Source organism: Pteropus medius, unplaced genomic scaffold (genome assembly GCF_902729225.1).
Source record: "Pteropus medius unplaced genomic scaffold, Ma_sr-lr_union100, whole genome shotgun sequence".
Classification (NCBI taxonomy): domain Eukaryota; kingdom Metazoa; phylum Chordata; class Mammalia; order Chiroptera; family Pteropodidae; genus Pteropus; species Pteropus medius.
In genome coordinates, this window is record NW_024346065.1 from 4301580 (window position 1) to 4367931 (window position 66352).

Here is a 66352-nt window from a genome sequence, read left to right on the forward strand (position 1 = left end):
ATTACACTTGTGAAATTCATCTGTTATTACATACAGCTGTAGTTTGTTGATTTTCATTGTTATAGAGTATTCCATTATACAATTTTTTTTTTTATTCTGCTGATAATGGATATTTGGCTGATTTTAGTTTTTCACTGCTATGAACTATGTCATTATGCAGCGAAGAACAATCATGTATGTATCTTGATGCATAGGCACACATTTGTTTCCAAATTAACTGTACTAATTTAAACTCCACCAGGAGAGTGTGAGATTTTGAGCAGTTCCACATCCTTGCCAATTCCTGCTATTCTTCCCCTTCTTCTTTACACATTTTAGCCATTCTGTCAGATGTGTACTGGTATCTAATTGTTATATTTATTAGCATTTCCTTCTTTGATAAATGAGGCTGAGCCCTTTTCACATTTGTATTGGCCACGTGGATAGCCTGCTTTCCTTTGTGAAGACTTTTTCCTTTTACTGATTTGTAAGAAGTTCATTTTATATTCTGGACACAAACCATTTATTGATTGTATGTGTGGCAAATACCTTTTCCTAGTTCAAAGCTTGTCTTTTCTCTTTTTTAATGTTACTTTTTGATGAACACAGTTAATTTTCATAGTATCCAATTTTTCAATTTTCCTTTATAATGATTTTTATACCCCATCTAAGAACTATATTCTGCTCTGAAAAGATGACCTAATGTTATCTAAAATTTTAAATATCTTTTACATGTGATGTATAGCTAATGGAATATTGATTTTATGTGGTGTGGGATAGGAGTTAAAATTCAAATTTTTACCATGTGAATATTTGTCTCAGCACTATATATTTAAAAGAAGTTACTTTAGTAGTACTTTATAATGTCTTAATTTTTTTTAATAAATCAGATATTGATATACATGGGTCTTTTTTTCCTGGACTCTCTATTATTTTTAATCTTGGCTATTTGTCTATCCTTGTTCATATACTTTAATTACTGTCTTGGGCAAATCTCGGCTCTTTGAATTTCCAACTGAAAAATACAGATTAATGGACAGACCAAAGAAAACCATGAAGGAAAATGAAGAAGAGCTGCAAGCTAGCAAAAAAATGGAAGTGGAATGGGTTTATGTAAGACAACATGGTTTTCTAAAGGCAGAAAGTCAGCATTGCTAGCACCTACTATAAAACTGTCAGAGTGAATAAAGATGAGAAAGCATTGGATTTAGAAAGTCGTGGGTCACTGATGATATCAGCCAAGGAAATTAAATGAATGGGTAAGGAAGAAGCTAAAGCAGCAAAATCTTTATTTTGAAGGAAAGGAAAAAATTATTAGTGTCTACTCGGTATTTTAAAACCTTCCTCTCTATGTTCTTTCACAAAGATTACCAATATTTATCATAGGAAATAATCCACCTTGAAGATGTCATAGTAATTATGGGATATATACAATAATATTTTCTTTACATAACATTCCCACATGGGAAAGAGGATATATTGTTTGAGTTCATTCCAGTAGTTTTTGTTGGAGATTTAAGGGCCTTGAATCCAATATTTTCTGTCTGTCCGACTCCAACTGTGTCCATAAGCCAATAAATATATCCGACTGGCCATCAAAGATAAGGATTACAACCCCTCCCCAAAATAGACTATTTTATGTTTAAAATGAAGTGGCTTTATCCTTGGCCTCACCAGTATAACTGGACATAACTCAGACTGTAAGGCCTACACCATGTTCCAAAACTGTATCCAAATTATGCTGTTCATGGATAAGGGTGAGAACTGCAAAATCAAACAACCTGCCCAAAGTCACAGAACATAGGGAGCTGTCCAGATTCCAACTCCGGTCTGACTTAGAAGCCTCATCCTCCCATAGTCGATCTCTTCTCTTGAGCAATGGGCACGCCGCTCCCCATCTCAGGGCACTCAGTGTAGAATGAAACACAAACACATAACGAACACCATCGAATATCATGGAAGCAGTAATATAACGAGGGTACGTACAAAGAGCTATAGAAACACAAAGGAGAACACGGCTACCACTTTGGGAGTCCCTAAAAAACTGACAGACATTGTGCTAAACCCTGTATATTTCCTTACAAGTATGTCACATATGTATTAAGCCCATTTCACAAACTAGTTAACTGATGCATTGAAATGCCCCAAACTGTACAATTATTAAGTAACTGCGTTTGGTCCCAGTGATCTTGAGAAGCTGAATACTATATTAAGTAGAAGAATGCAGACTTTGTAATCACCAGACTTGGGTTAAAATCTAACTCTGATGTATGTTTATTGTTAGCTCCTGCAAGTGTCTCACCATGAAGATGGCTGTCTAGAAACTCCCAATCCATCCACTGGCTGGCTGGTGCCAGGATCCCAGACTTCTGCCTTCCGTATTACAGGTACCACGTAACCTCAGCCCGCCCAGCAGAGAGCCCCGCCCCTTCCGGAATCCTGCCTGAACACGACCTTCTCAGGCCTCCTGGCGCTCACCTCTCCACCTCCGTCACCAAAATAGGGACACTGTAGCGAAGGGTCTTCTTTTTCTTGTGCAAGGCGCGCGTCACCTTATATAGAACTGTCCCACTCGCTTCCACGACCCGCCAAACGAGCCCAGCGCGGCCTTCCGAATATCAGCGGCTCAAGCTACCCGAGACCACGACGTACTTTCCGCATCCCCAGTGTTCGCGGTCCTCTCCTGAGAGGCCTCCGCCAGGCAAAAGCAATAGATCTATCGTAACATACTTAGGCATCCGCCCGGAAATTGCAGCACCGATGGTTTGGTTCCGGCACGCCGGCGTGCAATTGGGATATTTGAGATTTCAATTAGGTTCACCATCCAACTTGTAGAGAAACCTATACCTCCCGTTCTAGTTCTTCACTAAGGTCTTCTTAGAACACTCCCTGTCATATAGCCACTCGATAAAATCAGCCAAAGAAAAAAGTTATTTTGAAGCTAATACTAGAGCCTCTATGGCTATTTGTAGGGCGGGGAATTTACCTGCTTAATTGGAAAAAAAAAAGTTTTTAATTGCTACAAAAGGTTAGATTGAATGGTAGTATACAGAGTACTGCCTTGCTATCATTGAACCTTTACTGCTAGAACAATTGCCGCCAGTTAGCCTTTGATCATCAGGCATTTATGAAGGCCTATTTTCCATTCATTCAACGACCAGCCAGCACACCTTTTTGCGGGCCATCAGAAGGCTCGAGGAACACAAAGATGAAAAGGTATTATTCCTGCTGTAAAGAAGATGGCAAGCTAATGGCCATACAAAGGAATGTGTGCCTAAAGTACATGGCTAGCTTTGGAAAAAGACCCCACATGAGCCATTTGCCAGGGCGAGTGAGAGAAAGCCTCACCCGTCAAGTACTATTTGAGATGACATAATAGTATAGATGCAGGCGACACAGAGTAACATGCCCCCCTGGTATCCCTGAAAACTTTCCATCTCTCCTTGCCTCTCTGTTGCCACTGAAACATTTCTGATTTAATCTCTTATTATCTTTCCAACTATTAAAGTAACCCCTAAGTGGTCTCCATAGGAGAAACTCCTAATTTCCAATAATGCCCGTGTCTACAGGACTAAGGGTCAAATATGGAAAGGAAAATAAAAAAGGAAAGGAAAGAAATTTTGTTGTAAATTTTAAGTCTATCTTTGACACTGCAAAAAGATACCTAAAAGATATAAATGATGATAGGATTGTCCTGCTTTTGTTTACAGTCTTCATTCTGATTTTCTTAGCAAGGAAATTCAGGTCTTTTGTAATATAACTTTAATTAGATTCCTATAACTATCCTTTATTTACTCCATACTCCTTCCTGGAGGAGACACCATTCCCTGAATTTCCACAACTTCGAAATGCAGCTCCAGGGAAACCAGGTTCATGAAGCCTCCCCGACTCTGCAGGCAATGTAAGTCAATCCCTCCTCAGAACCTTTAACTCATATATACGTATATATCTATACTTATGATAAGTCTATTATTCTTAATACATCAAGTCAGTGCCTTTGATTATATGTAGGAATATAAGCAACGTGATAAAAGGAGAGAGTTTAGATCCACCGCATCTAGAAAAGTCCCCAGTAGCAGGTGCTTAATGTTCATTGAATGAATGATGATGTACATATAAACATTTTCCATGCCATTGCCTTGATCAAACTGGTGCTGAGAAATCAAAGGTGATTTCTTCCCTGTTTTAGAAGGAGAGCAGCTGGAGTGAACCAAAGAAGATGAGCCAAAGTTTTAAGGCTTCTGGCTCTGATTGTCCACTAGAGGAGATAGAACTATACCAAGTGGGACCTGTTTAACATCCTTGGACTTGCACATTTAAAGTAAACACACTCTCTAGGGCACAAAAATGGGCAGTCACTGCAAAAGGTTTAATAAGTGTTGGGAAATGTTTCTGGAATTTCAGCACAGGATTCAAAACTATCCTCTTCATAGCTGACTCCATAGCTGCCTTTAACTTCTTTTGCTGCCTGTGCCACATCTCCACATTTCACCTGCTTGTCTCTTTATCTAGATGTGAAACGTAAGAACAACTGAAGGAGGCCTTTGGCTTAAGTCAGATGCATGCCTCAACTCAGCAGCCAGAGAGATACTTGTATGTAAGTCAGATCATGTCATTCTTCTGCTCACAACCCTCCAATAGCTTACTATTCCCTGCAGAGAAAATTCAAAGGCCTTAAAATGTCCAGCAAAGCCTCTGATAAGCACCTCCCCGCCCCTCTTCACCTCTCATTCATCTCTCCTGTTATTCTCTCTCTGGGTCCCTTGGCTTCAGTCCTATTTGCCTCCTATACCCCTCCAGTCACACTCCCACCTGAGGACCTCTGCACTGGCTGTTTCCTCTGCCTGGAGCTCACTTCCCCCAGATAGGCACATGGCTAGCTACCTTATTTCCTTCAGATGTTTTCTTGAATATCATCTCAGTGAGGCCTATCCTGAGCACTCTATTTAAAATTGTAATCTTCTACAGACTCCCAAATTCTGTCATCTTTCTTTACTTTTATCCTAGTAACATTTGTCAATTTCTAACATACCATAGAATTTACTTATTTACATGTTTCTTAGGTAATATCTGTAGCTGGCTGCTAGAATATAAGGTCTATGGGGGCAGGGATCTTTTTCTGTTAACATTGCTGTGTTCCAAATGGCAGACTGGTGCCGGGCTCACAGTAGTCACTCAATAAATAGTTATCACATTAAGTAATCCTTGCCATCTCTTTTCTAGTAGAATTTGTCCACAGTGGAAACCCCCTGATCTAGCTAACTGGTGACTTCCTAACATTTTATTCAGTCCACGATCTGTAATGCTTTTGGAACCAATAAAGCAATTTGTGCCTTTTCTTAGGGTTATAGGTGATATAAACAAACAAACAAAGAAAAACAAAAGATCAGTAGTTGCTTTTCAAAATTCCCATGGTAGGGGACCACATTGAAGTCATCCTCATTCTGACAAGCCTCAGACTATAAATATTTCCATTCCCAGTATTTTTTCATCATACAACTTATTTTCCCACTGTAACCCTTGTACCTATCAGGAACCTAATTCCTAGTTTGGGAACTTCAATCGTCATTTTTACATTCCAAGCAAGTAGTGAAGAAAAGTCAAAGACCAGCCTTCATGGAGATCTCTTGGAAGTTTTATACACTTCTTTCTACCTCATTAGCCAGAAACCTGGTCTTATGGTTATATTTAACTATCAGGAAGGCCTAAATATGTCATATTTTAATGGGATGAAAATGAGCCAATTAGAAAAAATCTAGGTTAAAATTCTAAGTTGAATGGTGAAACTGGACCATTAGGAGCTTCTGACACATGAAGTGACACATTCTGTCTGAGCTAGCCTTTCTGCCTAAGGTCTTATGACCTTGAGATATGGAAAAATATGAAATTTGGTGAGCTCAGCCTAATATTTACAAGATTGGTGGAAACTGCCTCGTACCTTGAAGTATTTTACCCACATCTTGCTCTATTTCTGCACAGTCACATTATAGATTCACTTTGTCTTTATAATCTGTCTGCTCCTCCCCTCTCCTCCAATATTTTATTCTTTCAGCCTCTTGTGACTAACTCATGGATTCATTTGCATTTAAGCCTTAACTACCTCTCCTTGAGATGATATTACTTCCAACTTGCCCTGTAACTGACCTCTTGCATATTTTATTTTTTCTATGCTTCCTTAGGTGATTAAACCCCTTTCTCATTGACACTTTTTTACTTGCCATATTATTATGTTTAATCAGATTGTATTAGTTTGTTAGAGCTACCATAACAAATACCACACACTGAGTGGCTTCAACAACAAAAATTTATTCTCTCACAGTTCTAGAGGCCAGAAGTCCAAGACCAAGGCGTTGGCAGTATTGGTTTCTTCTCAAGCTTTTCTCCTTGGCCTATAGATGTCTGTCGTCTTCCTCTGTGTTTACATGATCTTTCTTCTGTGCGTACATATCTGTGTCCAAATTTCCTCTTCTTATAAAGACACCAGTCATATTGATTTAGGGCTCATCCAAAAGACCTTATTTTAACTCACGTACCTCTTTAAAGACCTTATCTCTAAGATGTGGTTCTATAGTGTAGGGTTAGCACGTCTGATTTACAAGGTCCTGGGTTTGTGCCCCAGTGGAATCATGGTCCTTGGTCTATGGCCATGCCACCCTGAACAAGCCGATGTCTGATCTCAGAAGCTAAGCAGGGTCAGGCCTGGTTAGTACTTGGATGGGAGACCACCGAGGAAGACCAGGTGCTGTAGGCAAAAAAAAAAAAAAGACCTTATCTCTAAATATGGTTACATTCTGAGGTACTGCAGGTTAGAGCTTCAATGTATAAATTTTGTGAGGGCACAATTTATCCCATAACACAGATTACAGTGAAGTCTTACAGATTTTAGAACCATTCTATATCATTAAAGTGGCACTGCATATCTGCTCTGGCCCATTATATGTTAGTTTTACAGTTTAACGCTCATTTAATTTCCAGATTCTTGAAGAAAATTGCACTGCAGATCCTCTCTACTGATAACAGCAAGTATCAGCAAGGCATTTACAACCATCTCATCCTCTAGCTGCCATTTTGGTTGGCACTCTCCATTCTATTGCATATGTACACTCTCTTCATAAGAAATCTAATTTAGTCCCCTGGCTATAAATGCCATTGATATGCCAGCACTCACCTCTTCACTTAGCAACAGTTTTGTATAGCCCAGTTGTCTACTTGTCATCTCAAAATTTGGATGCCTAAGAGGTATCTTAAGGTATGAAAATAGAGTTCCTAATCCCCATGCCTCCAAACCTATACCTCCTTTAGTCTTTCCCCTTCTTTGGGTCACTTGATTTACCCAGTTCAGATAAAAGCCTCCAGAATCCTTCTTGATCATATTGTTTCCCTCCTAATCCACATACAGCCCATCAGAAGGTCCAGTTGTCCCTAAAGACAAAAAATATATAGCCTGTATCTGACCATCTCTGCTATTACTATCTTATTCAAAATCACCAACATTTGTTGCCTGGACTTCTGCTATTCTTCCTAACAGTTTGCCCTGTTGCCACTCCCCACCGCCAGTCCATTCTTCCCATAGAAGTTGGGGCAGTCTTGCAAAAGTGTAAATCAGATAATGTCATGCCCCTGCTTGAAATCCTTCAGTCGATTCCATCTGACTTAGAATAAAAGTCAGAGCCCTTAATATTGCCCACAAGATCCCACATGATCTGGCCTCTGTCTAGCTCTCTCATCCATCTAGTACTACAACCCTCTTCCTGCAGTCACTACGTTGCATACTCCCTGGACTTTTCTCTATTCTTCAAACAAATAAATTTGTTTTTGCTCTAGATCTTTGCATTTGCTGTGCCGTCTGCTCCCACTCTTTCTGGTTCAGTGCGTTTTCTATATTTACCTAGAAGAGTTGGTAGCAGGCATTCAATGAATGAATGTATTTCAGTGATGATCAAACTAAAACTCAGTCACTTGCTGGAGGTCACACTGCAGTTGTCATTTGCTGTCTTGTCACCTGCTACAGCCGCTAACTCTGTGCCCTAGCTCTGCTGCCAGTTTACCTTTCAGTTATTGCCATTGATGTTCCAATGCCCTCCAAATGAACCCAGAAAATTTGCCTCCAAAAGGCAGCCTCATTTTTTCAGACTGCCAAAGGAAAATTTTGTCCCATCGCTAACAACTGGTTAATGTATATATTCTGCATCCTCATTTGTTTCCACCTTTTATGTACACTGTCAACAGTCTCTTTAAAATTAGAGCTTGTTGCTTCTGGTCTCTTCTGACGCCATTTCATGCTTTCATGGTAACTGGCCTTATCTGCTGTTGGGGGATAAAACCTTATTCCAATATTAGACCCAGATGTATCATCATTTGCTTCTTAAGTGTGCTGTTTTCTGCCATTGGTGACGATGTGGATGAACCTGGAGGACATTATGCTAAGTGAAATAAGTCAGATAGAAAAAGATTAATACTGCATGATCTTACTCTCTCACTTGTAATTGGAATCTAAAAAAAATAAAAAAGTTAAACTCACACAAACTGAGAATAGAATGGTGGTTGCCAAAGGCTGAGGGTCAAAGGGTACAAATATTCCAGATACAGTACGAATAAGTTCTGCGGATCTAAAGCACAGAATGGTGACTGTAGTTAATAATACCGTATTGTATACTTGAAATTACTTACCAGAATAGATCTTAAGTGTTCTCACTACACACACACACACACACACACACACACACACACACACACGTAACTATGAGGTGATGAATGTGTTAATTACTTGACCGTGGTAATCAAATCACAATATGTACATAGACCATTACATTGTACGCTTCTCATATGTGCTTATATACATACAACTTTGTCAATTATATATACCTCAATAAAACTGATGGGGAAAGTGGTCCTTTTGTCCTAGTGTGTGAGAAGCCTTACAACTTCATCTTTTCCCCTTTAGAGACCCTGTTCTGATTCTATGGTCCTCAAGAGAATTTCAAGATAGACTATATTGGGGCAGCTACCTTCTAGGCTCTTTGAATCCAATAAAGCATCATAACTCTGACTTTAAAAGAAGAACACTTGCTGTGGCCCATTGATACTAGTGCTGTCTTAGTCTAGAGGTAGTGACTACAGCTTTGACAATCAAATCAAAATATTTGCCGTACATGCTACCACTGTTGAAGTGAGCATAAACCTCAATGTTATTCCGTAATAAACCGAGACAGTAGAGCATTAGGGCCAAAGTTAAACCCTACTGCCTACCAGCTATATAGCACAGAGCAAGCCACCTAGATTTTGGTCTCAGTTTCTTCATGTATGAAATAGGGATAATAATAATAATGTCTTTGAGTCAGAATTACAGTGAAGATAAATGAAATAATATTAAGCATTGAGCATTGTGGCTGGAAAACAGTAGGAATCAGTAAATAGTAATTAATGTCACAATTTATTATTATTATTATTATTATTATTATTATTATTATTATTATTATACCACTATGGGTCTGCCACCCATTAATTCATCTAGACTCTTCATAAAAACAATAGATAATTAATTCCATCTAAAAGCCACTTGTTAAACAATATTTTGTCAAGCTATGTGCTGTTCATGGCAGATAAGATGTGTTGCCATGGCCAGAGCAAACCGGTAGTTCCAATTAAAGAACACAAATGCTAGTGACTTAAGAGAGAAACTAAAGGGTCAAGTTCCGGAACAGAAATAAGTTCTCCCTTACTTTTCAGGTTTGTTTGTTTGTTTGTTTTTTAAGCCAGAAGTCTGACTCGGGCTATTATGTTAAGACCAAATACTTTTCTGTTTGATTCTCTTTAGTTACAAAGACAATAGCTCTATAAAGTAAATGGGCCATTTTCATAACAAGCAGTGTAAAATAACACCGAAGGAGTCCCTTGTGTGAAAGGCTCCAACAAATAAATGGAGAAGACAAATTATTTTATAGAATAACAGGGAAAGGACATGAATGAGAAATTCGCCCAAGAAGAAACATAGATGAGAAATATACATTAGAGAACTGTTCATCTTTCTATACAATTTTTATTGTGATCTAAAATGATGAAGTTTGTTTCACCTATTAAAATTGCAAAGGTTTAGAAGAGTCCTCATTATAGGCGAGGGTGTTAGGAACACAGCCTTGTTATATAACACCTGAGAAATATGACTTGGCTATCCATATCAAACTGGCAGTACAGATCAAAAGCCTTAGAATGTACTTCTCATTCCAATTCTAGGAATTTATCATAAGGAAAAAACAGTAATGTGCATAAAATTATCGGGAGTAATTAGAGCTTGGCTTCTAAAAATCAGACATTTAAGTTTTCACTTTTCTATTTTCTGTCTCTAGTTCTGAGCTTATGTAAATGGATAACGACAGCTGTCCTCTTCTTGAATTCTGATGAGGACAATGAAGATTTTTTGAGAAAACCCTGACAAAAAGTGAAGACACTACAGATATTTGCAAGAACATGGATGAATCTAAACAGCTGTATGCTGAGTGAAAGAAGCTAGACACAAAATGATAGATTCTATAGCATTCCATTTATGTGACATGCTAGAAAAGGCAAAATGAATTTCTAGTAACTGAAAACAGATGAGTGCTTTTCTGCATCAGTGATTGGGGGCATTGACTGAGTACAAAAAAGCACTATAGGCTTCTTGTGGTGAAGAAATATTCAGTATCCCGATTGTGGTGATGATTGGACAGGTTGTTCAAATCCATTGACCTGTATGTTATAAATGAGTGGTTTTATTGTATCTATTTTATAAAACCAAGGATAAAATAGTATATAAAGTTTTTTTTTTTAGTAAATAAATGCTAAGAATTTGTTACTTGAAAATCTGTACTACAAGATATGCTAAAGGAATTTCTTTACTGGAAGTGAAATGGTACGAGGAATGAATAGTGTATCAGAAGGGTAAAAATTGAGGACTAACTATTTTGCATTTTAATATTCCTTGAAAACATTTGATTATTCCAATAAATATTAATAACATTATGGGGTTCATAAAGTAATGAAGAAGTAAAATGTACAGCCACAATCACACAAATGATGGAAGTGGTTAAAAGAAAGAAAGCATATTGATATAATTTTCCTCCTTTGACACGGAGCGATACAATATTAATTCAAAATATGCTATAAAAAGATAGGATGCTTAAAGGTGAACAAAATCATATAAAATTCTTAAATGCATTAAAAGTGTTTGATAAATTTCAGCACTTGTCACGGTTGAAAAGGACTTGGCAAGCTAGGAATAGAAGAGAGCTTTCTCAATTTGATGAAGGGCATGCGTCAAAAACAAGCAAACAAACAGCGATCTTTATACTGAATGGTGATGTATTCAATGCTTCCTCTCTAAGACTGGAAACAGTAAGGATGTCATCTATTGAACATTTTACTGGGAAGATTATCAGTATAAAAAGGCAAGAAAAATACATACTGTGGAGATTGAAAAGAACATGTAAAACTTGTTGCTATTGTTCACTGACAACATGATTATTTGTTCAGGAAACCCTAAGATCTCTATCCAAAATTCATTGACTTTATAAGTAAATTTTGCCCAAGCTGAGTATAATATAAAATATTGTATTCCCACATCCTTAAAATAAACATTTGGAAAATTTAATTTAATAAACAATATCTTTTACATTACCACTGTGGTAGATAGTTTGCAAAGATGCTCACAGCAATCCCTTGCACACATATTGCTGATATCAAGACTTACTATGAAGCCACAGTAATCGAGAAGATGCATATTGTCATACGAATGGTCAAACAGGTCAATTGACAAAAATAGTGTCCAGCAATAAACCCATAGACAAAAGTGCAATTGAGATACTTCTTGCCATCCTCTAGCATGCCTAAGATTCGTTTGGTTTGGGCGAGGATGTGGAGCAAATGAAACTCACGCACATTTCTGTGAGACTGTACATGGTACAACCACTTTGGAAAGCTGGCAGTTATTTTAAAGCTAAACTTATGTGACCCTATGATGCAACAGTTTGTGCCATAGGAACTTATGTTCAAATACGTCTTATGTGAGAATCTTCATGATAGCTCCATGCATAATTGACAAAAACTGGAATCAACACAATGTTCATCAACAAATGGAATGCTAAGCCAAACATCGTATATCCATGAAATGGAATATGACACGACAATAACAACGAACAAATGTGGAAGCACACAACATGGATGAATCTCATAGAAATTATATTACATGCAAGAAGCCAGACACACATGATTACATATGGTATGGTATTATTATATTTACACTAACTTCTAGGGCAAATAAAACTAATCTTTCACGAAAGAAATCAGATTGGCGGTTGTGTGAGTCAGGTTGGGGAGATCGCTTGAAAATGAGCAGAGAGATTTTTGCAGTGATTGACATTCTTTATCTTATTGGGGTAGTTGTTACACGGGTAAACATTTTTTTTTTCAAAACACAAAATTAGACACTGAAATATCTGTTTTTTTTTTTATTTTATGTACATTATACCTCAATTCATTTGATAAAATAAACGGTAAATGTAGTATCAGTAGTTAAACCTGATGAAAATTTTACAAAAGGAAATAGTCTAATCTATGAATGTCAGTGCAAAAATTGTAAAGTGAACAATCTGAAATTCACTGTTTATTAAAATAAAATACAGAATGATCAAGTAGATTTCATTCCGAATATGTAAAGATGGTTATATATTATGAGAAACATTAGTAAAATTCAATATATAAAAATATTTAGAATAAAAATAAACGATTACTTTCAGAGAGATAGGAAATGTTTCTGACAAGATTCAATACCCATTCCTGATTTAAAAGTGAAACCCCCTAGCATAATCACAATTGATGAATGCTTCCTTAATAGGGTAAAGTCAATATTTTCTTAGCCCTAAAGCCGGTGTCTTAGTAAAGACAGGAAAGACTTAGGTGTTCATCAGCTCCCACATGATTTAACATTTAAAAAATAATTTCCCAAGCGATCAGGCAAGATAATATAGTAAGAGGCAGAACTAGGGAGTGAGAAATGAAAATATCCTTATTGACAATTGATGTCAACGTATACGTGGAAACCCCTAGGGAATTAATGATTAAGTCGATGATTAAAAATAAACACAAACAGCAATGAATGCAGTTATTCAACAAGAGAACAATGAACTTAAAAACGTATGGCTTCCATATATATGAACTGTTACTATTCATAAGATTTACTGGAAGAGAAATTTGCACTTACAATAGCAACACGGGAAGGGGAGGAGCAATTGGGGGGATCATTTTATGAACTATATAGATGTCTAACCAATGTACTGTATACTTGAAACATTAAAACAAATAAAATTTTTAAAAAATCTATATAAAAATTCATATAAACCAGCTAGAAAATTCCTGAAGAAGATAATGAGGGGGAGGATAGCCCTACTTGGTATTAAAACAAATTCCGAATAAAGGATTTGTAATGAAGACAGAATGGCAAATGAATAGTCAGAAAGATAATCCGTGGTCAGTATAGAAAATTCAGAAATTAAATCCATAAGGAAATATTATATATGATAATGGTGATATCTCAAATCAGTAGGTCTATGCTTCATTCCTAGCCTCGTTTTGTCTCTTATTTTTTCAGTACATGTAGGCATCTGTGGTTCTCTGCCTGAGAGCTTTGTTTGTTTGTTTTGTTTTTTTAAAGCTACAGAAGATTGCTCAGTGTGCATGAAATACAGGCCAGCAAGGGCTATGGAGTCAGTGCTCCCAGTGGCAGCCTGCGACCAGCGAGAGGAAGGAGTTCGTGGATAAACCAGGTTCCTCACTGTTCATTGGGAAGAGTACTATTTTTTAATTTTTATTTTTTAATTAAATTTATCAAGATGACACTGGTTAATAAAATTATGTAGGTTTCAAGTGTACAACTAGATAATATATCATCTATGTATTGCACTGGGTGTTCACCACCCAAAGACAAATCTCCTTTTGTCACCATATGTTTAAAGCCCTTTACCCTTACTTATCTACTTCCCCGACTCCCCCGTTTCCCTCTGGTAACCATTAAACTTGTCTGTGTCTATGTGTTTATATTTGTCCTGTTCGTTTTATTTTCCACATATAAGTGAAATCATATGGTGCTCAACTTTTTCTGTCTGGCTTATTTTGCTTAGCATGGTAATCTCGAGATTCATCCATGTTGTCACAAATGGCAGGATTTCATCTGAGTACTATTCCATTGCATATATGTACCACATCTTCTTTACCTGATCATCTATCAAAGGACACTTAGGTTGTTTCCATGTCTTGGCCACCATAAATAATGCAGGCGCATATATCTTTATGTATAAATGTCTTCAAATTTGGGGGGTAGATACCCAGAAGAGGGATTGCTGGGTCATATGGTAAATCTGTTCTTAATTTTTTGAGGACCCTCCATACTGTTTTCCATAGTGGCTGTACCAATTTACATTCCCACTGGCAGCGTTTGAAGGTTTCTTTTTCCCCACAACCTCTCCAGCACTTGAAATTACTTGTCCTGTTGATGCTAGCTATTTTAACAAGTGTGCGGTAGTATCTCATTGTGGTTTTGATTTGCATTTCCCTAATAGCTAGTGAAGCTGAGCATCTTTTCACATATCTGTTGGCCATTTTTATATTTTGGAAGAAGTGCCTGCCTGTTCGGGTCCTCTGCCCAATTTTTTATTTGGAGTGTTTGTTTTTTGTTGTTGAGTTTGATGAGTTCTTTACATATTTTGGTGGTTCGCCCCTTATTGGAAACATCACTTACAACTATTTTCTTCCGGTCAGTTGTTTGCCTCTTTGTTTTGTTGATGGTTTCTTTTGCTGTGTAGAAGCTTTTTAGTTTGATATAGTCCCATTTATTTATTTTCGCTTTTACTTCCCTTGCCTGCAAGGTCAAATTCATAAAATCCTCTCTAAATCCAAGGTTCATGAGTTTAGTACCTATGTTTTCTTCCATGTAATTTATTGTTTCATGTCTTAGATTTAGGCCTTTGATCCATTTTGAGTTAATTTTGGTATACGGTGACAAATAGCAATCTAGTTTCATTCTTCTGCATGTGGCTTTCCAATTTTCCCAGCACCATTTATTGAAGAGACATTTTTTCTCTATTGTCAGTTTTGGCTTCCTTGTCAAAAATGATTTTCCCGTACATATGGGTTTATTTCTGGGCACTCAATTCTGTTCCATTGGTCTGTGTGTCTGTTTTTCTACCAATACCATGCTGTTTAGATTATCGTCACTTTGTAGTATAATTTATAATCAGGCAGTGTGACACCTCCAGGGTTCTGCTTTCTCACGGTTGCTTTGGCTATTCAGGATCTTTTGTGCTTCCATGCAAATCTGATGACCTTTTTGTTCTTTTTCTTTTAACAATGCCAATGGGGTCTTGATGGTGATTACATTAAATCTGTATACTGCTTTAAAATGGCCACTTTAACCTTGTTGAGTCTCCTAATCCATAAACATGAATATCTTTCCATTTCTTTGTGTCTTCTTCAATTTCTTTTAATGATGCCTTGTCGTTTTCAGTGTATAGGTCCTTCACATACTTTGTTAAGATTATTCCTAGGTATGGTATTGTATTGTATTGTATTGTATTGTATTGTATTGTATTGTATTGTATTGTATTGTATTGTATTGTATGTGTTTACTTATTTATTTATTTATTTTTACAATTGCAAAAGGACCTTTTTTTTTTTAATTTCCTTTTTCTGAAATTTCATTGTTAGCATATGGGAATGCAATAAATTTTTATACGTTGATTTTGTATCCTGCTACTTTACTGTATTTATTTATTGTTTCTAATAGTTCTTTGGTGGAGTCTTTAGGGTTTTCTGTATAGAGAATTATGTCATCTGCACAAAGCGAGAAGTTGACTTCTTCACTGCCAATTTGGGTGCCCTTGTTTTTTTAAATGAACCGTATCTATTTCTTTTAAAAATGTTTTTAGGTGGAACTCAGATAAAATAAACATTTTAAATAAACATATCGGTGACATTTAGGACATTCAAAATATGGTGCAACCACCACCTCTATCTGGTTCCAAGCTATTTTCAACATCCAAAGGGAAACCTTGTCCAGTTAAGCCAGTTAATCCCCTCCCCAAAGCCCCATGCTACTACCGAGCCTTCTGTGTCTATGGATTCACACATTCTATTCACAAATTCTATTTCATAAATAAGCTTTTGTGTCTGACCGCTCTCACTTAGCATAACGATTTTAAGGTTGTAGCATGTATCAGTACTTCATTCTTTTTATGGCTGAATAATATTCTATTATATGGAAAGACCGTAATCTGTTTATCCACCGATGAGCATTTGGGTTGTTTCCAACTTTGGTTATTGTGAATAGCGCTGCTATGAACAAGCATGTACATGCATTTATTTGAATACCTGTTTTCGATTATTTGGGATATATACTTGGGACTGATCATTCTATGTTTAAGTTTTTGAGGACCCACCAATCTGCTTTCCATAGCAACTCTACTATTTTACATTCCCAAAACGGCAACGTCCCAACCCTCACCAGCACTTGTTATTTTCTGGTTTTTGATCATAGCCTTCCTAGTGAATGAGAAGTTCTATTTCACTGTAGTTTTGATTTGCATTTTCCTAATAACTAATGATGCTGAACATCTTTTCGTGTGCTTTTTGGCCATTTGAATAACTTCTTTGGAAAAATGTCTATTACCCATTTTTAATTGAGTTGTTTACCTTTTAACTGGGTGCCTTTTATTTCTCTCCCTTGCCTGATTGCTCTATCTAGGACTTCCAATTCTATATTGAATAAGAGTGGTGAGCGCAGATAACCTTGTCTTGTTCCTGACCTTAGAGGGAAAGGTTTCAGTTTTTCACCATTAAGTATGATATCAGCTGAGTGTTTGTCGTAGATGGCCTTTATCATGTTGAGATACTTTCCGTCACACCCATTTTATTAGTATTTTAATGATAAATGGATGTCATAGCTTGTCAAATGCCTTTTCTGCATCTATTGATAGGATAATTTAATTTTTATCCTTTTTTTATGTGGTACATCACATTGATTGATTTGCATATTTGAATCATCCTTGCCTCAGCTGTCACGCTTTTTGTTTTCTCCTTTTTACAAAATTTCTCAACTACAGTGATATAAAATGTTATATTAGTTTCAGTATACAACGTAATGATTAGACATTTATATAACTTATGAAATGAACACCCCGATAAGTTAGTACCCATCTGACACCATAGTTATCGCAATAGTATTAACTATATTCCCTATGCTTCATTTTACATCCCTGTGACTATTTTGTTTCTACCAATTTGTACTTCTTAATTCTTTTACCTTTTCACCCCCTTCCCCTCCCATCTGGCAACCATCGATTTGTTCTCTGTATTCATGAGTTTGTTTCTGTTTTGTTGGTTCATTTATCTTGTTTTTTAAATTCCACATATAAATGAAATCATATGGTATCTGTCTTTCTCTGTCTGACTTATTTCACTTAGCATAATACCTCTAGGTCCATCCACGTTATGGCAAATGGCAAGATTTTGTTCCCTTTTATGGCCAAGTAATATCCCATTGTATATAGGTACCACTTCTTTATCCATTTGTCTATAGATGGACAGTTAGGTTGCTTCCATATCTTTCCTATTGTAAATAATGCTGCAATGAACATATCTTTTTGAATTAGTGTTTTGGATTACTTAGGATACATATTCAAAAATGGAATTGCTGGGTCATATGGTAGTACTGTTTTTAACTTTTTGAGGAATCTCCACAATGTTTTCCGTAGTGGCTGCACAAATGTGTATTCCCAACAACAGTGCACGAGGGTTTCCATTTCTCCACATCCTCACCAACACTTGTTCCTTGTTCATTTATTGATGACATCCATTCTGACATGTGTGCTGTGATACCATCTTTTCATATGTCTATTGGCCATCTGTATGTCTTCTTTGGAGAAATGTTGATTCAGGTCCTCTGCCCATTTTTAAATTGGATTGCTTGGGGGGTTTTTTGGAGTTAAGTTGCATAAGTACCTTATATATTTTTGGATATTAACTCCGTATCAGATGTATCATTGGCAAACATCTTTTCCTATTGAGTAGGTTGTCTTTCGTTTTGTTGACAGTTTCCTTTGCTGTGCAAAAACTTTATAGATGGTATAGTCCTGTTGTTTAATTTTTCTTTGTTTCCCTCACCCAAGGTCACATATACAAAACAAAAATATTGCTAAGAGCGATGTCAAAGAGTTTACTGCCTATGTTTTCCATTAGGAGTTTTATGGTTTCAGATTTCACATAAGTCTTTAATCTATCTTGAGTTTATTCTTGTATGTGGTGTAATAAACCGGCCTGGTTCCTTTTTTTATCCTTTTTTTTTTTTTTGCATTTATCTACCCAGTCTTCCCAACCTCATTTATTGAAGAGACTGTCTTTACCCCATTGTATGTTTTCGCCACCTTTGTCATAGTTTAATTGACCTTATAGGCGTGGGTTTATTTCTAGGCTCTGCATTCTGTTCCATTGATCTATCTGTTCCATTGGTCTGTTTTTATGCCAGTACCATGCTGTTTTGAATATTGCAGACTTTTAGAATAGTTTAATATCAGGCAGTTTGATACTTCCAACACTGTTCTTCTTTCTCAAGATTGCTATGGCTATTCAGATACTTTTGTGGTTCCCTACAAATTTTAGGATTATGTTTGAGTACTGTGAAAAGTGCCATTGGTATTTTGATAGAGATTTCGTTGAATCTGTAGATTTCTTTGGGTAGTGAGGACATTTTAATGATGTTCATTCTTGTTATCCATGAGCATGGTATATGCTTCCACTTATTTGTATGTTCTTCAGTTTTTTTCTTCAATGTTTTATAATTTTCTGAATACAGGTCTTTTACCTCTTTGGTTAAATTTACTCCCAGGCAATTGATTCTTTTCGATGCAATTGTAAATGGGATTGTTTTCTCAATTTCTCTTTCTGATAGTTCGTTACTGGTGTATAAAATACAACCAATTTCTGAATATTAGTTTTGTATCCTTCGACTTTACTAAATTAATTTATCAGTTCTAAGAGTTTTTTGGTGGACTCTTTAGGGTTCTCTATATGTAGTGTCATGTCATCTGCAGATAACAACAGTTTTACTTCTCCGTTTACGATGTGAATGACTTTTCTCTCTTTTTCTTGTCTGATTGCTGTGGCTGGGACTTCAACGCTATATTGAATACAAGTGGTGAAAGTGGACATCCTTTTCTTGTTTTGAATATTACAGAAAATGTGTTTAGCGTTTCCCCTTTGAGTATGATGTTAGCTGTGCATTTGTCATATATAGCCTTTATTTTGTTGAGGTATGTCCCCCTTATTCCCACATTCTTGAAAGTTTTATCATAAATGCATATTGGATTTTGTGAAATGCTTTTTCTGCATCTATTGGTATGATCATATGATTTTTATCCTTCATTTTGAATATGTGGCATATCACATTAATTGATTTGCAGATATCGAACCATCCTTGTATCCCAAGAATAAATCCCACTCGATCATGGTGTATGATCTTTTTAATGTATTGCTGAATTCAGTTGTTCTATAATTTAGTTGTAATTTTGATGTGGTCATGAGAGGAAGTCGAGCACAACATTTACTTACTCTGCCATATTGACCAGAAGTGCACCTGTCACACCTTTGAATATGTGAAGACATTCACTCCAGGCCGTGTTTCTATTGGGAAGCTCCAGCCAACGTTTGAGCATGGTGGCACTTGAATAGGGCCATTGCTGCCCATTGTAGGAAGTATAATGGGTCATTGTGGCTCAAGGGCTCTTTCTTCCCTGGCCCAGATGAACCTGATTTAAACCTACTTGCTGGTCTGAAACTCTTCCAACACAATTCTTACTTTTTCTACCTCCTTTCTCAGGAAAGGCATTGCACCTTGACGTCTCCCTCTGTCTACTCTGACTCTTTCACCTTTGTTTTTTTTTTAGCTTTACAATATTTTTCTGTTTTGATTATAGTTGTCATACAATATTATATTAGTTTAAGATGTACAACATGGTGATTAGACATTTATATAACTAACAAAGCGATCGCCCCAATAAATCTAATACCCATCTGACACCAATAGTTACAATATTATTGATTATATTCCCTGTGCTATACTTTACATTCTCCAGGACTATTTTGTAACTACCAATTTGTATTTCGTACGCCCTTAACTTTTTTCACCCACCCACCAACCTACTTCTCATCTGGGAACCATCAAAATGTCCAATGTATCTATGAATTTGTTTCTGTTTGGTTCGTTTATTTATTTCATTCTTTAGATTCCACATGTAAGTGAAATCTTATGTCATTTGTCCTTTTCTGTGACTTACTCCACTCAGCATAATACCCTCTAGATCCATTCATGTTCTTGCAGATGGCAAGATTTTATTCTTTCTATGGATGAGTAATATTCCATTGTATATATGTACCACCTCATCTTTATCCATTCATCCACTGATGGACACCCAGATTGCATCCATAGCTTGGCTATTGCAAATAATGCTGCAATGAACATATGGATGCACATGTCCCTTCAAAGTAGTGTTTTGGGTTTCTTTGGATAAATACCCAGAAGTGCGAAAACTGGGTCCTTCTTTGTCGCTTGTTTTAAAATCTATTTTGTCTGGTATGAGCATTGCTATGCTAGGTTTTGTTTGTTTGTTTGTTTGCTAACCTTTTCATGAAGTATCTTTTTCCGTCCTTTACTTTTAGTCTGCATGTTTTTGGATCAGAAGTGAGTCTCTCGTAGGCAGCATATGTAAGGGTCTTGTTTTCTTATCCATTCAGCCACCTATCTTTTGATTGGAGCATTTAGTCTATTTACATTTACACTAATTGTTGCTAGATCTGTAGTTATTGCCATTTTATTATTCCTTTTTTTTTTCTCTCTCTTTGTTTTTCTTCTTCTTAAGTCCCTCTAACATTTCTTGTAATATTGGTTTGGTGGTGATGAACTCCTTTAGCTTTTTCCTGTCTGGGAAGCCTTTTATCTGTTCTTTGATTCTAAATGATAGCCTTTCTGGGTAGAGTAATCTTGATCGTAGGTCCTTCTTTTCATCACTTTGAATATTTCATGCCAATCCCTTCTGGCCTGCAAAGTTTATGTTAACAAATCAACTGACAGTCTTATGGGAATTCTCTTTTATGTAACTAATTCCTATAAAAATTTTTCTGTATTACTTTCAGGTGTACAGCATAAAGATAAGACATTTGTATACTTTACGGAGTCATTCCCCCCAGTAAGTCTAGCGCCCATCTGTCACCATACGTAATCATGACAATATTATTGTCTATATTCTTTATGCTGTACTTCGCATCCCCATGACTATTCTGTAACTACCAATTTATACTTCTTAATCTCTTCGCTTTTTCCATCCAGTCCCCAGCCCCTCCCATCTAGGAATCACCTTCTTGTTCTCTGTCTCTATGAGTTTGTTCTCATTTTGTAGTTCATTGATTTTGTTCTTTAGATTCCACATATAAGTGAAGGCCTATGGTACTTGTCTTTTTCTGACTTATTTCACTTAGCATAACTAAATTGCTTTTCTCTTGCTGCTTTTAAGATTCTCTGTTTGTCCTTAACCTTTGCCATTTTCATTATGATGTGTCTTGGTGTGGGCCTCTTTTGGTTCATCATCTTTGGGACCCTCTGAGCTTCGTGGACTTGTATGTCTATTTCCTTTGCAAGGTTAGGGAATTTTCCGCCATTATTTCTTTAAATAGGTTTTCAATTTCTTGCTCTCTCTCTTCTCCTTCTGCTTCTTCTGTGATACAAATGTGGGAACTCTTGATGTTGTCCCAGAGGCCCCTCAAACTACCCTCCTGCTGATTGGATCCTCTACTTCATCTAATCTATTGTTGATTCTCTGTAATGTGCTCTTCATTTCAGTTATTGTAGTCTTTATTTCTGACTGCTTCTTTTTTTGTTTCTATCTCCATTTTTATGTTTCTTATATATTTGCCAAGTTCTCACTGAGATCATTGAGCATCCCTATAACCAGGGTTTTAAACTCTGCATCCAGTAGATTGTTCGTCTCCATTTTGTTTAGTTGTTTTTCTGGAGCTTTGTTCTGATCTTTCATTTGAGACATGTGTCTTGCTCTCCTCATTTTTGCCATCTCCCTATGTTTCTGCATATTAGGTAGGGCTGCTGAGTCTCCCAGGCTTAGTAGCATGGATTTATGTTCTGTAGGTGTTCTGTGGGAGCCACAGGGGCAGTCTCCCTGGTCACCTGAGCAGGGTGCTCCAGGTGTGTTCCTTGTGTGGGTGGTGTGTGCCTTCCTGTTGTATTTGAGACTTGGTTGCTGTTTGCATGTCCATGAGAAGGATTGACACTCGAGCTGATTAGTTGTAAGGACTGGTCAGGGACTACGATGGAGGAGCTGTTGTGCGTGGGCTGACGCCGTGGAGTAGGATTCATTTTAGCAGGGCCCTGGTTCCTGCCCAGCATGCCCTTTGGTTGTCATCCTTGGATTCGTCTCCGGTCTGGACCCCTGCATGGTCAAAATCCGGCCACTGAATATGCCAGCCCCGAGGTCTCCTGGGAGGGTCCCTGCCTCAGGCCAACCTGTTCCTACTCCAGGGAAACCTGGCATGAGCCACCAAGCAACCTGCAGATGACCGTCACGCATGCTGGGCTTAGAGGTTCCTCAAGAGTCCAAGCCGTGAACTGAGGCCGGCTGCCGCTCGTAATAGGCTTGGGGCTGCTCAGCATGAGATATGGGGCATGCTGAGGCCAGATGCTACTTGTTTGCATTTTGTGAGCCTTTGAGAGACTTGAGGAAAGTCCACAGCATGAGCCAACATGAGCCAAGACAGGCCATTTGTATGAAAAAGCCACTAGAATTGGCACGGCTGGGCCCTCAAGTTGAGTGGGGTGAGGTCTCAGGGAATCACCAGTGTTAGCCAGGTTGATGGAGACTCAGATACGGTGGCTGCCTAGGTCTGCATCCTGGAAGCAAGAAGAGCTCAACGAGTGACAATGGATTGTGCCAGCACTTCTGTCTGGGAGAAAGCTGCTCCTCCAGCCCTCATCTTGAAGCCAGACAATTCAGTTCCTCCTCGTGTGTCCCTGGTGCTTTTTACCTACTTCCCCAGCACTAAAGCTCAGAGTGAGTGAGCCTGTCAGTAAGTCAGTCCGTGCATGGGCTCATTAAGAGGATTGCCTGGGACTCCAGGTGCCCTCTGTTCCATTCATCCACAATGTCCTCTGTTTTTCACAGACAGAAGTTGTGGGGACTTCTCTTCCCGAGGCACTGGAACTCTGGTGTGAAGAGCCCGGTATTGGGCTGCGACCCCTTCCTCCTCCGGATGGACCTCCACACCCGAGATATACCTCTCAATTTTTAACCGCCACATGCAGATGCGGGACCAGCCTGTTCTGCATCTCCACTTCTCCTACTGGTCTCGAAGCAGCTTCTTTTATGTTTCCTTAGTTGGAAAGGTTCACACAAGCTAGACTTCAGGCAATCCTCAGTGATGGTTTTTCTGCAGTTTACTTGTATTTTTGATGTGTTCATGAGAGAAGGCAAGCACAGCATTTACCTACTCTGCCGTCTTTACCAAAATCTTCTCCCCTTCCCTTTTATCCTTAAAAACGTTCCTCTCAGTAAACATCCTGAATGTCTAACTCTCTTTTGACATCTCTTTCTCAAAACACCTGGATTGACACAGCAGTGCTGAGGGTGGTCTGACAAGACAGCCAGATAGAGTTAAGTGACCTCTTCAATCAACACTCAGCTGGCATCGACAACCCTATAAAGGGGTTTGTGAGAAAACGTTAATCCTGAGCACAAAGTGGTAGTCCAATGCTGAAGAATTTAGTAATGATCACATAGGAAAAGGTTCAGGGAGAGGGCAATACTCTTTCATGTGTAGTTGTATAGACGTTTGAGAGATATGAAAATAACAATGCCTACGAGAATGCAGAGTTGACTGGTTAATACTAAGTTGGGTTGATGCCCTGTGAAAGGTGATGAGAATTAGGGTAACTACCCTCGTTTGTTGAAAGTTCAGGGTTATTTGTGAATTTTGGGAAGCTGTTTGGTTGCGTACCAGAGGCTCTATCTCCTGGTAGGGAAGAGTAATTGTAGCTGAGAAGCAATCGCAGGATTTGACTGAGTCAAAGGGCTCCAGAGACTTTACATGCACATCCAGAGCAAGTCTGTCACGCTTGGAAAATACAGAAACTTTAAGAGATGGTGACCTCTGAGTAGCTGCCCCTGAAGATAATGGCTCTGCAGATCCATGTGAACCCTCAGAGCTTGTCCCCGACAAGGAGTTGTCCTCTTTTATTACTGGCTGCTCTTCCTTAGCTGGACTGTTGTGCCATACTGTGCATTACATGGCTGGACATTTACAAGCCTTGGTATGAAAGAAATGAATTTACGCACTCAGGTAGTTTCAAGAATCATCCTGCCAAAGACATCATCCCAAGAGATGGGGTGTACTCACTTCTAAAGTGACTTTTAGAAGAAGGAATAAAGCAATAGCTTACGCCGGGCAAAGTATAAATGCTTATTCTTCCATGGACGTGGCAGAAGAAGGCTGAGAGAAGTAGGCCTGCTCATTACATATAGTATATGAAAACAGAGGACCCATCACGAATACACTGGTAAAGATACAGAGAACAGATTGGAGGTTGACAGAGGTGGAGGTTTAGGGGTTGGCAAATGAGTAAGGGAAGCCAAGAGGTAGAAATTTCCAGTTATAAAATAAAATAAGTTATTAAAAAAGAAATTTCCAGTTATAAAAGAGATATAATGTACAGCATCGTGACTATCATTCATTATATTGCATATTTGAAAGTTGCTAAAAGACTAGATCTTAATTAAAAGTCTCATTACAATAAAAAAAAATTGTAACCATGGATGGTGAGAGATATTACATAGTCTTATTGCAGTGATCATTTTGCAAAATATACAAATACCGAATCATTATAATTAAAACTGATAAAATGTTATATGTCAATTATACCTCAGTGAAACTTCAGAAGCGCACTGGCGCAAAGGACAATATCATCTCTAACGAGTACAGCTGAATCTCTCGTCTGTCGTCCAGCTTGACATTAGGACAGATTTTCACAGATCAGTTTGCTAACGGCTATGGAAATAACGAGGTCTCGCACAGTAGCAGAGGTCAAGTGGCTGTACTTTTATAGACTGAATCTAGGGGACCACGATTACCATAAAATTTGTCAGAGTTGGAGAGGCAGCTAAAGGAATTACCTATAGAGACTTTTGAGGCGGTAACAGAGCATGGGATCTCAGTGGCACACAGATGAGTAATCAAAGAGCGTGCTGCTTAACATCTACAATCAGAAGGAAGCAAAACTGGAGGACCAGGAGATGTGAACGGTTGCACCAATATAATAACATGATCCCTGTACAGTTCCTGGAACAAAGTCAAAAAGACAAAACCACAGACACTCAAATTTATGGTACTACAAATTAAACAGCCCGAGAAAAACAAAAGTGACCTCACAAATGCACAACATATTAATACAGATTCAAACACAGATTAGATAAAAGTGAAGAAGAGAGAAAATGTCACTGGTCCAGTTATGCTTTGGCAAAGAGGTTGTGGAAATAGAAACAAAATGACTCTCTTCCTGGTTACTTTCGACAATTGCCTTTGTTGAAAGTCTTCCATTTTTGTAGATCCTGGTACCAAGTGTAAGTGCATTAATACATGTTTGACACGGGCACAGTACACAGGGGCTCCGACCTGTCTTGGATGAAGATCCTGATCACTCCACCAGATAAGCTACCTGGACAAGAAGTGATGGTCTCGAGAGCTCGATACAAGGTGGATGAGTTGCGGTGTCACAGAGTGTCAATCCTATTGATTCTCTACTGCTGCATCCCTCTTATTGGTGGCTACCCACATCTGGACTCCACATTTTCAAAATGCCCGAGGCATCTAAATAGCATGAATGTAACATTTATCATTTATCAGGCTCTGGAGTAGGGCACTGTCTCCAAAGTGATTGCTTCCTGTTTCTTTCTACCCCAAATTTTGTCCCTGTGCATATATCAGTCAGTTTCGTGTATTTATAGACCTACTGTACTTAGGCAATTACTGAGATTTTACATGTGAGATACTGCAACATTAATAACCAGAGGCCTTCAGATGTGATATATCAGTAATATATGGCTACTTATGTTATTGTTTTACAATAAAGTGCTGAAATCATCATATTTGGAATACCTGTGCTTACCACAATCCAAGAATAATGAGAATGTTGACAGCTGGCATGTATTAACTGCCGTTCTTAGCTGCTTTCTTTTATCGTCACAAAATCCTGGATAAGTACATTTCACCTCTCCATGTAACATTTTGATCCAGAAACTTTGAGGGAGAATGTCCAAGATCATATATTTACCAAGCAGTAGATATGTTGAAGTTCAGGTGCCTATGACAGAAAATATGATCTTCCTACTGTATCTGCCAATGGTTACTTTATACGCTACTTGTATAACATGAAAATAAAATGAGCAAATGACAAAAATCTAGCACATAACCATTTGGGGAAAACTGTTTTTAAAAAGTGCATACAAGATTTGCTATAGGTGCATCTATAAAACCTTAGAATCAACATCTTAAATAAGTACTGTTCCTATTTTCAGTGAATCTAAGAGTTCCTACTATCATCTACAAGAATATTAACAATGTGACCACACATGAACTATTCAATGAATTGAAACACATAGACCGTTATTAAATTGCCAAGTCATTTTATTTCAAGAGATCAACCTCAGAATATATATAGGATTAAGTAATTATCAGAGCGATTATTGATCATTTCTACCAGTAAGTGCCAATGTGATTTTCTCCATTGTGTCGCTTCCAGTTAGCATTGAGTCACGTTCAATGGTTTCTGTTTCTTTCCCGGTGTGATGTTACTATTCATTTATATCTGTACTTAATCGTAGAAGGCCTCCAACAATGACTGAAAGCAGTATAAGTATTGAACGAATAAAGGCCAGAACTAGTGCCTGGTTTACATTAGAAATTACTCTTCCGCGGAAACCGCGTTCTCTGACAGGTGGAGGAGGGCCACTATCTAAACTACCACCTGGTCCTGTTTTATTACAGTCTGGTGGTCCATATCCGCGCTGACAGTGACAATGTTTCTTGTTATTGCACACCCCTCGGAAATTACATGTCTTGACATCACAGTCAAAACCCATGTCTTGATAAAAAGTACAGTTCTGTCTAAGACAGAATTGTCCTGGTCCGCATGTTGCACCATCCACTACAAGCCCCATATATTGCACATCGACCCCGTAATGTGCGTCGAACCCAAAGCATTTTTCTTGCTGAGCATTTTGTAGTAGTATTTGATGAAATGTAGTGTGCTCACCTGCACCAGGAATTTCTTTGACATCACTACAGTGCAACATTCCACACAAAACGTCCTTTTCTTCACATTTAATGGATTTTCCTCCTCCTCGAATCACTCTCACCCCACAATTTCCAAATCGGTCACCCATCACATTCAATGTACTATAGCACGCTGGGGAACCGTCTTTTATTTTGTAGCCAAACAGGGACTGACACTGCGTGTTACGATCAGAACAGTTTCCGTTCACACAAACCGCTAATGTTGAACAAGGGGTTCCATCCTGGATGTAAACGTCGCCTGGACAAACGTGAGATTCGCCGGTACAGTATTCTGGTAGGTCACAGATGCCAAGTACGTTTCTGCAAATCCATCCGGCTTTAGCGTGTTTACAGTCAACACAGCAACCTCCTACACTGCAACTACTGCCAAAGGAGAGAGTACAATCGGTCTCGCAACATTTTTCCTCAGCACACTCTCTTAAGGAGCCACAGTCACATTCTTCATTCTGATCTATGATCTTGTCACCACAACGGGGAGCTACATAAGGAAAATTAGTGTATGGTTTACTTTTTGAACTCAAACAAGGATCCCACATGTTAACCCGTCGATGCAATCTCTCATAAGAACAATTGCTCAACATATCATTAAGACCAGGCGTAGGGGCCATGACACAGAAGGTTCTTCGAAAACATTTACAACCAGCGCCGTCATGATAGAAACCCATACTATGACCTAATGCATGTGCTGTAATACCGGCAGCTAAAAATATATGATAATTTTTTACATATACAAATGTTGACCCCCAGTTGGGGTTGCATATTCCATCATGATGTCCATAATATACACCTCCGGAAAGTATGTGTCCTGCGAGAAGTACTGAAGTATCATGAGGAATCTGATTATACCACGAGTGCCATTTCCACAAACCAAACGATTGTGTAACGCTGCCAACACTTCCCGATGTTACGTTTGTCATATCTTTCTTTGTCCATATGCATAAAACAAGTATGTAGACAGTTAGAAGATTTTGTTGGAAAATGGAATGTACTATGCTATTTAGCATCACCACGCTCTCTATTGTGTGTGTCATGTTAGGCCTCCTCCAATATAATGTGGTAGAGACTGTATAGTGAAGTTTTAAGTATTTCTGATGTGGCCACCACAAATACACGGGGGCTGCTCTAGAGGTTTCAGCAAGTACTGCCTCTTCATATGCTTGATTTGGATATCCCTCTTTAATGTTACACCTTTCAGTCTCTGATGATCTTTTTTCTGACACGAGCAGAGAAATCACATGCTCAAATTTGGACGAAGTCGCCAGAGGTTTGATTTCATAAGTGAAGTCATCCACCTGCAGCATGCCATGCAGACCCCCATAGCAAGTGTCTAGTGTGCCCAGGGACCCAGGAACCCCTTCCAGGTAGCCGTAGTAGTAACAGTCTCGAGGAACAAAGGGGTAGTCCTCCTGCATGGCACCTTGATCATTATCGGTGATAACAGGAAATTCTCTGGGCAGCAAGCTCTTCTTGACCTTCATGTGAACCACATGTCTGCGGCCCCTGAAGTGAATCTTGTAGGACAGCTGGGCTTGTACCCCAGCTCCACCCACCCTGTGAGACACCTTCTTGGGGATCACAACTTCAGAGGAAGCGAAGCGCCATCCTGGTAGGTCATGGAAGCAGCAAACCTGGGACAGGAGCAGCCAGAGGAGAGGCAGCCTGAGGTTACCAGTCAGGTGGGCCTGGGCCCAGGTGGGCCCCATGAGAGAGGGAGCCTATTACCAAAGAAACTTCAGTCCAGTGGGAGGCAGGCAAGACTAACTCTGAAACAGCAACTTTCCAGCTGTGTAGTCAGGAGGAGAGTAGAGAGAGGCTGGGTACTTGGCACCCCCATACGGGTGGAGGAAGGAGGGGGGAGCTATTACATAACAATGGTGTGCTCATTGGGAGAGGCTATGCTCAGTGGTCTGGGGATCCTGGGCTTAAAGTTCCCCTTGATCTTTTGGAAACACCACAGGGGAAGAATAAGTGGGTTTTGTGCAGTTTTAACACACTCGGGTTTTTTTTTTTCCCCCCTCAAGACTAGAGGAGATAAAGGATCTACATGTAATTAAAATAACGAATGGAGAGGAGAGTGGAAATTTAAGGAGAGAATTACATACTCTCATATTTTATAAAAGTTGAATGCAGTTGCGGGTGACGGAAAGAAAGAGTAAATAGATGTCACGAGTAGAAAAATTAGGGTATATAATAATAGTTTCTTATAGAGTGAAACTTGCACCTCCCTATGTCCCAGTTTTTCCAATCCAGTTTTTCCAGACTTGTATGTGAATGTTCATAGCAGTATTGTTTTTAAATTTATTCCACAAGCAGGAAACAAACAACCAGTACTAGATAAAGGAACTGGTACATTCATCCAGTGGAATAATCCTTGGTACATCAGAACAAACTTCTGATATGTGTAATAAGAATGTATCTCACAGAAATGATGTTGGAAAGATACTGTTACTAGAGCAGATACTGTATCTCACAGAAATGATGTTGGAAAGATACTGTTACTAATACGTTTCCCTTTCAAGGTAAAAATCAAGAGAGTGGGCAAAAGTTTTGCAGACAAAGGTTTTATTAAAGCAAAAGCTTTCCCTAGAGGACATACAAATGGCCAACAAATATATGAAAAGATGCATAACATCGCTAGCTATTAGAGAAATGCAAATCAAAACCATAATGAGATACCATCTCACACCTGTTAGAATCTCTATAATCAACAAGACAAGTAATAACAATTGTTGGAGAGGATGCGGAGAAAATGGAACCCTCACACACTGCTGGTGAGACTGCAAGTTGGTACAGCCACTATGCAAAATAGTATGGAGGTTCCTCAAAAAACTCAGAACTGATCTACCATATGATTCAACAATCCCTCTACCGGGTATTTACTGCCAAAGACTTGAAAACCCATATCCGAAAAGATATTTGCACACCGATGTTCATAGCAGCATTATTCACAGTGGTCAGAACATGGAAGCAACCAAAGTGTCCTACGATATATGATTGGCTAAAGAAGCTGTGGGACATATATACAATGGAATATTACTCAGCCATAAGAAGAGGTGAAATACTGTCATTTGTGACAACATGGATGGACCTCGAGATAAACATGCTAAGCGAAATAAGCCAGACAGAAAAAGTTGAAAATCAGATGATCCCACTTATACGTGGGATATAAAACTAAAAGCAACAAATGAACAAAAAAAACAAACAGAGACTCATGGACATACACAATAGACTTGGGTTACCAGAGGGTAGGGGTTGCGGGAGAAGGGGAGAGGTGGATGAGGTAAAGGGGGTCATATATGTGGTGACAAAAAGAAATCTTACTATAGGAAGTACATATACACTGTAAATCTATATATGCCTTACTGTTTAAGTGTACATTAAAACATTGGGTTTTGTTAACCAATGTCACCATAAAAAAAAAATAATAATAATTAATTCTAAAAAAGTAGAAATAAAAAAGGTGAAATCTAAAAAACTAATATTGATTACATGTTGAAATAATGTTTTGGATATACTGGGTAAAATAAATGTACTGTTACGGTTAAAAATAAAATAAAATAAAATAATAAAATAAAATAAATAAAATAAAATAAAAAGGAAAAGCCTGATGCACCAAAGGAGTGCAGTTCGAAAGAGAATGAATGTGGCCTCTCAATATTTACAGGTATGGCGGTTTGATAATCTCTCACAGAGTGGCAGGTGCCTTGATCCTGAACTTTCTAGTCTCCAGTGCTGTGAGAAATAAAGTTGTCTTGTTCATAAGCTACTCAGTCTACAGTATTTTTTTATACTAGCCCAAACGGACTAAGACCGGGTGGTGGTTACAAAGCAAACTTCATCAAGCAGCACCCTTAAAAATTTGTGTATCTTTTTTATGCTAAGTATACCTCAAAAAAAGTTAATTTTTTAATAAAAGTTCTGACTTCATCTTTCTTCTGACGCACTCAAGAATAGAACACATCACTATGTAATCACACACGCCATCTTCTTTACCTTTGCAAAAATCATTTCGACATTCAATTGCATGTGAATGCACTCAACTCAGTATAAAGAAGTTACGGAGAACCCCTTATCTCACCTGTTTTCTTCTCTTGTGGATCATATCTTTTAGTTGGGAAGAGTAACACCACATTGATATTTAGAAAAGAAGAACATACCGAGAGAGTTCTGGTTCAGATGGCAGGAGAGGTAAACGCTGTGCTCGACTCCTCTCATGAACACATCAACGTTACAACTAATCTACAACTAATCTACCATCATTAAGGATTGCCAGGAATGTAGCTGAACCTCAAAGTCCTACAACTAAGGCCATACAAAAGAAGCAACCTGCAGTTTCAATGGGTTTTATGCAACACCGGAGGATTTTTTCAACATTACTGCAGTGAGGAATATTTGCAAAGTTACAAGCATGCCTTGATCTCAGCCTGAAGTGAATTGAGCCTGATGAAAACAAGTAATTTCTAAGTATATCCAACAAGTGATTTATGAAAGGTATAAAGATGAATAGAACTGATTGTGATGGTAAGTATTAGAAAATCGATAAATTCAAACATTAGAGATGTCTTTAGGATTACTGGAAAATGGAACAAATAAAAAGGATCAGCCATTTGGGAAAGAGTAATAGTAAGTTAACCACGTGTATTTTATGTGACTGGGAAATGTCAATTGTGAGGGTGTCTGTGAGGATTCGGGTGACACTAGGATGGTAGTGTTTGAAGGGTAATTAAGCTGTTTTTAGCATTCAGGCCCTGGAAAAAGTACAGCCAGCAAAGACACGAGGCAGAATGTTGCATAAATTCATAAGGCATCTGAATGATCTGAACAGGATTGTTTCTGGACATAATTTGGAAATGGGTAGGTTTCGGGTAATCACGTGTGTATCTTTACCCTTTCAAAATTCTCCTTGACCGTAATTGGTTTTCTGTGTCTCACCTCACAAAACTTGTGCTGACTTACATCGTCTCCTGCTTCGGGCAGGGTGGGGGGTGGCGGGGCCTTTTGGGAGGAGAAGGAGGTTGGTAAGTGCAGGTGTCTTCCATATGAGTGTAGAGACATTTGGAGGCTGTTTCATGTAGTTAATTGAAGAACTTCATGGGATCTTTAAACTAATCGTGGTTGTAAAGTGGATAAGGCTCTTAAGAATGTCATGGATCCGAACATAAGTTACTAATTTATAAGCAAAGTTATACTTATGGGAGAAATAGGCTCTACTGCTATAACAGAAAGAAAGAAAAGAAAAAAAAAAAAAGGAGCAAGCGATACATGAAGCCAAGCAAAACAGGATTCGTGTAAAGAGGTCTGGCTGTGTATGAAAATGAGACATGATTTCATGGATTTTGTAATCATTATAATTCACACCGTTGTCTATGGCAAAAAGTGAAACGTGACCATGTTTGCTCCAAAGTGGTAGTCTTGAAACAATTTGAGGGTTTTCATGAACTACTCTGTGTAGTTTCGTGAAGCCGTGCTGATTTTACAAGTTGCCTATTCAGAGTGACATCAGTAAAATAGCAAACTGGGAAACTTCAAGCTCTCTTTCCCTCACAGTAAACTGAAAAGACAAGTAGAACTATCTGAACCAACTTTATAGGAGCTCAGGGGAGGAAAATCAAAGGTACACAGAAACCAAGGAAAGGCCCAGCCAAGAATAACCTATCTTCACATTGCTCCAGGAAATCCACAGAAACCTCTGTGAACCCAAGCCAGCGGCCACGACGGGTCAGAAGGTCAGCGCCTTCGGCTCTAGCGCACCATCTGTGATGCGACAGGGTTAGGCTTGAGTATCGCCTGTGTAAGGTGTTGGGCTTGTGTGGGCCTTACAAGGTGGGATCGTCCTGCTTACCGGCCCCTGCAGATAGCGGCTGGCGTCCCCGGTTTGCGGCCTTCCGATCACACCTTAAGGGCATTCTCCTTCCGTGCGAGTTGACATCACTGTCATGGCTCCCATGGAATCCACTTTGTAAAGACCAGAAAGCCCTCGTTTCTTTCCGCTCGATACACTTCCTTATTTCCTAGTTCTCAGTTTAAGGATGGGTATGTTTATCCTGCGCCTGTCTCACCACTGCAGTTTGGAAGCACACCACTTGTCCGGTTTCACGGATTCAAAGCTGGAGAGGAATTTTGCCTTAGGATGAAAAATACCGTCAGTGTCACCCGTATCTGATTCAGATAATGTTTAGATGCACCTTTGGACTTTAGAGCTGATGCTGGAATGAGTAAGATTTTTGAGAATGTTGGGGTAGAATGAATGCATCTTGCATGCAAGGATGCAATTTTGAGGGGTCAGGGGTAGAATGTTAGGAACTGAATGTTCGTGTTCCCCCCAGATGTATATGTTGAAGCTCTAACCCCCAGCCTGGCTGTATTTGGAGATGGGGCCTCTCGGAAGTAATGAGGTTTAAATGAGGTCATAAAGGTGTGGCCCTGATGCAAAGGGCAGTGTCCTTATAAGCAAAGACACCAGAGAGCTTGTTCTTGCTTGAGGAAATACCATGTGCAGACATAGGGAGAAGGCAGCATCTGCAAGGCAGGAAAGGTGTTCTTACCAAAAACAAAAAATCAGCCAGAAAATCGATCTTGGACTACTAGTGTTCAGAACTAGGAGAACATAACTTTCTGTCGTTTATGTCACGCAGGCTGTGCCTATCTGGTGGGAATGTAAAGGAGTAGAGCCACTGTGAAAAATAATTGGGACGTTTCAAAGAGTTAAATATAGAATTACCATATGATCTAGAGATTCTATTTCTAGTTATATACCCAAGTGGACTAAAACCAGGGACACAGACCCTCGCACATCAGTGTTCATAGGAGCATTACGCAAAATAGCCGAAAGGTGGGGAAAACCCCAACATCTGCCAACAAATGAATGGTTAGACAAAGTGTGCTATGCGCATACAGTGAAATATTATTCAGCCTTAAAAATGAAATTTTGACACATGCTACAACCTGAACGATCCTTGAGAACATTAAGCTAAGTGAAATCGCCAGTCAGAAAAGGACCCATGTTGTGTAATGGCACTCATATGAGGTACTGGCAATAGGCACATTCAAAGACACAGACGTGTACTGAAGGATGCCAGGGAGGGAGGGGAGATGGGAAGTTATCGTTTCACGGGTACAGAGTTTCTGTTTGGGATGATGAAAAAGTCTGGGAAGTGGATGTTGGCGGTGGATGCAGAATATTGTTCTTCTACTTAATGCTAAGGAATAGTACACTTACAACGAGTTTAAATGGTTTTTAAAGTTTGAATTGACTTCTCTGTGATTTAGCCTCGTTTTTATACTTTTTGACAAAATAGGTAGTTCTAACTCCATATGCCATTCCTAACAGAGTGAATGACCTAACGGTAGTTTTTTAGGTCAGGAGAAATTTTCAGTGTTTTCTCAGCTATCTGACCTAGTCATGCTTTTTAAATAGCCATAGAAACACAATCGACTCACATTACACGGAGATTTTGGTGTCATCCTGTGCAATTGATTAAATATCAGTGGGTCTGAAGCAGATAGGAGGCTGCCAGATTCCTTCCTTCCTTTCCTTTCCTCCTTTCATCTTTCTGTCAAAGTTTGTTATTATGTACTTCTTTCATTATTTAGTTATTTTTATTTTTTATTACATTTATTGGGGTGGCATTGGTTAATAAAATTACATTACTTTTCAAGTGTACAATCCAACTGCTGCACTTTCAAATGTGCTTTCACGTTTAGTTGCCTCAGGTAGCGACTGCCCATCTCCTCTGGGTTCCTTTTGGCCAGTTGTGCTAATTTTGCCTTTCTACCAGCTCCTGGGGTTTCTGAAGCCAAAGAATCAGCGATATTACAGTGCTAATGTCCACAGTATGGATAAGAGTGTTGTGATTATGGATGCACAGGGCCAGAAGAAGTACTCAACCTTTAAGGCAAGGTTGACCACACTTGATGATCATATGGTTTTCATTTTTTACTTCTGAAAATGAGGAATTACATGATTGAATTTTGAGTGCTATAGAACCTTTCCTCCCTACGATAAACCCCATGCGGTGATGAAGTATTACACTCTCTACTTATCATTGGATTTCATTTGCTAAGGTATTATTAATGATGTTTCTTCCCGTATTCTTAAGGGACAGGTCCGGATTTTTCTTATCTTATAAAGTTTTGTCTGCTTTTGGTGATAAGGTAATCCTGGCTTGATACAATGGGTTGAGAAGTTTCCCCTTTGCTTTTATTTCCTGGGAGACTTTGTATACATTTGGTATTATTATTTATTATTTAAATTTTTGGTAGCGTTATTGGTGAAGCAATCTGGACCAGATGTTTCCGACTATAAATCCAATTTCACACACATATATATTACACACATATATATGTATGAGCATATATTATACTTATGCATACATACATAAATTTATATTATATATATTCATATTTATCTATTATATGTTTTCATATTCCATATACACATTATATTTAGATTATTAGTATGAGCATTTGGATTATCTCTTTCTTCAGTCATCTACGAATGCTTCTTTCAAGAGATTTGTCCGTTTCATTAAAATAATCAAGTTTCTTGATATCTGTTCAGCATATTTTATTACTATTGTTTTACTAACAAGGATCTGTGGTAGTGGATCCTTTTTCATTGTGGATAATGGTGACTTGTTATCTGTTATTTTTTCTCGATTTGTCGGGTTGGACATTTATCGATTGCACTCATCTTTTTTAAAAAACCGGCTTTCCGTTTTATGGATTTTTCTCTACTGTTTTCTATTTCCTCTTTTATTTACGTCCATTATGATCTTCATTATCATCTTTCTTCACTTTACTTAGGTTTTTATACGTTCTATATTTTCTCGATATTTAGGGTGAAAGCTCTGAGACTGACTTGAAACCTATCCTCCTTTGTAATATACAGCTTTTAGTGATATAAATTTACATCTAAGCACCATTTTACTGCATCTCTCAAATGTCAATGTGCTGTTTTTACTTTCATTGAATTCAGAACATTTTCTGTTTCCCTTGAGATTTCTTCTTTGTGCAGATATGTGTTGCTTAATTTCTAAATATTTGTTTTCTGTTTGATTCCATTTTATCGAATGAATGTAATGGACACGATTTCAGTTTGTTTCAATTTGCTGACATTTGTTATTTAACCCAGAACATGACCGATCTGATCAATGCTGCGTGTGCACCTGAATATATGGATATAGTCTGTCATTGTGTAGCATGCTCTGTAAATGTCAAGTGGGTCAGTTTGGTAACGTTGCTCATGCCTTCCAGATGATTTCTGTCTAGTTGTCCTATCAGTTACTGAGGGCGGAGTGTTAAAATAGTCACCTGTAGTTGTGGACCAATCTATTTCTCCTTCAGTTTTCGGATTTTGCTTCACATACCTTAAGGTCTATTATTAGGTGCATATATAATATATGCAGGGTTGTTATATCATTAAGAATTAAACCCTTTGTCATTATGAATTGTCTCACTTTATCTCTGGCAGTGTCCTTTGCTTTGAAATCTCGTTTTTCAAACACAAATTTCACATTTCCAGCATTCCTTGATGAGGGTATTCATAATGTATCTTTTGCATGTCATTTTAGTTTTAACTAGTACTTTATTTTTCTTGTTTTTCTTGTTGGCAGCAAATACCTGATTCTTGACGGTTTCATCCAAAATGATCACATCAGTTTTTCAAGTGGAGTGTTTATTATGCAGTTTCAATCCCTTTTTGGCTACAGCATAAGAGATGCGTCACCAGTGTTCTATGAAGAAGTGAATATGGAGATGACCAATTTGGAAACTGGGGAGAGGTTCAAACGATCATGCCTTTTGTGGAATGCTACACTGTGATAGTATCAACCAAATTCCTGGTGGAGGTGCACACATTACATATCATCATATAAAAGTACAAATATCAGGAAGAAAAACGCTTTAAACACAATGCACATCTTGGGACGTAACTGCCAGAAATGGGGCTTGTAGTGTATAGTATAACATGTGGCCCAGGAAAATACTGTTTTGAACAGAATAGTACTTTTAAAAATCAAGATACGAGTATTGAACGTGATGTGAAGAAATACAATTTCAGAGAGGAGTTTGACAACAGCAACCGCTGTCACTGTCAGTGTGTTTGGAGACCGTCATTATGTGAGGACAGAGGATCGGGTAGTAGTATTGATACTGCCCCTGCCCCTTACAGAGAACATGGTATTTGGGCCAACATACTTGATAATGTAAAGGAGGCACTAGCTCCAATGTCTGTTTAATTCTCTTACTGGTTTCATTCATCAGTGGAAGTGTTTCACAAATGCAACGAGGTATACAAATGAGAAAAGTGAGAAAACAGGTGAGCAAACAGTACCCTTTAATCTGCATAAATACAAACCGGAACCCACAAAATGGTGAAACTCACAATGGCACTTACTAGGAGAAATGATCAATAATCGCTCTGATAATTACATAATCTAATAGCTATTCTGAGGTTGCCATCTTGAAATAAAATAAACTGGCAATTTTAAAAGGGTCTATGTGTTTACATTCGTTTAACATTTCATGTCTACTCATAAACTTAGATGTACAAAAATATATGTATATGGCATCGGGACTCTCATATTCACTAAAGAGGACCTGTACTTATTTCACTGTTACTATTTGCAGATGAAACGATATTATTTATAGGAAACCCCAAGACCCCACCAAAAAACTGTTAGAACTAATAAACGAATTCAGTAAAGTTACAGAAAAGAAAATTAACATACGAAAGTCAGTCGTGTTTCTGTACACTATAACAAACTATCAGAAAGAGAAATTGAGAAAGCAATCCCACTTACAATTGCATCAAATAGATGAAAATACCTAGGAATACTTAAACCAAGGAAGTGAAAGACTTGTGCACTGAAAACTATAAGACATTAATGAAAGAAATGAAAGAAGACACAGATACATGGAAAGCTATTCCATGCTCGTCAACCGGAAGAACCAATGCTGCGAAAATGTCCGCACTGCCCAAAGCAATCTACAGATTCAGTGCAATTCCTATCAAAATTCCAGCGGCATTTTTCAGAGAAGGACAAACAATCATAAAATTTGTATGGAAACAGAAAGTTTCTGAATAACCAGAGCAATCTTGAATAAGAAACAAAGCTGGAGGTTTCACACTCCCTGATTTCAAAGTACAGCAATCAAAACAATACGGTATGTAGTGGCTCCTAGAGGGAAGGAGGGGATGGGAGGAGGTAGGTAAGGCTAATGGGGGACAACTATATAGCGATGGAAGGAAATTTAACTTTGGGTGTTGAACACACAGTGCAAAATACATATGATGTATTACTGAATTGTACACTTGAAACCTATATCACTTCATTAAGCAATGTCACCCTCATAAATTTAAATGAAACAGTATGGTACTGGCATAAAAATAGACACACGGATTTGTGGGATGGAATAGAGAGCCCAGAAATAAACCCAGTAAGTTAAGTTGTCTTTTTGTTTTGTTGATGGTTTCCTTCGCTGTGCAAAAATATTTAATTTCATGGAGTCCCATTTGTTAATTTTTTCGTTTGCTTCTCTTGCACGAGGAGCTATATCAGAACAATATTACTAAGAGCACTTTTAGAGAGTTTACAGCCTCTGTTTTCTTCTAGGAATTTTATGGTTTCAGTTCTCACATTTAAGTCCTTAATCCATTTTGGGTTTATTCTTGTATGTGGTGTAAGGAGGTGATCCAGTTTTATGTATTTTGCATGTATCTGTCCTGTTTTCCCAGCAGCATTCGTTGAATAGGGGCCATGTAGGCGTGAAATTATTTCTTGTCTCTCTATTCTGTTCCATTGATCCATGGGTCTGCTTTTATGCCAGTACCATGCTGTTCTGAATACTGTAGACTTTTAGCATAGTCCGATATCAGGCAGTGTGATACCTCCAACACCGTTCTTCTTTCTCAAGATTGCTCTGGCTATTCATGATCTTTTGTGGTTCCACGTAAATTTTAGGATTATTTGTTCTAGTTCTGTGACTAGTGCCATTGGTGTTTTGATAGAGATTGCATTAAATCTGTAGTTTTTGGAGGCTAGTAAGGATATTTTAATGATGTTAATTCTTCCTGTCCGTGAGCATGGTATATGCTTCCACTTATTTGTATCTTTCTCAGTTTCTTTGTTCAACATCTTATAAATTTCCGAGTCCAGGTCTTCTGCCTCCTTGGTAAATTTACTCCTAGGTAATTTATTCCTTTGTTGCAAGTGTAAATGGGATTATTTTCCTAATTTCTCTTTCTGATACTTTGTTATGGGTGTGTAAAAATGCAACCCATTTCTGAATATAAATTTTGTATCCTTCAACTTTTCTGAATTCGTTTATCAGTTCTAATAGCTTTTTGGTGGATTCTTTAGGGTTCTCTCTACATGGTATATGTCATCTGCAAATAATGACAGTTATCTTTCTTTTCCAATTTGAATACCTTTTATTTCTTTTTTAAAATCTTTATTGAAAGTAATAGACAATTAGTTGCTTGCATTTACATTGTACAATTCAATGAGGATTTTTAAAAATTATAGTTGGCATACAATAATGTACCAGTTTCAGTTGTATAGCACAGTGAGCAGAGGTCCACATAACTAGCGAAGAGATCACCCCACTAAATCTAATACCCCTCTTCCCCCTTACATATTTATTACGACATTATTAACCATCTTCCCCATGCTACACTCTACATCTCCATGTCTATTCTGCAACTATCCATTTGTACCACTTAATCCTTTTGCCTTTTTTTTGGTCTCCTCCCAACACCCTCACATCTAGTATCCCTCTAAATATTCTCTGTATCTATGAGTTTATTTCCGCTTTTGTCGCTGTTGATTTTGTTCTTTAGATTCCACATGTACGTGAAATCACGCGATATTTGTCTTTCTCTGTCCGACCCATTTCATTCAGCACAATACCCTCTAGGTCCATCAAGGCAATATCTTTTTCCATCCCCTTCCTTTTAGTCTGTGTGTGTCTTTTAATCTGAACTGAGTCTCTCGTAGGCAGCTTATTTAGCGGTCCCTTCAGCCACTCTGTCTTTTGATTGTGCACTTAATTCTTTTCCATTTGAGATACTTGTTGATAGGAATGTAGTTATTACCATTCTATATTCCTGTTTTTGAAACATGTTCTTTTTTTCTCTTAAAGAAGTCCCTCCAACGTTTCCTGTAATACTGGCTTGGTGATGATAAATTCCTTTAGCGTATTTTTGTCTGGGAAGCGCTTTATCTGCTCTCCAACTCTAAATGATAGCTTTGTGGATAAAGTATTCTTGGTTGTGGATTCTGGGTTTTCATCATGTTGAATATTTTGTGCCAAGTCCTTCCATCCTGCATAGTTTCTTTTGAGAAATCAGCTGCCAGTCTTATGGGTGCTCCCTTGCAGGTAACCAATTGCTTTTTTCTTGCTACTTTTAAGATTCTCTCTTTGTATTTAACCTTTGGCATTTTAATTATGATGTGTCTTGGTGTAGGTCTCTTTTGGTTTCTGGTTTGGGGGACTTTCTGAGCTTCCTGGGGTTTTATGTCTATTTCCTTCACCAGGTTAGGGAAGTTTTCCATCATTATTTCTTCAAATAGCTCTTCAATGTCTTGTCCCCCCCGCCCCCCTCCCATTACATGGAGATTTTTACATTTAATAGTGTCCCATAGGCTCCTTAAATTATTATTATAGTCTTGGCTTCTTTTTTCTTGCTGTTCTGATTGAGTGTCCTTGGCTTCTCCATCCTCTATATCGGTGGTTTGATCCTTTTCTTTATCCACTCTGTTTATTCCCTCTAATATACTCTTCATCTCAGATAATGTGTTCTTCATTTTCCATTTCCCTTTTATAATTTCCATTTCCATTTTTTATGCTTTTTATCTCTTTGTTAAAGTTCTCACTGAATTCATCTATACTTCCCATAAGTTCATTGAGCATCTTAATAACCAGTGTTTTGAACTCTGCATCTGTTAGGTTGCTTGACTCTATTATTTCTGGATCTCTGTTCTGTTCTCTCATATGGTTTCTGCTTCTTTGTCTTCCCATTTTGGCTGCCTTTCTGTGTCTGTTTCTATGTACTAAGCAAAGCTCTTAAGTCTGCTGGTCTTATTAGTGCAGCTTTGTGTGGTAGGTTTCCATTGGCAGTAGGTTTCCAGTCCTGAGAGGGATTCGGCTGCAGGCCAAATTTATCCCCAGCCTGTGCCCCTCCAAGGCTACCTGTTAAGATTCAGCAAGCAATCCACAGATGCTGTGCTTATATTTGCCTCAGAAAGCCACACCAGACACCGAGGCCAGTTGCCACTGGTGTGAGTCTAGGCACTGTTCAGCAAGGGGCACCTGACTAATCCAGGACACACCTGGATGTGGCTTGGGTGGGGCTGCAAGTTGGGGGAGGCTGGGTATCAGGGAATCCTCTGGGCGGAGCAACCTCTGTTATCCGGTTTGATGATGTCTCTGCTATGGTGGTGCTATGTCCGTGCACTGGGAGGTGGAGGGCTCAACAGAAAAACGGTGGGTACCGCCAGCACTTCTGTACAGAGCAAATCTCATCTCGGCCCTCAATCTGACAATTCAGTGTCCCCGGTAAGTCCTTGGTGCCCCCTGTGCAGCTGAACCGGTGCTGGTGCTCAAAGTGAGCAGGTCCGTCACCGCGAAAGTCCACTCGTGGACACGGCTCCTTTAAGAGGCGTCTGCAGCGGCCGGGTGCCGCCGCTGCCGCTCCTGCCCCTGCCCCTGCCCCTGCCCCTGCCCCTGCCCCTGCCCCTGCCACAGCCTCCGTCCCACTCGCAACCACTCCGGACCGGGCAGCCTCGCATCCTCGCCCCTCCCCTTCTGCCGGGGGTGATTTCTTAATTCTCTCCCTAGTTGTATGGCGATTTTCCTTGCTGTTTTCTCCTTGTTTCTGTCACAACTTTGATTTGGTCGCCAGAGGGATGAACAGAGCCTCCATTATCCACCTCTCCCCCGCCCACTCCGATTCTTTTTCTTTTCTGACTGCTGTGGTTTAGACTTCCAATACTATGTTGAATTAAGGTGGTGAAAGTGGTTATCCTGGTCTTGCCCCTGATCTAAAGGAAAATGTGGTTAGCTTTTCCCCATTGACTATGATGTTAGCTGTGGGTAGTCATATATGGCCTGTATTACGTTGAGGTATGTTTCCTCTATCCCCACTTGGCTGAGAGCTTTTATCATAAATGGATGCTGGATTTTGTCCAGTGCTTTTTCCGCATCTATTGATATGATCATGTGATTTTTACCCTTCTTTTTGTTTATGTGGTATATGATGTTAATGGATTTGCAGACCTTGAACCATGAATGCATCGAAAGGAATAACTCTCACTTGATCCTGATGTATGATCTTTTTACCGTATTGCTGAATTCAATTTGCTAATGTTTTGTGGAGGATTATCGCATCTATGTTCATCAGGGTTGTTGACCTATAATCTTCTTTCTTTGTAATGTCTTTGTCTGGTTTTCTCTTTAGGGTAATCGTAAAATGAGCAAGGGAGCCTTCCCTCCTCTTGAATTTTTTGGAATAGTTTGAGAAGGACAGGAGTGAATTTTGACTATTTCGTAAAATTCACCTGTGAAGCCATCCGGTCTAGAACTTGTTTGTTGGGAGTTTTTCGATTACTGACTTCGATTTTATTAGTAGTCATAGATCTGTTCACATTTTCTGTGTCTTATCGATTCAGTATTGGAAGATTGTATGTTTCTAGGAATTCATCCATTTCTTTCAGATTGTACAGGCATGTAATTGCTCGTAGTGTGCTCTTACGATCCTTTGTATTTCTGTGGTGTCAGCTGTCACTTGTCTTTCGTTTTTGATTTTATTTACTTGGGTCTTCTCTCTTTCTTACTTGATGAGTCTGGCTAAAGGTTTATCAATTTTGCTTGTTTTCCGAGAACCGCATCTTGGTTTCATTGATGTTTTATACATTTTTTTTTTTTACTCTATTTTGTTTCTTTCCGCTCTGACCTTTATTTTTTCCTTCCTTCTCCTCACTTTGGGCTTTGTTTGTTGTTCTCTTTCTCGTTCTTTTAGGCGTACGGTTAGATTACTTGAGGTTTTCTTATTTCTTGAGGGAGGCCCATGTTGCTATAAATTTCCCTTTTAGGACTGCCTTTGCCGTGTCCCATAGATTTGGGGTGGTAGTGTTTTCATTTTCATTTCTCTCAAGGTATCTTTTGATTTCTTCCTTGCCTCATCGTTAACCCATTCGTTGTTTAGTAGCATGCTATTTAGCCTCCATGTGTTTGCGTGTTTTTCAGTGTTTTTCTTGTAACCGATTTGTAGTTTCATACCATTGTGGTCGGAGAAGATGCTTGATAGGCTTTCATTCTTCTGAAACTTACTGAGACTTGTTTTGTGGTGTAACGTGATCTACCCTGGAAAAGGTTCCACGTGCGCTTGAAAATGATATGTAGTCAGTCTGCTTCTTTGGGGTGAAAGCTCTAAAAATGTCAATTAAATCCATCTGGTCTAATGTGTCATTTAAGGCCGCTGTTTCCTGTTGATTTTCTGTCTGGAAGATCTATTCATTGATGTCACTGGGTATTAAGTTCCACTACCGTGACCGTATTACTGTCAGTCTCTCCCTTTATGTCCATCAATACATATTTTTGTATGTTTAAATGCTCCGCTGTTAGTCGCATAAATATTTACAAGGGTTAAATCCTCTCGATGGATTGATCCCTTTACCATTATGAAATGTCCTTCTTTGTCTCCTATGATAGCCTTTGTTTTAAAGTCTATTTTGTTAGATACAAGTAATGCTACTGCAGCTTCTTTTTCGTTTCCATTTGCATAAAGCATCTTTTTCATCTCTTTACTTTCAGGCTGTGTGTGTTTTGGTCTGAAGTGCGTCTCTGGTAGACGGCATGTATGTGGGTCTTGTTTTCTTATCCATTCAGCTACCCCATATCTTTTGATTGGAGCTCTTAATCCATTTACATTTAAAGTGCTTATTGATAGGTTGTTGCCATTTTATTATTCGTATTTATGTTCTTTCCCCTCTGCTGCTGCTGCTTCTTAAAGAAGTCGCTCTAACGTTTCTTGTAATAGTGGTTTGGTGGTGATGAACTCATTTAGGTTTTTCTTGTTTCAGAAGCTCTTTATCTCTCCTTCTATTTTAAATGATAGCCTTGTTGGGTAGAGTAGTCTTGGTTGCAGTTCCTTGCTTTTCATCACTTTGCGTATTTTGTGCCAATCCCTTCGGTCTTGCAAAGTTTCTGTTGAGAAATCAAACAACAGTCCTATGAGAGTTCCCTTGTAGGTAACTAGCTGTCTTTCTCTTGCTGCTTTTAAGATTCTCTTGTTGCCTTGAACCTTTGCCATTTTAATTACGATGTGTCTTCGTGTGGGTCTCTTTGGGTTCATCTTGTTTGGGACTCTCTGAGCTTCCTGAGCTTGTATGTCTATTTTCTTCACCAGGTTAGAAATTTTTCCATCATCGTTTCTTCCAATAGGTTTTTAATTCCTCGCCCCGTCTCTTCCCCTTCTGGTACCCCTATGATGTGAATTTTGGTATGCTGGATATTGTCCCAGAGGTCCTTTAAACTATCCTCATTTTGGGGGGGTTCTTTTTTGTTGTTGTTGCGGTTCTGATGGGTGTTTTCTGCTACCTTGTCTTCTAAATCGCTGATTCGATCCTCTGCTTCATCTAAGCTGTTGTCGATTCCCTCTTGTGTATTCTTCATTTTAGTATTGTGTTCTTCATTTCTGACTGGTTCCTTTTTATAGTTTCTCTGTCCTTTTCTAATGTTTACTCTCTTTTTTTGTTGTCGTTGAAGTTCTCACTAAGTCCCCTGAGCATCCTCGGGGAGCAACCAGTGTTTTGAACCCTGTATCTGGTAGATTGCTTGCTTCTATTTCATTTAGTTCTTTTTCTGGCATTTCCCCCTGTTCTTTCACTTGGGACCTATTTCTTTGTCTCCTCATTTTGGCTGCCTCTCTGTGTTTGTTTCTATGTGTTCAGTAGATCTGCCACACCTCCCAGTCTTGGCATGGTGGTCTTATGTAGTAGGTGTCCTGTGGGGCTCAGTGGCACAGCCTCCTTGATCACCTGAGCCGGGTACTCCCAGACCGTCTCTCGTGCGGGTTGTGTGTGCCCTCCCGTTGTAGTTAAACCTTGATTGCTGTTGACATGTAAGTGGGTGGGATTGAACCTCAAGGTGGCGGGCTGTGAGGACTGGTCGCGGTCACAGAGTATCGGCTGCTGTTCATGGGCTGACCTCGTGGAGCAGGATTGGCCCCAGCGGGTGTGCCCCAGACCACTCTTTGGGTGTGCCTCTTGTGGAGTAATCAGGTAGTGCTCTGCTGTGGTCTGAAGCCGGCCGCCGGGTGTGTGGGTCCTGGGGCCTCTTGGGAAGGGCTCCAGTGCAATCTGAGGTCAGCTACTGGCACTGACTGGCCTGGGGCTATCTGGTAGGTGCTACAAAGCGATCCGAGATTGGTAGCTACCTGCGCCGGACCTGGTGGTGCATGGGAGAGGCCATGCGGCCAAGCGAGGCTGGCTGCCACCAGTACCTAGCCTGGGGCAGCTCAGCAAAAGGCACAGAGCACCCCAAGTTCTGAGGCTGCCTGCCCGCTGTGTGTAAGACTCAGCCGCAGAAGGAGCCATGGGCGGTATGTGAGTTGGGGGAGGCGAGGCCCCAGGGTGTCACCAGGGCAGAGTGAGTGGTTTTCACGGTTGTGGAGGATGGCTCAACACAGAGACAATGGGGGCTGTCCCTTCAGCCCTCACCCTGAAGCCATTCAACTCAGTTTCTCCCCCGTATGTCTCTGGTGCCTCCCAAGCTGTTGCTCCTCTGCTGGAGCCCATGTTGAATACCTTCGAGGTAATGAGTCTGGCTGCAGGCCCTGTAAGAGGACATCTGGGTTTCCAGCAGCCCTCTGTCTCACCCGGACAGACAGAATCTCTGGCAATTTTCACAGCCAGATGTTGTGGGGGAGCCTCTTCCCAGCAGTTGTGCTCTGGGCTGTGGAGCCCGGTGTGGGTTTGAAATCGCTCGCTCCTCAGCGGGGACCTCTGTAGCTGAGATATCCCTGCCAATTATCAACCACCACTTGTGTGTGTACGGCCAGCTCGTTTCAAGTCTCTGCCCCTCCTCCATGAGGCATTTTGGATTCTGTGGTATGTCTGTCAGGTCAGACCTTGTCTCTGATAGTCCTCAAAAGTTCTGAATGTTCTCCCTTTCCCCATTGTGTAGTGACTCTAGTACATGTATATCCATTTGGGAAACAAGTCCCTTTGGGAAACGAGCTCCCGTTGAGGAGTATTTATTGTAGATGTTTGTGGTGACATTGCAGGGTCCTTCCCAAAAGGTACCTGGTGTCTCCTTCAATTGGCTATAGGTCAACGATTGATCTGACGCAGGTCTGAAAAATAGGCAAGAGATGCCCATTGCGGAAGTCGGCATCAGTCTACTGATCATCAGCTTTTGATCTTTTTTGGTTATATAAGGCAATAAACGCCCTCATTGCCTGCACGCATATCGTCCTTAGGAGAACCAGAATCTATTAGATGTGGCCTCAGATAGACTTAGGTCAGGGCCCAGAATTTGCCTTTCCAGTCTTGTTGCCCATTACAGTGATTATACCCACCTTGTTTCTAATAGTTAAGGGCTATCACTGTTTTTTTCTACTATTCTGGAATCTTCACCTTCATGGACACTAGGGAGCCCAGTTCTATAGCACCATGTCCTGCCATCATCCCTGGCCTACAAAGACAGCCACCATTGAGGTTCCACTGATGACTGCTTCCCTCTGACTGACTAGTGCATTTCTTAGCGCTTGAATGAAGACATTGTCCTCTAGGACTTCCAGAGAAACAGGGTCAATGGTGGTTTCTCTGGCCTTTTGTAATAAATCCACTGTAACGTGCCTTCTTCCCTGAATATTCTGACCCCCAAATTCACTTCTCTGCCAAAGTAGTTCCAGCATCTCCACCGCAATTATTGTAGTCCATCAATATTTCCAAGCCTCAATGATGCCATAATTCCAGCAGCGCATTAGGATAAGCCCTGAATATCTTTGCAGTAATGTTAAATGCTGAACACCCCCTTATAAAAAAAGCTTTCCCCTCTGTAATCTTATATTGTTTCTCCTGATACCGTATCCTCAGGATCTCTTCCTATATATTTTCTCCTGGCTCGTGATGGCATTATTAGCCAGCTGCCAAAGCTCTCATGATCAGTGATCCATTTCCTCTCATGCCAAGAACTGTACTGACCGTAGTTATTGGTCTAGATGCAATGAGGGGACGTTAAGAACAGATCTTCAGGAAGATAAGCATCATCTTTGGTGAAGCAGGGTCGCCAGGTGATCAGAGGCTGCTGTCTTCTAGCAAATGGTGAGGAGTGAGTTCTGCCGGCCCAGGGTGTTCATGAGAATCTCAGGATTCAAATTTTCAAATGCATCTACTCAAACGTTCTCATCCAAAATCTCAGGATAGCACTTCTTCCCTAATAGAACCTTTGGTTTTTATGTAGGAAACATACTAGAGCTCTAAATTCTGTAATTTTTTACATGAAAGTTCTGCATATTTATGACATGTCTCAGGCATTATTTTCAACACAGTCTGTAGGATGAGGTTCTCTTCAAATACTGTCATACGGGTTTTAGGACTTTCACACCACGCTCGTGTTATTTGCCCTAGCCGGTCATTTTCTTTCTCCATGTCTTCCTCACGAGTTACCTAACTTCATAATTCTCATACTTATAATTGAAATGCGAGAGCTACTATATAAGCCAGGGCACCACTTCCATCTATCCCTCATCCTAACACGCCACAAGTGAGAGAGGCTTAGTTTCTGATGCTGCAGCACACCAGTTGTCACAAATCTACTGGCTGCAACTAGGAGTCCTAGTTGCTATCAGACAACTGATCCAGTCCTAGAATCTCACATCTTCTGGATCTGCCTTTTCAGGAACACTTCTGGTACCACCTGTCCCTGACCCTGAGGCACCGAGGCAAGGATTTGTGTATGAGCATTTTATTTGGGATATAATAATTCCAAGATGGGAGTGCATGGTGAAGGAGTGGAAAACTGAGACAGGAGAGGCTTAAAAGCAAATCAAGCTTACATTCATGGGTAAGTGACCTCGTGAGCAACCAGGATACAGTTCTACGGTGGCCTCTCTGAGAGACACCGTCAGGTACCTCAGAATTCTCCCATGAGGACAGGGAAAGCTGGGAGGTGTATTCACAAAACATCTCTCATTGGTTAAGAGTGGCTTCCAGTGATATTAACTCCCTCTGGCTCCTAGCTTGCTCTATGAATGGGCCAAGCACCCTCCTATAAAGGAGAAAGCCAGTACGTATATAGGAATCGTCACCAGTACAACAGAGACACATTTGCATGTAATCCCTGCCTCAGCATCTGTTTTCTAGGGAACCTGGGTACAGTAGATGTTTATGACCCACCCTACATACCCTAGTCCCACCTGAGGTCACTGGCAGCTGCAGTAGACACTGCCCATTCACTGACGATTTCCTACTTCAAGTGCTGTATCTCATTTTTTTCCCGACAGCTTTCTCCTGTACCAAGGAGAAATATTCCGAGCTGTGTTTCACACGACTTCTTAGAGAGTCCACAGGGGATGACCGCAGCAGCCCACAGTGGAAGCTTGCTCATTAACATACTCCTTTTTGTGCTTCCAAAATAAACTAACCTCACCTAAAGCCTGGTCTCAGCTTCTGCTTTCTGGGGAATCCAAATTAAGATAGTACCTAAGACTCTATGTTTGTAATAAGGAGGCTAATTCTACAACGTTAAATATACATAAAAACATAAAACCCAGTAAATATAAGAGAACATTATATTGATAAATCTGACTATAATCAAATTTAACTTTTTTTTTTAATAGAAAAAACTACTTCAAAAGAGAATCAATAAATTGGAGCAGCTGCCTTTTGTCTCTGTATGGCCACATACACTTAAAACATCTTTTTAAGATCTTTCTCCAAGTTTAATCAGATTGTATTCCTGGTTCACATTTCCCTGTTCCTATGGCTCCACTAGACGGCCTTTTCTTCTTTCTATCCGTGGCTGGTACATCATTAGAGTCTCTCCTCATCTATTCCTCGAGTGGATCAAAGGGAGGAACACAAACTGACAGGAGCACACAAGTAGAACACATAACACTTCACAAGGAAATCCTTTCCCAAAGATATGATGTTTAACCTCTATTGCGAGAAAAATTGGAGTTTTTCAGGGCTGGGTGAAGGTGGCGGTGGGCAGGGGAGGGGCAGTGCAGTAAACAGCATTTTGGCAATGGGAATTGCATGTACAGATGGGCCGGCGCACAACGCAGCCGAGTATATTCAAAACAGAAAATAGCCAGAGGATGCAAAGTGTGCAAATCGTAATGTAAAATAATAGCAAAAGGGTCATTTGACTCCATTTACAAAGAGTGGCATTCAGAAGTTATGTGGACCCTAAGAGAGGGTATCTGCTTGGATCTGTATTTTCAAGAGAGGATTTCCAAAAGCACTAAGAATAGACTGAGGAGAAGACAAGTTGCAGACAAAGAGATTGATGAAGGGCAAGTACCAAAGGGAGCATTATAAATACACATATTTTAAATTCTTAGTGTTCAATTTTGAGCAAGAGCTGCAATAGTTTTACAAACAGGATAAGGATTTACTTTTACCTTTCCTAATAAATTTCATACAATTAATAATCCAGTTATATTAATTACTTCACTCAAATATTTGTTGCATATTAGGCACTGTTCTATGTATTGAGACACAACGGTGAGCAAAGTGGATACAAAGAACCCTGCCCTCATGGAGAATATTTTCTGGCATTCAAAGAAGGTACTCCGTGCGGATACCCAAACAGCCAGATTAAGGCAAAGAGAGCAGACGGGCTTGGGTAGAGAGCACAGAGGGGACAGACAGAGTCAGGAGTTTGCATTAAACAAACCACAATTTGTTTATACTTTAAGAAGAATTTCTTTCTTTCTCTCTTTCGGTTACCAAAGAAATCCAAAAGGTTGGGTGAGGCAAGCAATATTATCATCCTCGTTTTTAGCTTTTGGAACAGAATGTTAGAAAATTTAAGCCATTTTCCCAACTTGATTACATCTCTTTTGATAGCAGTAGGGATTCTAATTCTGCACATATCCATCTCCTGGGCACCGATGGGATGTCTTATTGTGCCCCTCTAGAAGGTCACATTCATTGACCTGATTTCTAGAATTTTCCTCATGGCATGGACTTGCAGTCTGTCTTGACTTGGTCTATGCTTATCATTGGGAAAACATTTCCATGATTGCAAATCTCAATCCCAATCAAAATCACATAAGTACCCAGCTGCTGGCAAATGGAATCCACTACGTTGGCAACGAGACATGCATCCTCCGCACCCTTGAGAATTTACTTTGGGAGTAAAGGAAGAGAGGCAAGGCTCACCCTGAGTCCTCATAGGTCTCCTGCCCTTTCTACGAGTCATATCTGTGCTCAAGAAACACAAAGAGGACTAACGCAGAGGGAAAGTGGAGCTTTATTTGCTGCTTACAACAATGGACAGTAGTTAATAAGATGTTAGGAACTACCTTTGCCTGACGGCAATGTTTCCGATACTGACAAAAGGGAAGGTTCCTTCATTTTTCCGTAAGCTGTCAGAAATGTGCTCAGTTTCAGGCACGCAATATTTCTACCTCCAAGAAACCAAAACTTAATAATGCATAGGATATTAAATTAGAGGCATTTTCTTAATCTGAAGGGTGAGCCTCGGTCTCCTTGGGAGCAAAATGCTTTTGAAGATACATGAATACAGTAGTCACCAGTAAAATCAAAACAGACAAACTAAGAATCATAACTAGTGGAAAGAAAGCTCCTCTTCTGGCAGATGGTGGGCCACTGTCAACACTACCTCCGTAGCCTCTGTGCAGGCAGTAGGGTGGGGACCATCCATAGCCGCAGTGGCAGTGATGTTTATTGTTGCAGATCCCCTTCATGTTGCAGGTCTCAGGCAGGCAGATTTGTGACGGGTGAGAGAGACTGACACACTTCTTGTGTATGCAGATCTTCCCTGAACCACACATTGTGCCATCTTTCACTTCACCGACATCGGGTATGTCCATCCCTAAATGATAACCGATACCCCAGCAGGTGACACCGTTGCGGTGAATATGCTGCAAAGCAGAGCGATCTCTCAGATGGGGAATAGCAACCACGTTTTCACACTGAACTCTCCCACAAAAGATGTCAGCGGTATTACATTTTAGGTATGTCGTGCCATTTATACCACAGTGGCCAAAACGGTTTCCCTGTGAGTTGATTTCTTGATAGCAATTCTGAGATGCACTCTTTGCCCCTTCCCCAAAGATCTCCCTGCACTGCTCGTCATGGTTATTACATCTCTTTTGATAGCAGTAGGCCTCGTCACTACAGGGAACCCCATCCTGCACATATCCATCTTCCGGGCACTGATGGGATGTCCCGTTGCACCACTCTGGAAGATCACATTCATTGACCTCATGTCTACAGAGTGCCCCTGATGGCATGAACTTGCAGTCTTTGCAACAAAGCCCAAAAGCACAAGCTGCCCCGGGCCTCAGAGTGCAGTTCGACAGACAACAGGGATCTTGTTCACACTGCTTTACAGATCCACAGTCGCACTCCTCTTCTCCTTCGACCACACCGTCCCCACAGCGCTTCAGCATAAGGACTTCCCCTAGACTTGGAGGAGTATGCAGACATGATCCCTGGTTTAAAGTGGTCTTTGCAAAATCCGCATAACTACAGTTGGTGAATCTCTCTGCTGGCACTCTGACAGCGTTCATGATGCAACCCCTTTGCCCACACAAACAGAATTCTTCATCATGCCACATACCCAAATTATGGCCTAACTCGTGGGCTACTGTGAGGGCAAAAAGGGACCAGGGGTCTCCTTGGAAATTATTAACTCCACAATCAATAGGAGGACGGCATATTCCTGCAACATAGGCTATACCAAGTGTACTTATAAGTGCATTTTTTATGAAAATATGTGGTGCATATTTCTGTATTCTTTGCTCTATCTTTCTGAACCTTCTTATTTTTTTTATATAAAATATAGTGTTTTAACCTGCGTTTAGTAGGAGTAATAGGGGTGTTTACCCTCTCTTTCTGTAACCAGAATTCCTAATAGTATTTGAAAAAGAAATAAATATTACTGGTTTTTAAAACAAGACAAAGCAAGCCAAGTCTACTTTCGGAAGCTTTCAATCCTTTCCCACCTTTAGAATTCCCAGGATACAATTCTATGTGCAGCAGATACTTAAGTCTTCCTTAGTTATGTATCTTCCTGAATTGAGTTTCTTTGCTCTCCTTACTGGTTCTACTTGGCTTGCCACTAAAACTTTTCCAGGATTGAGCTTTTGTAGTTTCCCACTCTCATTTTTTGGGGGAACGTTTTCTTCATTGCTAATCATCTCTGGTATAGGAGCATATTTCATCCACTGAGTTTAGCTGCAGGCAGGCCTCTTTTTAAAAAATCTACCCCTTTGAGAAAGAGGTATCTCTATTTCTGCTTGTATAAATAAAATAGTTTTTGAAAAGAAACCTCCAACCAGATTTATGAGGAAAACAGCATGCATAGAAGAAACTTTTTTCTGAGAGGAAATACAAGGAGTCTGTCATTAAAAATGCTTCTAATTCAGAGTTATCTCACAGAGCTCTGAATCTACTAGTTAAATAAGGAGGTGGCAGGGCTCATTGGCCAAGAATCTCTTTAAAACAGAATCAATCCAGAGTTAGAGTTAATATTTTATTGAATTTGTTTTTATTCTATGCAATATTTATATAGTTGAAATATTAGGGATAAATATTTTGCCAAACACTATACCATAAACTCCCTACCAAGCGATTTTGAGCATATTTTTCTCAAAAACACTGAAGTTTAATAGGATATGTAATTTTAAAAAGTTGTATATAAAACAAAATAGCAAGGTTATAAATTGTACAATACAAAAATTTTTTGAATATGGTAATTATAAAGGGAATTACAGACTATCAATGTTGTCTTATTTAGAAAAAATTTGATGCTGGATATAGAATTTGATCTTTACCTGGAAAGTTATTATAATTCAGTCTAAGAGTGAAAAGTGATTAACAGTCTAGGCCAGTGCAATAGCATAAGCAAAATTATGAAAATGAATCTACACTGTAGGAGAACATAGAATAGAGCTAAGTAGGCTATCTAATTCCAATCATATTGAAGTCAGATATTAAGTTGTATAGAAATGGTGGAGCCAAAGCAAGATATCCTTTGAGAGCCAGTTGTTTCTGGAGAAGTGAAAGATCCCTGTTGCTAAGCAGCTAAATCTAGAACTTAGTCACCTGAGAGACAAAGGGGGTGGCCTTAAGTTTCCCTTTGTTATGCGAAGTCTCAACTACCAATCTTTCTTTATTGATAAGTGTAGTACAAACCATATCATTTGAAATGGCCATGGAAAATACTGTTTCTTCTGTTGGTAAGTCATTGATCAAGTTTGGCTCTATGTAACAGCTGGTACCCAGAATAGTATGTTGGATAATGTGAAGTTTCTTAATTTTTGTTTTGTTTTACTTTTTAAAACTGGGAGAGACTTGAGCATGGGTAGGGTAAAGTATTGTGGGTAGGATAGCTAACCGCTCCAGTTTACCTAACCACTCCAGTTTACCTAGGACTGAAAGGGTTGCTGGGATATGAGAGTTGCACTTTAAAAACCAGGAGCTAGGACAGTCCTGGGCTGACCAGAATGAATTGCTTACTCTTACTGCCAAGTAAGAACAGGTAAAATAGGAGAAAATAGAGTTGAAAGTAGGAAAAATTGACAGGATCAGTCCTTGAATAGGTAGGAGATATGATCCTGGAACAGAAGATGGAAGGCTACCTACCACCTAAATCGAGGGGAGGATCACTTTTCCACTGAGACAGGGATGAGGAGTGGGGTAGAGAAGTAGAAATGGGCATGGATTCAGAAAGGTTTGTAATGGTGTAAATCCCAGAAACCATTTTGTCTTTGAATTTGCCATCGCGATATGTATGTACGTATGTATGTATGTATGTATGTATGTATGTATGTATGTATGTATATTTTTTTACTATGTTCCAGAGTAAGAAATTCATTTTATATTGTGCTCCAGTAGTCACACATATACAAACACTCCCAAAATTTTGGCACCAGATGTGTAAGAGTTGCTAAGGAATTGCTAGGAATATTTGATTTTTTATTCAATTTCCTTAAAGAAAAACTGTAGCTCATGACCCATTAAACTGATTTCATGACTCACTAATGAGTCAGCGTTAGTGACAGGTAGGAAAACAGTGCATTTGAATATGATAAAATAAGAGGAGAGATGAGTATGTAGAGGTCTTGAGGAATTTGAAATAACTGGGGAAAAAAGGAAAAGTTGATAATACATGGAGGGATGTTGTCTACTTTGAGATTCCCATAATATTAGAGTATATGGATTTTTAACAACATCACTTTATGGTATTGATGGTAAAATAATATTCCTTTAGGAGTTTGGGTCTCTGGAATCCTAGGAATAATATAATGAGGGCAAAGGGTATGGCTCAAAGATTCTTTGAAGCATTTCCCTATTATTGCTTGCTCTCATGATGAGCTCTAAGAAAAATAATATGACATGGTTTGTGTAGCTTATTAGCCCTTCCAACTTTCCATCTTCTCATCCACAGCTCCTACTTGATAATAAGCAACAAACATATCTAGAGAGATACAGAGAGTAAATCTGGAAGTTAGGATTTCACTCAAGGATAAAAAGATCTTTATCTTTGGAAGTTTTTATATAGTTGAATTTGTCTATAAACTTTGCTTTTCACTTGTAAGCTACTTGCACCTGGAATAAAGTGCCTATCCATTCACAATGGAATGTGCTCAGATGGATCCAAGCTATCTAGGCTGGTTAATGCTAAGGATATTGTTCAGACTGAAACATGTCCCCATCTAACAGCATCTACATAGCAAATCTAGGATAAATTATAAGCTTAAATGCTGTATGTCAAAAGGAAAAGATGAAGTCTACTTTGTTAAGTATTTGACTCTGTGATTGAAAGGCAATCCAAATGTCTCAACTCCAGACACTATACATAAATGAGGAACTCAGAATATCAGGGACGTGTAATATAATGTCACAGGAAAATGAATGAAGAAAAGAGCAATAAGACATGGAAGGATTTCCAGTTCCGATTGTGTATTCCCTTTTTAAGATTTTCACAAACACATTGCTTTGAGATTCACGCCCCCCACTACCCAAGTGGTGTTTTTGGTAGTTGTGATGTAAAATTGGAAAAAGTATGTGGCAGAATTAATCCAGTTTTGTTTATCTGTTTGTTTTGCAAATTAGTATTATAATTGAGCTTTAGGGAGTTAGGGTTTTGGCATAAAGTGGTTGAAGTGATGGAACTGGTTGCCTAAGCTCAAATGAAATGGAACTGAAGACAGAGGGAGGGATAAGATTGAGGAAAATGGGAGCTAATGGAATACAAAACTATTTGGGTTCTCTTTGAGTTTGAGGAATAGGTATAGGAGTAAAGAAAAGCTGGATTAAAATTATTGGTAAATTGCTTAGGATGTCAGAAATAATTTTGTTTTTGTTTTGTTTGTTTTGGTGATAACAAAGTATAGACTTTGACTGTGAGTAGGTAAACTGAAGTACATTGAAGATGAACTGGACAGATTAAAAAAAAACATTGAAAAACCCTTCTGGATTTCAGATGAGTGATGAAGGTAGGATTTTTGGTGGAGAATAAGTCTTTCAGTCAGGTGTCAAAGTCTTTGAAGTTTATACAAGAATGATAGGCGGTGGTTAGTGGGAAGAGTGATAAAGAAAGGTTAAAAATTAGTGTAATCAAATGTAGCAAAATGAATGTTTTAGACATGACTTCATGAGCTGTGGAGAACAGGAACCCAGCCTCTGGACATGAGGTACATTGACTTTTGAGAATTGGGTTTTTCTAGAATGAGCTTTATGAAAAGCAGTAAAATCTCTTGAAACTCAAGTTTCATAAGGTAAGTAGATATAGAGAACTCTGTGAAGGGGTCAGATATAGAGGACTTTGAATCAGAGTAAGGGAAGCATTGGCTAGGAATGGATTCAGAGTCAGGAGATTAATGGTAGTGGGTCAAACATTTTCATTTTACATCTCCTGTGCAAGGCTTCTCATATTAAATGAAAACCCAAGTACCTATCATCCAACTTTAACAATTATCAACGTATGGCCAATACTGTCTTATTGATAACTCCCTAACTTCCTACCCTCATCTATTGAAAACAAATAAAAAGCATTTTTGTAATCCATTAATCACTTTTTCTCTACTCAATTCTTTCTCTCACCTACCTTCCTTACCCAATTCCACCGCCTTCCTTGCCCTTATTTTTATTTTTAATTTCAGCACAGCAGCTCTGATGGCCAACTCTGCCAGAGCTAAGATCCTTAAAGGTCAGCACTACAGAATGAACAGCTCAGAGGGAGGAGCCAGACCAGCAGAGTCTCACACTCTTTTTCTCTGGACAGATGACTCCATAATGGCAGCTCCATAATGGTATCTGGTGAGACCAAGGTGTCCATAAAAGTTGTTATCCTGCTGCTCTGGCTTGGAGTGTCTCTGTCGCCCTCTGGCCAATCCCAGGCTAGGCCATACCAACACCTCAGCTCTCCGGAAGTGGTGATCCCCTTGAAGGTGCCCAGCAGTGGCAGAGATGCTAAAGCTCCAGGCTGGCTCTCCTACAGCATTCAGTTTGGAGGATGGAAACATGTGGTCCTCATGAGGGTCAAGAAGCTCTTGGTTTCCAGACACCTCCTGGTGTTTACCTACACGGACCAGCATGCCCTCAATGAGGATCAGCCTTTTGTTCCTGATGACTGCTTCTATGATGGTTATGTGGAGGGGGTACGGGAATCCCTGGTTGCTCTCAGTATCTGTTCTGGGGGCTTTCGAGGAATGCTACAGATAAATGACTTTGCTTATGAAATTGAACCCATAGGGCACTCTACCACATTTGAACACCTGGTTTATAAGATAAACAACAATGACATACAATTCCCACCTATTAGATGTGGCTTAACAAAGAAGGCAATAGCACACCAACAGATGGAATTTAAAGAGGCTGAGAAAAAAATTCTGAAACAAATTTCTACTGATAACCAAAGGATCCACTCATGGTTTCTGGAGCTGGTTGTGGTGGTAGATCAAAATTTCTTCATTTACTCCCAAAGTAACTTCTCAAAGGTGCAGGAAGATGTATTTCTTGTTGTTAACATAGTGGATTCCATCTATCAGCGGTTAGGTACTTATATGATTTTGACTGGGATTGAGATTTGGAATCATGGAAATGTTTTCCCAATGATAACCATAGAGCAGGTTCTGAAGGATTTTTCTCAGTGGAAACAAATCGGTCTTTCCCGGCTACAATATGATGCTGCACATATTTTCATAAAAAATGCACTTATAAGTACACTTGGTATAGCCTATGTTGCAGGAATATGCCGTCCTCCTATTGATTGTGGAGTTAATAATTTCCAAGGAGACCCCTGGTCCCTTTTTGCCCTCACAGTAGCCCACGAGTTAGGCCATAATTTGGGTATGTGGCATGATGAAGAATTCTGTTTGTGTGGGCAAAGGGGTTGCATCATGAACGCTGTCAGAGTGCCAGCAGAGAGATTCACCAACTGTAGTTATGCGGATTTTGCAAAGACCACTTTAAACCAGGGATCATGTCTGCATACTCCTCCAAGTCTAGGGGAAGTCCTTATGCTGAAGCGCTGTGGGGACGGTGTGGTCGAAGGAGAAGAGGAGTGCGACTGTGGATCTGTAAAGCAGTGTGAACAAGATCCCTGTTGTCTGTTGAACTGCACTCTGAGGCCCGGGGCAGCTTGTGCTTTTGGGCTTTGTTGCAAAGACTGCAAGTTCATGCCATCAGGGGCACTCTGTAGACATGAGGTCAATGAATGTGATCTTCCAGAGTGGTGCAACGGGACATCCCATCAGTGCCCGGAAGATGGATATGTGCAGGATGGGGTTCCCTGTAGTGACGAGGCCTACTGCTATCAAAAGAGATGTAATAACCATGACGAGCAGTGCAGGGAGATCTTTGGGGAAGGGGCAAAGAGTGCATCTCAGAATTGCTATCAAGAAATCAACTCACAGGGAAACCGTTTTGGCCACTGTGGTATAAATGGCACGACATACCTAAAATGTAATACCGCTGACATCTTTTGTGGGAGAGTTCAGTGTGAAAACGTGGTTGCTATTCCCCATCTGAGAGATCGCTCTGCTTTGCAGCATATTCACCGCAACGGTGTCACCTGCTGGGGTATCGGTTATCATTTAGGGATGGACATACCCGATGTCGGTGAAGTGAAAGATGGCACAATGTGTGGTTCAGGGAAGATCTGCATACACAAGAAGTGTGTCAGTCTCTCTCGCCCGTCACAAATCTGCCTGCCTGAGACCTGCAACATGAAGGGGATCTGCAACAATAAACATCACTGCCACTGTGGCTATGGATGGTCCCCACCCTACTGCCTGCACAGAGGCTACGGAGGTAGTGTTGACAGTGGCCCACCATCTGCCAGAAGAGGAGCTTTCTTTCCACTAGTTATGATTCTTAGTTTGTCTGTTTTGATTTTACTGGTGACTACTGTATTCATGTATCTTCAAAAGCATTTTGCTCCCAAGGAGACCGAGGCTCACCCTTCAGATTAAGAAAATGCCTCTAATTTAATATCCTATGCATTATTAAGTTTTGGTTTCTTGGAGGTAGAAATATTGCGTGCCTGAAACTGAGCACATTTCTGACAGCTTACGGAAAAATGAAGGAACCTTCCCTTTTGTCAGTATCGGAAACATTGCCGTCAGGCAAAGGTAGTTCCTAACATCTTATTAACTACTGTCCATTGTTGTAAGCAGCAAATAAAGCTCCACTTTCCCTCTGCGTTAGTCCTCTTTGTGTTTCTTGAGCACAGATATGACTCGTAGAAAGGGCAGGAGACCTATGAGGACTCAGGGTGAGCCTTGCCTCTCTTCCTTTACTCCCAAAGTAAATTCTCAAGGGTGCGGAGGATGCATGTCTCGTTGCCAACGTAGTGGATTCCATTTGCCAGCAGCTGGGTACTTATGTGATTTTGATTGGGATTGAGATTTGCAATCATGGAAATGTTTTCCCAATGATAAGCATAGACCAAGTCAAGACAGACTGCAAGTCCATGCCATGAGGAAAATTCTAGAAATCAGGTCAATGAATGTGACCTTCTAGAGGGGCACAATAAGACATCCCATCGGTGCCCAGGAGATGGATATGTGCAGAATTAGAATCCCTACTGCTATCAAAAGAGATGTAATCAAGTTGGGAAAATGGCTTAAATTTTCTAACATTCTGTTCCAAAAGCTAAAAACGAGGATGATAATATTGCTTGCCTCACCCAACCTTTTGGATTTCTTTGGTAACCGAAAGAGAGAAAGAAAGAAATTCTTCTTAAAGTATAAACAAATTGTGGTTTGTTTAATGCAAACTCCTGACTCTGTCTGTCCCCTCTGTGCTCTCTACCCAAGCCCGTCTGCTCTCTTTGCCTTAATCTGGCTGTTTGGGTATCCGCACGGAGTACCTTCTTTGAATGCCAGAAAATATTCTCCATGAGGGCAGGGTTCTTTGTATCCACTTTGCTCACCGTTGTGTCTCAATACATAGAACAGTGCCTAATATGCAACAAATATTTGAGTGAAGTAATTAATATAACTGGATTATTAATTGTATGAAATTTATTAGGAAAGGTAAAAGTAAATCCTTATCCTGTTTGTAAAACTATTGCAGCTCTTGCTCAAAATTGAACACTAAGAATTTAAAATATGTGTATTTATAATGCTCCCTTTGGTACTTGCCCTTCATCAATCTCTTTGTCTGCAACTTGTCTTCTCCTCAGTCTATTCTTAGTGCTTTTGGAAATCCTCTCTTGAAAATACAGATCCAAGCAGATACCCTCTCTTAGGGTCCACATAACTTCTGAATGCCACTCTTTGTAAATGGAGTCAAATGACCCTTTTGCTATTATTTTACATTACGATTTGCACACTTTGCATCCTCTGGCTATTTTCTGTTTTGAATATACTCGGCTGCGTTGTGCGCCGGCCCATCTGTACATGCAATTCCCATTGCCAAAATGCTGTTTACTGCACTGCCCCTCCCCTGCCCACCGCCACCTTCACCCAGCCCTGAAAAACTCCAATTTTTCTCGCAATAGAGGTTAAACATCATATCTTTGGGAAAGGATTTCCTTGTGAAGTGTTATGTGTTCTACTTGTGTGCTCCTGTCAGTTTGTGTTCCTCCCTTTGATCCACTCGAGGAATAGATGAGGAGAGACTCTAATGATGTACCAGCCACGGATAGAAAGAAGAAAAGGCCGTCTAGTGGAGCCATAGGAACAGGGAAATGTGAACCAGGAATACAATCTGATTAAACTTGGAGAAAGATCTTAAAAAGATGTTTTAAGTGTATGTGGCCATACAGAGACAAAAGGCAGCTGCTCCAATTTATTGATTCTCTTTTGAAGTAGTTTTTTCTATTAAAAAAAAAAGTTAAATTTGATTATAGTCAGATTTATCAATATAATGTTCTCTTATATTTACTGGGTTTTATGTTTTTATGTATATTTAACGTTGTAGAATTAGCCTCCTTATTACAAACATAGAGTCTTAGGTACTATCTTAATTTGGATTCCCCAGAAAGCAGATGCTGAGACCAGGCTTTAGGTGAGGTTAGTTTATTTTGGAAGCACAAAAAGGAGTATGTTAATGAGCAAGCTTCCACTGTGGGCTGCTGCGGTCATCCCCTGTGGACTCTCTAAGAAGTCGTGTGAAACACAGCTCGGAATATTTCTCCTTGGTACAGGAGAAAGCTGTCGGGAAAAAAATGAGATACAGCACTTGAAGTAGGAAATCGTCAGTGAATGGGCAGTGTCTACTGCAGCTGCCAGTGACCTCAGGTGGGACTAGGGTATGTAGGGTGGGTCATAAACATCTACTGTACCCAGGTTCCCTAGAAAACAGATGCTGAGGCAGGGATTACATGCAAATGTGTCTCTGTTGTACTGGTGACGATTCCTATATACGTACTGGCTTTCTCCTTTATAGGAGGGTGCTTGGCCCATTCATAGAGCAAGCTAGGAGCCAGAGGGAGTTAATATCACTGGAAGCCACTCTTAACCAATGAGAGATGTTTTGTGAATACACCTCCCAGCTTTCCCTGTCCTCATGGGAGAATTCTGAGGTACCTGACGGTGTCTCTCAGAGAGGCCACCGTAGAACTGTATCCTGGTTGCTCACGAGGTCACTTACCCATGAATGTAAGCTTGATTTGCTTTTAAGCCTCTCCTGTCTCAGTTTTCCACTCCTTCACCATGCACTCCCATCTTGGAATTATTATATCCCAAATAAAATGCTCATACACAAATCCTTGCCTCGGTGCCTCAGGGTCAGGGACAGGTGGTACCAGAAGTGTTCCTGAAAAGGCAGATCCAGAAGATGTGAGATTCTAGGACTGGATCAGTTGTCTGATAGCAACTAGGACTCCTAGTTGCAGCCAGTAGATTTGTGACAACTGGTGTGCTGCAGCATCAGAAACTAAGCCTCTCTCACTTGTGGCGTGTTAGGATGAGGGATAGATGGAAGTGGTGCCCTGGCTTATATAGTAGCTCTCGCATTTCAATTATAAGTATGAGAATTATGAAGTTAGGTAACTCGTGAGGAAGACATGGAGAAAGAAAATGACCGGCTAGGGCAAATAACACGAGCGTGGTGTGAAAGTCCTAAAACCCGTATGACAGTATTTGAAGAGAACCTCATCCTACAGACTGTGTTGAAAATAATGCCTGAGACATGTCATAAATATGCAGAACTTTCATGTAAAAAATTACAGAATTTAGAGCTCTAGTATGTTTCCTACATAAAAACCAAAGGTTCTATTAGGGAAGAAGTGCTATCCTGAGATTTTGGATGAGAACGTTTGAGTAGATGCATTTGAAAATTTGAATCCTGAGATTCTCATGAACACCCTGGGCCGGCAGAACTCACTCCTCACCATTTGCTAGAAGACAGCAGCCTCTGATCACCTGGCGACCCTGCTTCACCAAAGATGATGCTTATCTTCCTGAAGATCTGTTCTTAACGTCCCCTCATTGCATCTAGACCAATAACTACGGTCAGTACAGTTCTTGGCATGAGAGGAAATGGATCACTGATCATGAGAGCTTTGGCAGCTGGCTAATAATGCCATCACGAGCCAGGAGAAAATATATAGGAAGAGATCCTGAGGATACGGTATCAGGAGAAACAATATAAGATTACAGAGGGGAAAGCTTTTTTTATAAGGGGGTGTTCAGCATTTAACATTACTGCAAAGATATTCAGGGCTTATCCTAATGCGCTGCTGGAATTATGGCATCATTGAGGCTTGGAAATATTGATGGACTACAATAATTGCGGTGGAGATGCTGGAACTACTTTGGCAGAGAAGTGAATTTGGGGGTCAGAATATTCAGGGAAGAAGGCACGTTACAGTGGATTTATTACAAAAGGCCAGAGAAACCACCATTGACCCTGTTTCTCTGGAAGTCCTAGAGGACAATGTCTTCATTCAAGCGCTAAGAAATGCACTAGTCAGTCAGAGGGAAGCAGTCATCAGTGGAACCTCAATGGTGGCTGTCTTTGTAGGCCAGGGATGATGGCAGGACATGGTGCTATAGAACTGGGCTCCCTAGTGTCCATGAAGGTGAAGATTCCAGAATAGTAGAAAAAAACAGTGATAGCCCTTAACTATTAGAAACAAGGTGGGTATAATCACTGTAATGGGCAACAAGACTGGAAAGGCAAATTCTGGGCCCTGACCTAAGTCTATCTGAGGCCACATCTAATAGATTCTGGTTCTCCTAAGGACGATATGCGTGCAGGCAATGAGGGCGTTTATTGCCTTATATAACCAAAAAAGATCAAAAGCTGATGATCAGTAGACTGATGCCGACTTCCGCAATGGGCATCTCTTGCCTATTTTTCAGACCTGCGTCAGATCAATCGTTGACCTATAGCCAATTGAAGGAGACACCAGGTACCTTTTGGGAAGGACCCTGCAATGTCACCACAAACATCTACAATAAATACTCCTCAACGGGAGCTCGTTTCCCAAAGGGACTTGTTTCCCAAATGGATATACATGTACTAGAGTCACTACACAATGGGGAAAGGGAGAACATTCAGAACTTTTGAGGACTATCAGAGACAAGGTCTGACCTGACAGACATACCACAGAATCCAAAATGCCTCATGGAGGAGGGGCAGAGACTTGAAACGAGCTGGCCGTACACACACAAGTGGTGGTTGATAATTGGCAGGGATATCTCAGCTACAGAGGTCCCCGCTGAGGAGCGAGCGATTTCAAACCCACACCGGGCTCCACAGCCCAGAGCACAACTGCTGGGAAGAGGCTCCCCCACAACATCTGGCTGTGAAAATTGCCAGAGATTCTGTCTGTCCGGGTGAGACAGAGGGCTGCTGGAAACCCAGATGTCCTCTTACAGGGCCTGCAGCCAGACTCATTACCTCGAAGGTATTCAACATGGGCTCCAGCAGAGGAGCAACAGCTTGGGAGGCACCAGAGACATACGGGGGAGAAACTGAGTTGAATGGCTTCAGGGTGAGGGCTGAAGGGACAGCCCCCATTGTCTCTGTGTTGAGCCATCCTCCACAACCGTGAAAACCACTCACTCTGCCCTGGTGACACCCTGGGGCCTCGCCTCCCCCAACTCACATACCGCCCATGGCTCCTTCTGCGGCTGAGTCTTACACACAGCGGGCAGGCAGCCTCAGAACTTGGGGTGCTCTGTGCCTTTTGCTGAGCTGCCCCAGGCTAGGTACTGGTGGCAGCCAGCCTCGCTTGGCCGCATGGCCTCTCCCATGCACCACCAGGTCCGGCGCAGGTAGCTACCAATCTCGGATCGCTTTGTAGCACCTACCAGATAGCCCCAGGCCAGTCAGTGCCAGTAGCTGACCTCAGATTGCACTGGAGCCCTTCCCAAGAGGCCCCAGGACCCACACACCCGGCGGCCGGCTTCAGACCACAGCAGAGCACTACCTGATTACTCCACAAGAGGCACACCCAAAGAGTGGTCTGGGGCACACCCGCTGGGGCCAATCCTGCTCCACGAGGTCAGCCCATGAACAGCAGCCGATACTCTGTGACCGCGACCAGTCCTCACAGCCCGCCACCTTGAGGTTCAATCCCACCCACTTACATGTCAACAGCAATCAAGGTTTAACTACAACGGGAGGGCACACACAACCCGCACGAGAGACGGTCTGGGAGTACCCGGCTCAGGTGATCAAGGAGGCTGTGCCACTGAGCCCCACAGGACACCTACTACATAAGACCACCATGCCAAGACTGGGAGGTGTGGCAGATCTACTGAACACATAGAAACAAACACAGAGAGGCAGCCAAAATGAGGAGACAAAGAAATAGGTCCCAAGTGAAAGAACAGGGGGAAATGCCAGAAAAAGAACTAAATGAAATAGAAGCAAGCAATCTACCAGATACAGGGTTCAAAACACTGGTTGCTCCCCGAGGATGCTCAGGGGACTTAGTGAGAACTTCAACGACAACAAAAAAAGAGAGTAAACATTAGAAAAGGACAGAGAAACTATAAAAAGGAACCAGTCAGAAATGAAGAACACAATACTAAAATGAAGAATACACAAGAGGGAATCGACAACAGCTTAGATGAAGCAGAGGATCGAATCAGCGATTTAGAAGACAAGGTAGCAGAAAACACCCATCAGAACCGCAACAACAACAAAAAAGAACCCCCCCAAAATGAGGATAGTTTAAAGGACCTCTGGGACAATATCCAGCATACCAAAATTCACATCATAGGGGTACCAGAAGGGGAAGAGACGGGGCGAGGAATTAAAAACCTATTGGAAGAAACGATGATGGAAAAATTTCTAACCTGGTGAAGAAAATAGACATACAAGCTCAGGAAGCTCAGAGAGTCCCAAACAAGATGAACCCAAAGAGACCCACACGAAGACACATCGTAATTAAAATGGCAAAGGTTCAAGGCAACAAGAGAATCTTAAAAGCAGCAAGAGAAAGACAGCTAGTTACCTACAAGGGAACTCTCATAGGACTGTTGTTTGATTTCTCAACAGAAACTTTGCAAGACCGAAGGGATTGGCACAAAATACGCAAAGTGATGAAAAGCAAGGAACTGCAACCAAGACTACTCTACCCAACAAGGCTATCATTTAAAATAGAAGGAGAGATAAAGAGCTTCTGAAACAAGAAAAACCTAAATGAGTTCATCACCACCAAACCACTATTACAAGAAACGTTAGAGCGACTTCTTTAAGAAGCAGCAGCAGCAGAGGGGAAAGAACATAAATACGAATAATAAAATGGCAACAACCTATCAATAAGCACTTTAAATGTAAATGGATTAAGAGCTCCAATCAAAAGATATGGGGTAGCTGAATGGATAAGAAAACAAGACCCACATACATGCCGTCTACCAGAGACGCACTTCAGACCAAAACACACACAGCCTGAAAGTAAAGAGATGAAAAAGATGCTTTATGCAAATGGAAACGAAAAAGAAGCTGCAGTAGCATTACTTGTATCTAACAAAATAGACTTTAAAACAAAGGCTATCATAGGAGACAAAGAAGGACATTTCATAATGGTAAAGGGATCAATCCATCGAGAGGATTTAACCCTTGTAAATATTTATGCGACTAACAGCGGAGCATTTAAACATACAAAAATATGTATTGATGGACATAAAGGGAGAGACTGACAGTAATACGGTCACGGTAGTGGAACTTAATACCCAGTGACATCAATGAATAGATCTTCCAGACAGAAAATCAACAGGAAACAGCGGCCTTAAATGACACATTAGACCAGATGGATTTAATTGACA

The 66352-nt window shown here is 40.0% G+C and overlaps 3 protein-coding genes and 1 long non-coding RNA gene across 8 annotated transcripts in view; 2 read left to right on the top strand and 2 right to left on the bottom strand.

The window, feature by feature from the left end:
• Positions 1-2825, bottom strand: part of SLC8A3 (solute carrier family 8 member A3) — a 157060-nt gene extending 154235 nt beyond the window's left edge. For 2 of the 4 annotated variants that reach the window (XR_005655542.1, XR_005655540.1), the window contains exon 1: positions 2458-2825. The gene's annotated coding sequence lies outside the window, so the exon portion shown is untranslated. The other 2 variants (XR_005655541.1, XM_039875366.1) reach the window with 1 other exon arrangement.
• LOC120612800 (uncharacterized) overlaps positions 1-14042 on the top strand; it is a 23112-nt gene extending 9070 nt beyond the window's left edge. The window contains exons 3-4 of one of the 2 annotated variants that reach the window (XR_005655544.1): positions 10326-12232; positions 13664-14042. This is a non-coding gene — a long non-coding RNA (uncharacterized LOC120612800). Of the gene's footprint in view, positions 1-10325 lie in introns of both variants that reach the window. The other variant, XR_005655543.1, reaches the window with a different exon arrangement.
• Positions 14043-51106: 37064 nt separating this feature from the next.
• LOC120612805 (disintegrin and metalloproteinase domain-containing protein 21-like) lies at positions 51107-56911 on the bottom strand. Its single transcript, XM_039875380.1, has 2 exons — positions 56883-56911; positions 51107-52427 (listed from the first exon to the last, which is right to left on the bottom strand). Exons 1-2 carry the CDS (start codon positions 56909-56911, stop codon positions 51107-51109), a joined length of 1350 nt encoding a protein of 449 aa, XP_039731314.1.
• Positions 56912-56926: 15 nt separating this feature from the next.
• On the top strand, positions 56927-59092 carry ADAM21 (ADAM metallopeptidase domain 21). Its single transcript, XM_039875381.1, has one exon. It carries the CDS (start codon positions 56927-56929, stop codon positions 59090-59092), a length of 2166 nt encoding a protein of 721 aa, XP_039731315.1.
• The last annotated feature ends 7260 nt before the right edge of the window (positions 59093-66352 follow it).

Coding starts and splice junctions, on each gene's coding strand:
- LOC120612805 (XM_039875380.1), bottom strand. CDS start 56,911: ATGGAGTCATCTGTCCAGAGAAAAAGAGT. Junction 52,428..56,882: donor TCTGTCCAGAGAAAAAGAGT/GTGAGACTCTGC, acceptor AAAAATAAGAAG/GTTCAGAAAGATAGAGCAAA.
- ADAM21 (XM_039875381.1), top strand. CDS start 56,927: ATGGTATCTGGTGAGACCAAGGTGTCCATAAAAGTTGTTATCCTGCTG.